The 72,089-nt window shown below is 41.0% G+C and overlaps 1 protein-coding gene across 2 annotated transcripts; it reads right to left on the minus strand.

Moving 5' to 3' along the window:
- Nucleotides 1–11,800: 11,800 nt before the first annotated feature.
- On the minus strand, nucleotides 11,801–52,349 carry ajap1 (adherens junctions associated protein 1). 2 transcript variants are annotated; one of them, XM_058643469.1, is made up of 7 exons: nucleotides 51,390–52,349; nucleotides 28,755–29,518; nucleotides 14,651–14,738; nucleotides 14,276–14,518; nucleotides 13,271–13,404; nucleotides 12,503–12,544; nucleotides 11,801–12,402 (listed from the first exon to the last, which is right to left on the minus strand). In XM_058643469.1, exons 1-5 carry the CDS (start codon nucleotides 51,416–51,418, stop codon nucleotides 13,332–13,334), a joined length of 1,197 nt encoding a protein of 398 aa, XP_058499452.1. In that variant the 5' UTR covers nucleotides 51,419–52,349; the 3' UTR covers nucleotides 11,801–12,402; nucleotides 12,503–12,544; nucleotides 13,271–13,331. The 2 variants fall into 2 exon arrangements, with proteins under 2 accessions (XP_058499452.1, XP_058499451.1); XM_058643468.1 differs by lacking the exon at nucleotides 12,503–12,544.
- Between the last annotated feature and the right edge of the window lie 19,740 nt (nucleotides 52,350–72,089).

Below are 72,089 nucleotides of genomic sequence, written 5' to 3' on the forward strand. Positions count from 1 at the left end.
CAACAAAGCTCTATAAAACATGAGCATCAATGATTATAAAGATGCCTCGTAATTGAGCAACATGACACAAAGAACAGCATCGAAAGTCCTAACATCTCTACACTCTCACAGAACAGATACAATAGGTACAGTGGATGTCCGGGCCCTTAAATGGACCTGCCAAGTTTGTTAGCGAGGAACAAGGTTGTGTTGATTTTAAAAGTGGATCCAACAGAATCAGACGGCAGGCAATTCATTGTCTTCTGCTTGAATACAATTAACTAATCACACACAAAAACTCCTTTAATTGAAGTCCAAACATAAGTTTCGCTTTTCCGCCTCCTTGATCTTCTACTTTCTGGTTGAAGAAGAACTCAGCCAGGGAGAAAGAAGTCATCTATCAGCTGAAAACAAAACAAGTTGCAGATGGTGGGCAGTGATTCTACGATAGATGGAGCTCTCTCTCTCTCTCGGCCCCATTCCCCCCCCCCCTACTCCCTGTATTGTTAGACTCTTGACCTACTGGTCTTCTATTCAGAGTCACTGGCCTGAGAGAAGGTAATCAAAGTCCTGTGTGTGGAAAAGGGACATCAGGCAGTGGGCAAAGTGAGCCATACCCTGGAGATAGATGAGAAAAGATGGATCCTGGCTATCCTGAACTCAATCTGTGTTCGTTCAAAGGGAGCGAATGAAGTGGTGGGGAGGACTAGAGAGAAGCAGTGGGGAGGCGTACTCGGAGAGAGAATAGGATTTCACCTCAGGGCACCCCGCCTCTCCAGATGCTGCTGCTGAACTCTTTTAATAAACATTTAACATCCGTCGAGGAGAAAAATCAATACCCACAGGAGGTGAATTCTCCGTATTCCCACAAGTTGCTGCTAACTGCTGATAGGTTGTGTGAGCAAACTTTTGGTGTTTTATGGCAGTTGGCATCCATAATGTTAAATTACTGCCCCCTCCATGCACAGGTCAGTACGGTGTATATATATATATATATATATAAGTACAGAGTATCCATAGTGATGTGCCTTATGCAATCAGAAGAGCGACGGCACTTTTGAGTTTCCATGTTTATGCATCATCAAAGGTGACTCAACACTTCTGGCAGCCAAATTGGACACCTGACAACAGTTAATGCCTCAGGCACTGACTGCTGATTGAATTGTTCAACTGGCATTTAGAAACAGAAGTCAAACAAATAACATAATTAAGTGTGTCAGAAATAAATGACAGGCTCAAGCTTTAAATACTGGTTACACATTTATAGATAACTAACATCTTTTTTGGGCATCCTTCCTAACCAAAAAGGAAAATGATTGTATGCATCATATTTATTAGATGAATAGCACATTTTTTTCTGTTCATACTTTTAGAAACATTCAACTGGATTGTCTGCCTTTGATCTTAACTGTGGGAGGAGTTAAAGACCACAAGGGGGAGGTGTCTCTGATGTAATCTCCTTTGAAATAACTTCACTCATGCACTTCAGCAAAATGGCAGTAATGCAACGCAACTGCTGTTACGCACAAGCTGTGTTCAGCACACATTATCAATGATCATTAAAAAGAAAAAAGAATGATGACGGCAACATATGTTAAGACTCTGGATGCTCGGATTCGGTACTACGTCAGAGACTGGGAGACAGAAGTCAGGCAGAAGCTAAGAGCTGCCAAAGTGGAGCTTTTCACAATGTCTGATGATCCGTATGAAAGAACCGAGGTGAAAACAAAAATTGAGACACTGAGCGCAGTCCTTGATCTGCTCCAGGGAAAAAGAAAATATGAAGCCCCTACAATTACAGAGCAGAGGGAGGAAATAGCTCAACTCACCATAAGGCTGCGAGATGCCCAAGACAGAATTGATGAGGTTGTCAGCAGCCTGTTTGCACACAAAAAGATCATCAAGGACCTCAAGGGGCAGCTTCATGGAGATAATGCAAAGCTAATCAAGACTGAAAGACATGCAGAGAGTATGACGGAGGAGCTCTACCATCAGCTGCAAGAGGCCCATGTCATCAACATGGATCTCATGTCAAAGCTGAAGAATGCCCAAGAACCACTGCAACAGTTGAACACACAAGACATCCAGACTGCAAACAAATACATGGATGCATGTACAGACACAGAGGACATGGTAATTGATGAGCACCAGGGCCTTGAACTTTCCAGCACAGAGGCCGAATCCCCCTGCCAGTGGTTCTCCACTCCAGAGTTTCCAAAGGAGAGGTCACAGAAGGAAGAGGAGGAGGAGGAGGAAGTTTTTTGCCTCAAGATTAGTGAGTTACAGGGAATCTTTGTTAGTGAGATCAAAGAAGACATCAAGGCTATGCTGAAGAGCCAGGAAGCACACAATGCCAAACTCCAGGCTGCTTTGAATGTGGTTGATAAGCAGCTGATGGCCCAAAATCTCGACTCCAACAAAGTCCAAGAGTGTGCAGTGGCAACTGAGGGGTAGAATAGCAATCACAATACATGAATGAGAAGAGCTGGCATGGTGGGAAGTGGAGTACAAGTGAAAATGGTAGAGGGGCAAACACCCAGCTCAAAATTGCTTCCATGTAAAAGGACCTGCCACAGTAGCTCCCTTTCTGGCGGAGATCCTCGCGCTCCTCAGACCAGGAAATTATGTTTGTATTCAATATGTAATCAAGATCATGTGTCCTTATGTACAACGGGACGCACAAACTAATAAAACACTACTTCCTGCATTTACTTCAAGATGCTTGCTTTACAACCGGTAGCATTTTCATTGTCACACCGTCTTTTATTCATGTGTTTGAAAATGCCAGAAAGATAGAATACGCCAGCTCGACAACACAAAGAGTATGTGATGAAGCTATCCTATCAGCCGGAGTGTCGGCGGTTATTGCATCCGTTCCGCATCCGTGAGCTCTCTTCTTAAAGCCGGCCTGGATGCCCATGGAAAAGCCCATTTACAAGGAATTGAATCACTCTCTGGAACAGTCTGGCCCAACGAGGATAAAAAGAAAATACCTGAACTTGTTTCACTTCAGCTGGGAATCTGTGCATATACTGTTCCATTGTGTCATAGGCAGGTGATGTTTAAAAGGCCACAGCAGAGACAAGGAAAGTGAGCTTGTGACTGTTTCAGCAACATTTTCGATGTGTAGTCAAAACAAGCATTTATATTCCTGGACTTGATATCCAGTGTGGACGTGCAGAGGCTGATCTAAGTTTAGCCATGCAAATGTGGGGATTAAAACTCCCGGCTAGGCTGCAGAGCGGGGAAGTGATTGCTCCTAAATTAGTCTTTCCGAGGGAAATGCTTTCACAGGCATATGTGTGCCCGCACACCCGTCAGTGTGCTCAAACTTAGACCCAATTTCCCACTGCTGGTCGCTGACAACATGTAATGTAAAATCACTGCAACCAAGTGTTTGATGTGAAGAATAAACTGTGCATCTACAGACTTGCCATGTTTCCATGACAAGTCACCCAGCATGCTGAGTGATGTGCCTGTGGAGCTGACAAAACATCGTCATTCTGGAGAAGTCGCTCATCCACTTCAGCATCAATCAGCCAGAGGCACAAAAAATCCCCCCCACCCCCCCAAAAAAAGCCCATTTTGGGTCTGTTCATTGATGTCTCTCCCTCAAAGGTGAATCATTTGTTCCACACCCAGACACTCTCTAATTGGATTGTAAATCTTTGGTGACGATTAATCATGCAATGTGCTTCAGAGGTGCTAATGAGGAGCTATTTTAGCTCCATGACATCACCACAAATCACCCCTGGCAACTCCATGCTTCAGGTTGAAGTCTTTCTTCCAGTTGCGAGAGGATCTAAATAGTCATTCCTTTATGATTTCCTGCAGACACTGTTAAACCAAAAAGTGAAAGTCCTGAAAGATTCAAGCTGTGCTATCTCTCCATTTCTCACACTCTCTCCCTCTCTCTCTGGTTTGTCTCACCCTTTGGTTTCTCGCAGCTCCTCCAAGTGACAGACATAAAGTTTGACTGTCACCCATTTTCAGACTCAACCATTTTTGTAAGGCTTATATTTCTGCGAGTGATAAAGCACCAGTTAGAACCCAGCATTATTGCATCCAGTAACGACTCCACTTTATTATGTATTGCCATTCAGTATATTGTGACACTCAGGGACTAAACACATGCATTACCTGCACAAGTGTTCAGCTCCTTTTTCATGATGCACAAACATTTTTTATACTCTGATAAAGAAGGGCTTTTGCCAGGATGTGAGATGAGACTTCTATGATGGCAGATGTCATCCTCCTGTTATTGCTTTCCATGAAAGTACAACTGAGACTCCTGGCCTGCCACACTCAGGTAATCCTATGATTATGCTTTGTAATTTAATTCTCTCTTTCTAATTTGGTCCGAAAGAAACAGGGGAACAACTTCCGCTCTCCACAACTCTGAGACCTAGATAGACACAATCAATCAACTGTATCAGAATCAGAACTTTGGGAAGGATAGCTTGTAAGTCTTCTTAGCCCTTCCATTTCTTGTCTAAGCTGATCCACTCCACACAGGACAACTAAAGAGCTAATCATGTTTGACTGCACTATCAGTGTTGGTGGAGGCGCAATCTTTGAAAGGGGCAGGTCGGCAGCAAGAATTAATCTCACCGTACTAAAGTATCTCCCTGGCAGCGTGTACCGTCCACCGCATTGATCAGAGCAGTCTGAGCAGGCAGGGCTGGATAATTTAGTTTAATGTATGAGGAGTGAAGGGGGCTACAGGCTTGTCACAGTCAGTGTGGACCGATCCAACTGCCCTCGTGTTAATGCAGCCTGGCAGGCCTCTCCGCCGGTGGATGGAGTCGAGCTCGATAGCGCACAGAGGGAGGATTCTTTCTGCTCATGCCGATTCCTCAAAAAGGAGAACAGAACTTCCCAAAGATCCCAAAAACAAGAGACTGCCTGAGAGGGAACGCAAAACTGAGACAGAAAGAATAGGACTCGAGAGAGGAGATGCAAGTGAATGAAGGCCCTGGTATACTCTCGAGCACAGCGGGCCCAACACGCACCGTGCGCAAGGCGTGAATTGCGTCATCAATGTGAAATGCGCAGGCTGCACGTGCAGCCCAGATTCTCCTGGAGGGAGATAGCGCAGACCCTGGGGAAGGACGAGCAGGCTTGTCGGCAGAGGTGGAAGTTCCTACGGGACAAGTTTGTCAAGGCAAAGAAGAAGGATAAAGGAAGGAATGGTGATGCTGGCCACAGCGTTGCCAGGTCTCCCATCCAAGTCTAGCGTGGCTGTGAAACATCGGGAGACGAACATGACCCCAAACTCTAGCTTTCCTGATTTAAACATCAAACTACACGTCAGTGTTTGTTCTACAAGTTCTTACATTAAAGTCCACAGGGCCTTGCATTTTTCAACACATTCCCTTCATGGTCTCTCCACTTCCCTTCATGGACCTGGAACACTGTTGTGAAGAGACTGCTAAACTATGAGGGGTTTTGCTCTCAAAGCTTTAATCAATGCTATTATTAATGGTTGACTGCTCTGGATGGGAAGAAAAGCTGGCGGAGAAGACATTTCACACCTTAATCAGCTAGAAAAATGGTTATTGCAGCACTGGCACTCTCTACAAAGATGTCACTGCTCATTTTGGAGCTTTTTACCCAGACAGACTATGGCGCCAGATTTGTTTTTGTCAGTTATTACAGGCAACAGTGACAGAAACACGCATTATTTCAAGTGCTTCACATTTTTCTAAATGGCAGATGTTAGAATGTCAGTAGCCCTCTAGTTTATTATGATGTGACACAGTTACAAATACAAATTGGAAGAATCTGAGCAATGCTTATGTTGTGCTTTATCTTACTGAGCCACATGTATACAGAAAAAGAACATGGCAGTTTCCATTTATTGAATTACATTTTTTGAATAACTATATGGAGATTAATTACCTTGGGAAATCAATTCACATATGGTTTATTTTCATGTGTGTTTTTTTTTTTTTGCACACAGTTGATCTTTTTTACAACTGTGCCCTACCTTTCATGATGTGGCCTTTTCCCCATATTCATTTGATTAATATAATGCAATTTCTGGATTTGGTCGGCAAATCTAACAGATTATTAACATGCTTATGATAAACTGGTCTAGGGATTTCTGTCACATTTTCTTTTTTCATTAATCTGAACAGGAATTTTTAAAGATAGTTACTTTTTTTATTAGTCAGCTCATTCTGTATAAATATTCAGAGGCTGAAATAGAAGAGGCATACCATTTCATCAACCACATGAAATTATTTTATCATTACTGATAACTGATAAGAAAAAAAGAAAAAAAAAGATCAACTCTGGGTCCTCAAGCCCCTTGAACCCATTATCACATCCGTAAATGCTGACAGATGATGGTGCTTCTTTTAGAACAGGAGTTATGCGTTAGCAGCAAAGTATTAATAAATAAAACTAAACAAGATAATTATTATAGCAGCTTTAGGGTGAATTAAAACAAACAGGTGCAGAGCTTATACCATATTCAAATCTTTTATTTTGTGCTGTTTGCCCCGATCAGTCGCTGCACGTTTCCCCGGCATCACTCCAACAAACTCCCTGTAGCACAAGCCCATGTTGTTTTACATTTTATTAATAGCAACATCAGAGTACTAAATGTACAGAGGACGAATCCAATGAGAATCGCATTTACAGTGCTTGCAAATACAGAGCTTAGTAGTACAAGAGTAACCAAATCAAAGTCACCTGGAAATCGAAACGTTTACCAATAACTACAAAAGGAAGAAATGTGGTTCATAGGACACAAAATAAAAGTTATACAACATTTAGCCGTCACAGAGACAGACTGGAGTCCTTTTTGTGGTGTGTGTGTGTGTAGGTGTGTGTGTGTGTGTGTGTATTTGTATATACTATAGTCATAGGTCTTACAAAAGATAACAGAGGTACTCATTGATATATTTAACACAAATATAAAAAGTTTAAGAGTCACAAAGTACAAACTCTTCATTTTTATGGCGACAACGCAACTCAAATCAGGTTCCTTCATTGTTGGTACGAATTGTGATTGTAAGTCAGCTTCAACTAACAACAGTGTTCACATGTGAAATAACACTTCCCCACCCCCTTAAAATTAAAAATGTGTGCATGATATTGTCTGTAGTCATTCTAGCTTGATCACCGTTTCTGTAAAAAAACAAAACAAAACCCACTGATAAATATTTTCTGTTACACCAAATGTATGTGTCACTCATGTCTTTGTACCCTTGATGCAAATCAAACGTTACTGCAGAAGATTCGAGTCAGGCGGCTAGTGTCCATCTCGCAGAGGGGATCATGGGGGAATGCTGCAAACCACGTTTTGTTTTTCCATTGTTCAAGTCTTTTGACTGTGTCGCTAAGCACTGACAGTGACAGCACCTTAACTCTTGTGAATAGAAAAGTAAAAACATGACCCAAGAGGAGAGTCGGAGCCCTCCACTTTAGATACATTAAGCGCACAGTATGTGATGATGTGGAGGAGCTACAGGTTTTGAATCCAAATAGATTCAAAATATAAGATACAACTCAGTCTGTGAAGATAAACGTTGTCCTCTCCTCTGAGTTGAACTTTTCTTGGTCACATTGTATCATTTATTCTTCCTGCTGAGTCTCTCCTTGCTGTAGCAACCTGATATAGACTTTCAATATAATAACACCACCATAAGTGCCCACCGTGTTACAATATACGTACCAGCTGTAAAACGTGATTCCTGGTTAATCAGGCACCCAAAGGCCATGATTAAACGAGGTCAAAACACCGATTCCTCTCCCCTGGCATGTGAATGCTTGCAATGAGATGGAAAAAACAAACAAACCTTGGCCTTGGAGATGTTCAGCAAGCATCTAATTCAAACGCCACGTGTCGATAAGTTCCACTCTGTATGTCTGACATGTAAACAGGAATCACAGTCCCTGCAAATGAGTGCATGGCGCATCATCCTTCATCTTGACAGGAAAAGCCTTGCTGATTGATAGCTTGTTTGTGCTGAAGGGAGCGAAGGTTTCATAGGCTGCAGAAGAGACAGAAACAGCAGACGCAAAAAAAAAAGATTCATTCTTTGTGAAAAAGGCATATCAAGTCTTTGGTGTCTTTTGAAGACTTTCCGACAAGATTCTCCCGGTCTCTCCTGCCCTCTCCTGTGCTGCTCTCAAATAATAATTCCTGAACCAAATCTGACCGGTAAAGTGGAATCATTTTCCCCCCTCGGAGCCATGATACACTCCACTTGCCAGCTATCCTGAAATATAAACTGAAAAGGCAAGAAAGCAGTAAGGCATTCCCTTACATCAGATTGATTTTAGACAGAGGTGAAAGTAAAAAGGCTGATATGCGCCGATGCCTCCAAATATTTCTCATAGCCGCAAGTTACGATGTTCTTTAGTCTAAATGTCCATCAGGAACGAAAGGTGAATTGGCAGCTGCCAGCCAAAGGCATGTCCGCCTTAATGAGAAACGTTTAACAATGCAAATAAGGCTGAATGACGTAAAATCCTTGCAATCTTTTTCACCCACAATATTAAATTCAACATTTCCTTTAGTTCAGTCCCTCACAATTAGAACCAGTTTGATACAAAACCCCAGGTGGTTCGTGTTATATTTTACAGTTATTGTTGCCCAGTGTTACTAAACATGACAGTCACAAGTACCTTATTTGAATAAACACTACAGAAAGTATGTGAGTGCAATAGAGAACTGAAGTGGGAACAGATCTCCCACAGGCTACACTATTAAAGCTTAAGGATAAGTCTGGTTTAGTGCAACTTGGGTCTTGTTTTAACACTATAATAACACAGTACTTCTCCTTTCATTAGTTATTAATGTGCACTACACAAGTTAATTGCCGAAAGCTTGGAACTGGGCAACATCACTACAAGGAAGTCTGACAAGGCAAGAATAATGAGCTGAGAAAATGAGGGCAAACAGTAAAATCATTACACTTAGTCTCTGTTATACACATCCATCCATCCCGTTTACACACTGGAAGGATCAAGTTCGACTCACCCACACGTGTGTGTGTGTTTGTGCACAGCTGTGCGCTTGTGTTTCACCCTGTCAGACTTCATTTTAGCCACGAGCCTCTGACTTCACCGTGTCTGTGCTGCGTGCGCGTGCAATTCCAATACACTGATGTCCTGATTACCGTGTTTGTCGTCTCAGTTTAGCGTGTAAGCATGACAGGCACGGGCTCAGCTCATGCAATTACAGCCACAAAGAAACACATAGTTCAGCATCTGGCCTACTGCTGATAGCATGTCTAAAAATAACGCCAAGTTGAAATAAACCAAAAGGATCCATTAAAGGTCTACGATGAAAATAAGTCAATGGCTTCCCACGTCACTGTGTTTTGAAAATAGGTCAATTCAGCAGTCGCTTTATGATGGGAAATGTAAATAAAAAGGGGAACTTCACACACGCTCGCCTTTCACGTGTCTGTCTGTAGACGTCTTGTCCTGGTTATTTTGGATGCTTATAAATGTTAACATTAGTCTTCACAGTCATTACAGTAAAGTATGTGAAATGTCAGACATTTTCTGGGGCGGTTGTATCAAATATGAGAAACATGACAAATGAACACAGCCCGGTGTGGATCAAGTTTTGTCATTTTTCTTGGCAGCTACTGGATTCCCACTTTGTAATATTCACGTGATATTAGATTAGAGTTAATGTAGAAATGATGTTCAAGAACAGCGAGTCATTGGTTTCCCAGGCAACCGCAGATACCGCAGAGCCCACGGTTTGCTCACGACACCACTTTGAACCATTCGCCGCTGTTCCTCTCGCACACGCCACCTGAAAAATCACAATCCAGTCTCTATTGCAGTGTCTACTGTAGTATTATACTGGTTAGCTAAATATATAATACAAGAACTGCTTGAAAGTGCAGGTAGGAAGCTTGGCACAAGGTTAGTTTTGTGTTTTGAAAGAAATACCGTCGTTGCACATGTAAACAAAGACATTGTCCCCGACCTAGCTTAGAACCTTCCCAAAAATGGGACCGGTCTCGAAAAATAGAACACGCCTGTACACAAATAGAAGCAAATATATATATAAAATACATTTACACGTGTATAATATACAGTAAGTTTTTTTTTTGTAACCCTCTGACTGGTGAGATAACACTCCATTCAAAAAAATATAAGTTATGTCAAAGAAGCAACTCTGTAGCCTGACACGCACGCGAGGCTGGACTGGTATGGGTCATTCATGGGAGCGGTTTTCATGTCGTGAATGGGCAAAAGCCGGAGTTTTGCACCACAGTGTTTATCGCGGGCCGTCGTGGCACCTCCTGAATGGCTCACATTTACTGTGTGGATGGTGATCTCGCATGTTCTTTTCAGGAAGTGAGAACAAGCCCATAAGACCGAACTAATCTATTTCCTGGAGATCCGCGTCGACACGTAATAAAACTCACCTTTTTTCAAATCTGTACATATTGCTGTCTGCAGCCAAAAACATTTGCAATTACAGTATTGTATTTGTGCTTTGTACAAACCCACAGCACAATAAATGGTAGATTCAGCAGTGGCTTCCTCAAAAGCTTCATAGCACATGGGTAATCCCTCTTTTAGAGATTGAAGTTGATAAAATTAGTGGTGCCAGAAAACTCTCAGCAGAGCTTAAGTGTCCTTCCTGACCACAGAGTCCACTCACCTTGACTTAAGAGATAGTTTAAACCAATTTGGCAGCAGCTGACTGGCGTGTCTTAATCCCCTTGCTTCCACAATGTACCGATGGAGTGTTTTCAGTTTTCCTAAAGAACTAAATTAAACTTTCTCACAGGTATGTTTTGTACCTCTGCTCCGCTTCTTTCGGCACAAATAATTTATTTGTGCACTGGCTGTGATAGCTGAAAGTCTGATATGCTTCTGATATTCTGGTATTGTTCTCAAGTATCGAGTGGATCTGACTCTGAAGAGAGTCAACTCACCGTTCACCACACACTCACGGAGGGAATTCGCTCCTGCTTACATCCTGTATTTCAAACACACAACGTGGATGTGGATCATTTTCAATCCTGATGGGGTGTCCCCTTTCTGCAGCACCTTCTGCAGAATCTTCCCTTTTTGATATCAGTTGAAAAGCTCGGAGGTCATTTTCCGTACTATCTTTGATAAATTGGGTCATGTCCTTCTTGACTTTGTAACTATAAATCCGACTTTAATGTTTCAAAAATAATTTGTCAAAACTGAACCAATGTGGGAGTCGGGAAGGGATATTAATGTACTGTCTGCGGAGGGATTAGTTTTTTCAATCTCTTTCCTATTCATGCAAATTATCACATGAATGTGAAGCGCAAATTGAATCTATTCCACTCTTTTAGTCTTGCAGCTCAGATATGAATCATAAAAAGTCATTAGGATTCATCCCAAACAGCTGCTGTGGATATAACCAATAGATTTGGGTGCAAAGGAGCTAGACAGACCTGAGGCAGTGTGAATGTCCTGCCCAGCTCCATGCAGTCTGTTGTGCAGTCAGAACATCGGGATTCAGTGAAGCTGTGAGCCTGCATCACAGAAACCTTTTGTATGTCTTTCTATGAACTGTGGTCAGTTTCTAACCGTACACAATGAGCAGTGGAAGCAGGCATTGGATTGGCTTGCACCAGGTGTTTTCAGATGGTTTTCTTTGTTATAATCTGGGCGCGGGGCGGGGGGGTGGAAAGAGAATTTATTAACTGTGTTGAGTTCCAAGTGCTCTGGACCTTGACTGTTTGGGCTGCGGCAGACTATACTGTGTAAAAAAATAGACGTAGCAATTTGTTCCTAAAATGAGACCTGTAGAAACGATTATTTAAAATCAACTGTTCAGTAAAGCATATACCGTTGCTTTTCTCTTTTTTTTCCCTCCTCCCTCTCATTTACCCTCTTCTTTCCAACAATATCTTTATAAATACCTTTAAGACTCTTTTGCAACACATTTCTTAAACTATTTGAAAACATGTTCAAATACATTTTGTAGCATTTTTTTGTTAACTTTAAACTTTCTTTAAAAAAACAAACAAAAAAAATGCAACTGGAATCAATACAGGGTTAATATACGCTCTTTGTTAAGTCCATCAATTGTTGTTGAAATGTCTTTCTATCCAGGTTGTGGCACATAGTGGCATTATTGGCACATTGTTCATGAATACAGTTCATCTTCCACCCACAGCAGTTCCCTAGGTTCCTTTTCCAAATGTCCAGTGTTTGTTTTGTTTTCCTCAAGACATCTGTGATAACCACAGTTTTGCCCCACACATCCTGTAAATATTCCTACATGTAACCTATATCTAAATGACTGTATGTTCCTGGAAATATGGATTGGCAGCGGTGTGGCTGCTCTGCTCGTCAGCTTTAGAAAAATAAATATCTTCACCTGTGTCCAACGAGAGATTACACTACTTAACAAAAGAAGCTGTTTCTTGTGTGTCTCTTGTTTCCAGTTGGATCCTGTGGAGATGCAGAGAACAAAAATCATAATTATCCCTCAATGTCGGCTCAAAAGAAAACAAAACCCACAACCCAGACAGGATTTTCAAAGCTAACCTACTTTGTACTGGTTGAAGGGGGAGTGCTGGTATCCATATTTGGCCTGAAAAACATGCAACACAGTGTCTTTCTTGAATTGGATGAAAGGACTTAAAAAATGGATGGAAACTTTTAAGATCTGCTTTATCATACACTCAGACCTCAAAAATATTATTATTATTAGGTCTGTTGAGATAATGAGGGATGTTGTGACTTTAAAGACAACATGGCGTGGACGACTGTGCTGACTACGACTAATGTGTGTCCAGAGAATGGAGAGACACTGTCCTCACTGTACACTACCTGCAGGCAATTTACTCCTTTTACAATCTGGGTCAATAGCAGACGTTACACTTCCCTCCAGGCTTCTAGTGACAATGTGGGGATGGAGCATGTGCTAAACCTCCATGCTTTGAATTTCAAATGCATGCCATTCCAGCATATTATTAACTGTGCATGAAAATGTGCCACAAGTGAAGTGACCCCTTTACTCCTAGAAAATCAATATTCTCTTGGTAAGAGAGTGGAATATCGTAACTAGTAATGAAAATATCTCAGATATGAGGAGTGGAATCATTTATACTGATAATACTGCACATAAATAGTCTCTTATCTTAACAATAGCCCTCTGATCTTTTTTTTTTTTGCACAGAAAATGAAAAGGTGCATAATTGAGTTGCAAATAAGCATATGCCAAGTTCCCTTCTATTCCCAAAGTATCACCCAGGGATTAAGGGAGGCTAGAGTTCAGATAGTGATTTGCAAGAGGACAAAGTGGCACAGTACCCACCAGAGCATGATTTCAGAGAGTCTCTCTCCACCCACACCAAGTGAACAAGGCCTTCAGCACGTCAACAGGAGATCTCAAACCATTTCTCGGACACAAAGGCCACAGGAATCAGCTGTCGCTCAGTGGGGGAGGGTCTGTAATGTCAACACGCAAAAAAGTTAGAACATGAGTCTGGGATTATGGTGATATTGTGATATGATGAGTGTTGCCTTTAGCGCCACATACAGAGAGAGAGAGCGATGAAGGTAATCAGCTCCACTTCTTTAAGATAAAAATGAACTTTGACAAATACCCGTTCTCGGGGTGAGACATGTTTCAAAACAGCAGGCAAATTTCCGGAGGAGAGTTTTTCCTGCTGTGTTCTCACATGAGCTCACTTAGACATTAACTGCAGATTATGTATATTATGTATACATGAGCCCTGACTGAACGATACCCTGTGACTTCTGTAGACATTTGTGCTCAGTGCAGGCCTGAAAGCAGCTTATGTGTGATAATGCTAGCTGCTGGCCCCACAGCTTAGATCACTGTTACTGTTTTCCACTCGGACAGTAAACATCCTACTAATCTTATAAATATAAAATGACACCTTAAAAGGCTTGATTAGTGTGACATGATCGCATCCTCAGTGTGTGTAATTAAAACTGTAGTGCGTAACTTATAAGAACACAGGTGTGTTACATTCACACAATGCTGATTAAGTCTATCGGCTCAGCGCGCACACAGGAAGTCATTTGTTTTATGTACCAACAGACGGCGGCTACAGCACCACGGCTCTAATAAGGCGAGATGGCTGCAAACAGGTTGGGGTGTGAATGGAAACACAAGCAAGTGTCGATGAAAAGTTCCAGAAGGGAATCCTGCTGCTCTAAGTTACCTGATCTGTCAGCAGTTTGACAAGATAAACACGTATTGACCCCACCCTGCTGTGCTGCCACTATATGCACGCAAACTCTCCTCTGAAGGCTGAGTTTTTCAGTATGGATTAATCCTGAGCCAACACACCTGTTTCCATTGTAAGCTGTCTTGTAGACGGGCGTCTGCTGAATCATCTCATCAGTGTAGATGGGCACAGCAGTCCGGACGCACTCATGGGAGCACTGCAGGCTGTCATTGTAGGCAGTGAATATGTCCACCTTGCTGGGCACCCGGGCCGGGGTGAAGTCTGTCAGATTTTGGCAGCTCTCTTCCTGCTGGTGGATCTTGCGCTGATGGCTATTGTGGCGACCATTTCCAGACTGTGCACAGCTACAAAAACACGCACCAAAGACAAGAAGCAAACATAAAATCATACCTTGTATCTTTGGTCGTCCATGAGGATTCATAGTACTGTACAGTTAATATGTCGTCATGGGTAAAATGTAAGGGAATCTTTCCTACCAGTTCTTAAGGACGAGTGTTGTGATCAAGGCTGCGATGACCATAATAAGAGACACAGTGATTGTGATAATCTGGTGAACTGCCAAACCTGCAGGAATAAACACAGAGTAGTGTTAGAGTCATTTGTGAAATACTTTTTAATATATTCTAGACATATTTGGTTTACCAGTTAGAAGTTCAATTGGAACTTAATGCTTAATTATGACCAAAGATGACTGCAGTTAGCCTTGGCTGCCTGAGATTTCATAGCAGACTAGTCTTTGAATGTGCTCTTAGTCCTAAACCAGGTGTCTTGCTGACTTATCATGCTTCTGCATTTATTTGTTGTCACTTTTGATTTTGTAATTGAAAAAGAAAGTTTTTTTCAGAGTTGTCCCAAGGCACATATACATCAGCTACATGCTTGGATTATACGTGGGCATTTGTAAGACACGGACAGAGCCAGACAAAGAATTACAACCATTCTTTGCAAACCCACCTCACGCCACATAAGGGTCAAGGGCGACTCACTTAAAAAAGTGGAGCATTTCAACCCCAGACAGTATTGATGACATTATCATCTGCTGGCATTCATAATGTAAGACTAATATGAATTATTCCATTATAGTACAACCAAGTGTAATGGACGACTAAGTTTGTGTCCAAGTTTTTGTGTCCAATTATCGTACTTGTAAAACTTATTATTTTCATGTCATTACAAAAAAGACAAAAGCCTAAATTCCCAAAGTATGATTGATTGAGTTTTAATCAAATAAAACTTATAGAGCTTTACTCAGCCTAACTGTCTCTATATTGTATAACCTCTGTAGATTCTTCCCTAAGGCTTTCTTTGAAATGTTAGGTGAGAACAAATTATTTATTATCGTGTAAATATTTGACTAAAAGATGAGGCAGTCTTGTGGATTTGAAGAGGGTGAAAAAGTATTTTAAGATAGCGTGGTTTTTTCCAGACTTAAGAGTCAGTCTCTTTAAAATACCAACGTGAAGTAGCACTCGTCAAAAGGCATTTCTTTGAACGACAATATCAAGTGCTGATCATCAAGTGCTAGAAAATATATTGAGGTCACTGTGAACTATCATATTGTATGTGAATACAACCTAAAGTCTGTGAACTGTAATGTATATCATGGTCTTCATATCAGAAGTGACAGCAACGAGTATATCATCAAGTGCACAAACAGAAATGGGAGGTCCCGTAGCGTAGAATCCATAAGGCATACACAGAAGCTCAAATAGTCCAAAAGGCGTGATCACTGCCATTCTAGGAATGTCTAGCGGATGAACAGGTACCAAACCACGCGTGCCTTGAACACAACCCTCATTTTAGTGTATCAACCTGCACTTACAGATAATGGATACACTCACTACAAATTTGACATTAAACCGTGTACAATTTCCACAGCCTTGTTTTATTGCTTTGGTGTGAAAATCACTTTCAAACTGATTCAAGTTCAAAAAGATCCAGAAACTACAAACTGTTCCTACATGTATTGAAAACCTCGGATAAAAGCAATTGTTTTTCAGGCTAAAGCTTAAGCTGCATTAATTGAGGTTTTGGTCACTTTAAGGCTGAGCAACAACCTGACACTAAACTGAATGTCTGTCAGATAATCTTTTTTTTTTGGCTCTGGTTTTGTCTCCGCCGTCCCCGGAGAAAACTACGTGGCTCTTTAGCTGATAAATGCTCCACTGTGTCCAACTGCTTGTCACTAACCTTCTCTGTCTGCTGTTTGGTGTCAGGCAGGCAGCACACAGGGACTTCATCATTAGGGTTCTTTTTTTCCCTATAAAGGCTTTTGAAATATTCTTGATAATGTTGGGTCAGAAAAACCAAAATAACAAAGATTAGAAAGATAAAAAACTTCTCCATGGAACAAAGGTGACATTCTTTTGTGGTGGTAATGTGCAAATATGCTACTACGGGCAGCCATAGCTCCTTTGTTTGTGCACTGCTTTCCATCTGAACCACAGTTACCAGCTAACCTCTCCAGCCAGAACTTATCCACAGATCTTCTGCCTTTAAAGCATAACCCCACCAACTGTCACACTTGGTCCTGTTAGCGTAACTGTTAAAGGAATACTTCATATAATACAACTGCAAGGGGGGGCGGGACCTCATTCCTACAATGTAAACAGTGTCCGCCATCTTTGCTAACAGTTATGCTAACAGGACCAAGTGTCACTGGTGGGCACGTAACAAAGAAAATAATGAACATATTTCTCAACTCAGGGGAAACTGAGGTTGGGAAGCACACTTTTTCCAAAATACTACTCCTATTTTAGTAATACAAAGCTAAATGCTAAATATTCCTTTGACATTTGTGATACACTGGACTGGTGAAGCTCAGCTAACTGTTGTCTGCCGCCTTTGAAGATCATTGCTGAAACCCAAATGCAGTGCTATGAAAAGCACAGCAGGGGCACTGATCAATAAATAAGACTGGATCCTCTGTATTTTATTTACAATGAGAATACATTATTTTTGGTTTAAGTGCATTTCAAGAACGGTATTACCAATCCACCTATTTCGAATTGCAGTCACACTAATTTAATAAAATACACATCACTACATTTCCACACGCTTTTATGAAATCGTAAGGTTTCTGGTTTGCGTACACTTTCTTCATAGAACACATTTTCTAGAATCGAAACAGTCAAAATACTCTTTGAACAACGTTTTGTGCTTATTCACTGCTTCTGCACCAGCATACAGATATGAATGCGGACCAAATGTTCAAACCCCCCCCCCCCCCCCACCCTTTTGTTCTGTATGACTAACATACAAAAAGCATTGTTCTTATTTCAACTCCTAGGGCTCCCCTGTGTGCTGATCTCTCACTTTTGCCAGAGAGGAGTAATCCACAAACAAAACTGTGCTCTACATGTCTAACATGAGGATTAGTGCAAATCTATTGCACTGTACTGAGTGGTCCATGCACTGCTTGTGTGTGGGTGAGTGATAGAGTGTGAGAGTGACTAGGACACAATGACACACTGCAGCAGGTGAAAAAAGAAAAAAAAAACGAAAGAGAAAAGCCTTCATGATGAAAATGCCCATGTGGGCCTTATACATCTCACCTCTCCATCAGTCAGCTGCTGAGCTGCTGATCTCAGCCAATTTATCTCTGGTAATGCTTAAAAGGAAGTGCCTCTCAGTCATTTTGGAAAAACACAGTCTCTCGTCTGCTTGCAGCTGCCTGGACGGCCTCTTCTTGGATAACAAACATCTGTGGGCAGGGCCTTGCAAGAGGCAGGCAGGTCAGCCTTGGATTAATGATATCTCTGGCAGGCTCAGGGAAGTCTTACCTCCCCAGTGAAGTCGGGAGTCTGTTGCCACAGCTTAGGCCCATTAACTGATTCGACGAGCCATTTGCATTTCCCTCCTATCCTCTCTCAATCCTCCATCTCCCTCTCTTGTCAGTCTTCAGCTCGCATCAGGGCTGTTAAGTTGAAAATATTCACTTTTAAGTTATCATCAGTCTCACTTCGGGCATAATCGAGCCTGCCCCTGACCTTGATCAATAGCTGAAGTCTCTGCTGAGACTTGTTTAATTTTGCATTACTGTCAAAGTGAAAGGGGGATATTTTCAGTCAGTAGGTTTTAAATTTGAAGCTGCGCTTTGTCCTCAAACACCACATATAATTAAATCACATTATGGGAAGACAGTGTCCAGGACGTTGAGATGACGCTAACCAATTTACACACTGTGAGCACTACTACTGTGCATAGTACTGTACATACTGTATATACTTGTTATTGCATCACATTTTATGTGATTCAATTTATTCTGCAACCACTGCCTTCGCACTACTGGTTATATACTAACTGCATTCCGTTGCCTGTACCCGTGACATGTGCAATGACAATACAATCTAATCTAATCTAAACTGTCAGGAACTTGGGTTGTGAAGACTAGCAAAAACTATTTATAAATATCGAGTACAGTTCTTTAATGAAATGAATTAGTGACTAAGACCTGAAACACAAACACCATTATAAACTCATTTTCAGGGCATTATGTTTAAAGGTGCAATGAGGAAAGGGCAGAAAATGACATGGTTGACAAATCTGAGTGCAGTGGCCACTTCTATTTTCATCTTTAACTGCCAGTTGGAGGAAAGGAATTTTGGCCCGTCTATCTAAAACTCATTGTGTCCTGGCAGCCAGGTTGTAAAAAATCCCCTTTGGCAGTCACCTTGCTTTAGAGATACCCGCTTCGGTTTTGTTTGGCCTAATCCCTGCCAAACAAAAAGAGGCCGAGAGGGAGATAGATAAAGAGGGGGACGGAACAGAAAAAAGGAAGTGACAGGATGGGATATGGAGAAAGGATGGGCAGCTAACATGTGACCTCTGTGGCAGCAGAATTAGAAACCACATCAGTGCACCCAGCAGGGAATAAATGAGATTTCTTTCACCCTCCTGTCCATTGAAGTTTGTTGAGCTTATCAAAGAAAAGCACAGCAGTTGGATAAAATCTCCTCTTGCTATCTACTCGTAATAAAAGATTCTCTATTAGACACAAAAACCTCAGCGTGGGTTTAATAAATATGTGCGGCAGCTAAAGCTTGATTTGAAACCCATTAAAAGCTCCTCTGTAAGGTTTTACTGCTGTTGCATCAAATGATCTTAGTGTTATCAGACAGAGCAGATTTAAAACGACGGAATTAATCTGTTGTAATATGAAACAGTAGGCAGCTGTTTTTAGTGTGCATGCACCAGTAATCCCACTGGATGCAACCTGCTCGAACAGCGGGCCACTGATCATAGCACAGAATTTAGCAGCTAAATAACTGCATATTTCCCTCAAGTGTCCCTCAAACACCACACTTTGCAAAGAAATGCAAATACTACACTGTATGGCTGGATGTGTATATCACATACAATTCATTAAATTTCAACGACATGTTTGGATCTTAATGACTTTATACTTCATTTATATAGCACCTTTTAAAAACAGAGACGACAAGGTGCTTTCACAGACCAGATTAATGAGAGCAAAACAAGACGACAGACCAAAGTGACAATGATCAGGGTGTGACCTTTCGACTGTTTGGTTTCTTGAGTTATCTGGCTAAAGTTGAACGATGTCCATAAAATCAGCGGCAAAAGATCGGGCAGGGCAAATCATTCAAATCATCTAGAATAAGAACCGTATCATACTGAACTAAAACCGGAAATTAACGTTGGCAAACTCCTGGATAAAAAGATTGTTTGGCCTGGGTGGTCTGTAAATGATTCAAATTAAAACTACACGGTTGATGTAGTGGTTTGACCCAGTCGGAACAAGTGCCTTTCTGCCTGGACTTTGTATGTTCCCCCTGTGTGTGCGTGGGTTTTCTCTTAGGCAAATTGGACACTCTAAATTGACCGTAGGTGTGAGAGTGAATGGTTGTTTGTCTCTATGTGGTGGACTGGCGTGCTGTCCTGGGTGCACCCCACCTATGTCAGCTGGTACTGGCACCAGCGACCCTCATGTGGAGGATAAAGTGGTGAACGAGTGAGTAAACCATCCTCCCCTGCCTGACATGCGAGGGTTGATGAAGTTGTGTTTTTACATGGGGGTGGTCACTTCAACAAAAGGACTACAGTCTACAGGCGAATGGGTTTCTGTGATCATAAAAAAAAAATCTAATTCATTAAAAGTAATAAAAACATGACATAAGAATGATTTATTATTTAAGAACCTGCTGTTTAAAAGGCATAAGCTGGAAATAAAAATGAGAGTGCAAGCGGTTGCCAAGTAATCCAAATCAAATTTTCTTGATTGGTGGACAAGGGGTGTAATGGTGAGAGTATGGTGGGTCTGAAGAGGGAAGGATGAGGTTTATCAACAACTGTGGTGGAGGGAGAGGAGGCGACTGAAATGAGCCATGCCATGTTTTTTCCACAACTTGTTAGAAGGCTACAAAGGTCATTGAAATCCTTTTCGAATGGAGGATGGGAGTGAGTGCAGCAGCCCAGAGAGTTTTTCCAGGATTATCTGAATTGTGGCACCAGGAAACAAAGTGTGGTAGCACAAAGAAATGTTTCATATTATGGAGTCCCCCACCATTAGAGTATTTGCCGGGGAGGGGAATAGGGGATGGAGTTTAGGATTTGTGGGGTGAGATGATGGACAACCCTCATCCAAGCTGCAAGCCACGGTGAGTGGTGGAAGCTTCAGCCTCATAATAATACCATAATATTGTTCTTCTGCCCCTGAGAGATAACGAAAAACTATCTAATGATGCCGCTTTGGGTTCAAACCTGAACTTCCATAACTTCTTACAGCTCACCTTATTTCTACTTGTGTAGTAATTCATGCAAAGTTCATAAATGACCAGTACCGGACACTGATGCTGTATTTATCTCTGTACCTGGTTCATTTTAAAGGTTTAAAATGATTGACATTTGAAAGTATACTGCAGTAGTGTAAGACATCCAACTACATTTCATAAATACAACTAGAGAAACTAAATGAAGACGTGCATCTCTCAGAGGCTGTGAGAGGAGCTGTTTGAAATTATGATTAAACATCAGCAGTAGTTTGAGCTCTGACTGCCACACAAGATAACGTTAATATCCATTTGAACACTTTGAGTGAAAGGACAAAAGGCCTTTATTTTAATGGCATTTTGACTTGTCAAAATGAACGATGGCTGTAAAAATGTTAGTGTCCCACTGAGCTGAGTGAGGCAGCATACATCACACTGGGTATAATAATGGAAAACAAAAATGAATTTCAGCCATCATTAATTTTATTATTCCCCCGTGCTTGTATCTACGATGATTGATCACGTGACAGAATGCCATTCAGTTCAGTGTTGAATGATTTGAATTACATAATAATAATCAAAAACAATAAAAGAAAATAATTATCATTTGGAATAAATCTCTTTCAGTATACACATGCAATTCATGACCTATAAATTAATATATTTATAAATTACAAATGTTATTAAATGTTGTACACAATCCGTCCTTGCCATGTAATAATTTACCGTTTGTTTGTATGGTTTGTTCCCGTCTGTTTGCAATTTGCACAATTTACAGAGTGAATTATTTAGACATTATATAGACAGCGCCCCCTCAATATAATAATGCAATGACATGTGATGAGGAAAAGGGAATCATTTTCATGCTCACATACATCAGTTATTGTCAGTGGGAAGAGTCTTGTGTGTGTGTGTGTGTGTGTGTGTGTGTGTGTGTGTGTGTGTGTTCTTTGTATTTGTCATCTCTTAGGGACCATGTCAGGACCAGTAGGCGGAACCTCATTTCTGAGGAACTGGTTCAGTTAAGGGCTACGATTCGGGCTCTGAATTGTGGATTGTGTGTGAATTTAGGTTCAGGTTAGATTTAAGCATTAACTGGTTATGGTGGAAGTTAGGGATAAGGCTTTGGTGTCCTAAGAAGAGTAGCCGTGCAAGCCTCTGTGTGTGTGTGTGTGTGTGTGCGTATACACTGGACCATATGTAGCTAAAATCCTTATCACACATCCATTTCAAAGAGCCATTTAGGGCTAATGGTGTCTCCACCCACTCACTGTTGGCTTAAAAGCTTCTGGAAAATGTGGGAAAGGCCCCTCATTAGTAAGACAGAGTTACAGCTTACAAAGGTTGAGCCACTTTCCTTCCCACACACCCTAAAGCAGATTTCTACAGGCCCATTAATATACACTACTGCACGCCCTGACCCGTCCAAGACCATCTCCACAATCAGCAGACACCTGACCAGGCCAGGTTGGGTGGAAGACTGCCGTCAAAGGCTGCTGATCGTTTGGAATTGCCAATTAATGCCGGTGTCAAGGTGTCAATCTGGGTTGATTTCCACTGAGTATCTGAACAGTCTAAAACACTTATTGAAAAAAGAGGCTGCTGAGAGCGGGTGAGAGGAGAGTGGGACAGAGAAGGGGGGGTGGAGGGGGGAGTTAAAGAGGGACGGATCAAAAATGATTGCCTTTTCTCTCAGTGTCAAAGGCATCACTGCATTAATCAGCCAGGCTGGATGGCAGATGCTAAACCGGCCAAGAAGCCAGAAGATATTGCCTCAGTGTTGGTATTCCTTATGGGCTGTTTTCACACCTGCACTTTTTAATCTGGTTTAATTGGGTCAGTTTCTTTTTTGGGTGATTCATTTAGACAGTAATATCACAGGGATGTAGAGCAAAACAAACACACTGCTGTGAGGTGGAGGTGGTCCACGAACGTTCTTTAAAGGTATGATGGGAACGTAATCTGACCTCGATCCAACACAACAACCGGATGTATATATGTAAACCTGTTGCCCGGTTTGCTTTGCATTCTAGTGATGCAATTTGGTTGGGTTGCATTTGTATTTGCAGGAAATGAATCCAGACAAACTCATGACATTTGAACCAAAATTCACTGCTACCGTGCTCGTTCAAAGTAGCAGCTTAAATCCTGTTAACTACAATTTCCAGGTGGTGTGAAAAGGCATCGCTGCTGAGGCAGTTTCAATCAAGCATCCTGATTCATCCTGATTTTTTTAAGCAAAGCTTGGCAGAATTTTCTAGCAGGGGAATGAACTTTGAAACACATCTTCCCTCTCAAGTAGCACAATGAAATATTTCAACAACAACACTGCTCCCAAAAGCAAAGTGGTTTAAAAAAAGGGTCATGTTAAAACGCTGACTAATAGAGCCGTCTCCTGTATTCCAAATCTGTCTCGGTCAACATCTGCACTTCTCTTCCTGTAGGCAGATGTCTCAAGCCATGAAGAAAGAACTGAGCAGCAGAGAAAAAGAGAGTGAAACAGCATCTGCTCAGTCTGGCCCCTTCATCTCCTCTTGGCGGGCGTTTCTATATATCAGGGAAAAGGGGTTTGACTCTGCATGCCTGTCACCGGGCATCAGCATTTAAGCCCAGATTTAATGCTCAAGAAAAGGAGATTCATTTTTACCCACTTTATTGAGAGTCAATACAGTGAGAAGCAGCAAATTTATTGGATTACCATGGTAACCGCTGGGAAAAAAAGTGGTTTCTCTCTGTCTCTTTGTGTGTGTCTCTTGCTGCTGAAGAGGCTGTACGCCTCTACAGGTCTACCACAGGTCAACATGCTGCAGAACAATGTTTACTTTTTTTAAAAATAGATTTGTGAGACACTTAACATACATTTCACATGTGCTCACTCTGCTCTACGGTGAATGTCAACTTACTTATACATTTACAGTAATTAATCCTCCATTCCCTTCACCAACTCCAAGATGCCAAGTGAACTGCAGTGCTTCCGCACTGGATGTCATGTTTTATTCTAAACACCTGCTAATTGTGTTCTTTTACATGGAGCTGCGTGTTCAGAAACACATGATCTCCTCTCCTCAAACAAACCTGGAGCATTTAACCCTGTAATTCACAGGGCGTCTAACAAGACCCAAGTTATCAGTCGTAGCTTTACTCACTGCAGTTTTAATCATCTCATATCCTTAATGGAGCTGACAGCTCCATCTGCGTAGAGTGGAGGGGGGGTCACAGTTACCAGCGGCACAATCACCGAGAACAATCAGCGAGCATCTGGAGCCATCGCAGCCATAGCCTCGTCCTCCCCCTCCTCATGCATCTCCTCTGTGACGGCCACAGCGTTGTGACCGACACCAACAGAAGCTCGGACTAACGTGGCCGGTGATTCACAGACACCTTAGACCGCCTGCGATACATTTTTGCATTAAAATAGAGAAGAAATACATTTTCAAAAAATAACAATCATGCAAAGGGATTTTACTAAAGGCATTTTAACCCACTATGTGCCACGATATTCCTTTATACTGGGATCCAGGCATTGGATTTTGCACTCCAACCAGGAGTTGTTTCTTTTGTTGTTCTGCACTTTCACTGCGAGCAGTGAGTGGGAGTTAAGACACATAGCTTACAGGCAACACATGTAACACAGACAAGCTGTGATTTTCTCTCTTTGTCACTATTGAGCTGCTTTCCAACTAAACCACAGTGGTCGGCAAATGTCACTGTTATCACGGAAGAAAACGTGCCAACAGCTCGACCAAGCCACAAGCAGCCATTACACTATGAAGAAGAAGTCAGTGGCTCTTTCCTGCACGGTGACAGAGCACAGCACGCATCTATTTATGGATCGTTCAGTCTTAGCTGGATCTTCATTGGGTCATTTTGACCTTTCATTTAAAATAAATACTTGGTCATATTTTCTGCCAGAGTGAAGATATTTTGTTTGTCGTGGAAAAGCAAATACATTATCAGTGATAAAAATATCTGATTATCAATCAAACGACACATGGCTCGTATCACTTGTGTATGTGTGAGTATATGGGTGTGTGTGTTTTGCAGAGGCAAAATCGGACTTAATGTTAGGAGACACTTCTTTTTAGGAGACATGGGACTTTGACAGCATGTCCAGTGTGCTCTGAAGCTTGCCTTTCCACGTTTCCTTTCCATCTCCCTGTTGAAAGTGGTGCAACAGGCTGTCAAAGATGCATCGTGACTTGGCGCATTAACGATTATTCTGGATCACAGTGGAACTGGAACCTTAATTCAAAATACTACTATGAATTGCAATGTAAAAAAAGACATTTTGGAATACTTTCCTCCTCTCTTCCTCTCCTTTGTTCTGCCTCCTTACACAAACAACCACTTGTCCTTGTCTGACAGTGATGTGCACACACAGACACACACAGCATGAGCTGATTATGGTCATGATACACACGTGCCATATGGGGCTGTGACAAAGTACACTAATGGCCTGCATTTGTGCTGGTTGCCTACAGTATTCATGAGTCATGGCAAATTGATTTATTCAGCCCATTTGTTGCTGGGGTGAATGCTTATACTGTAATCTCTAAAAAGTTACGAGAAGAATGACTTGCAATGAATTATGCAATTCCTGACCTGCAGTGACTAAGGCATTGATGGAAAAAAAGAATGTTTAAACCCAACATATATTTGAATTTTTATGTATGAGGAAACATGAGATATTCACTTCAGACTCCACATTTGGCCTAATGTGAGGGAGTCATAATAATCGCTACTATAGTCATAGGCTTGGTCCTCACAAGATGAACAGAATACAGAAAAAAGCAGAAAGCCAGTGGTCTGATGTGTTATGTGCCGATTGATTTAGTAAATTACTAATTGTAAATTCAAATGTTTGTCATTTGCAGATATGGCTGGTTAAACAATTCATTAGAGCTTTAACTTGATGTGCATTTTTCATTATTTTTGACATTTCAGGAAAAAAAAAAAGGGCAATTAACTACATTCATAGCGTAGCCTTTAATACAGACATGGCTTGTGGAAGCTTTCATTTCTAAATCACTTCTTTGAGATTTCAATTAGCTGTGAGTGTTTTGGATGGTGGCTGGGTTCATTTTCCCATGAGGTTTATTACAACCTCAGACTGGATGACAAAAATGAAAAAAAAAAGTTTCAAGAGACGCAGACGCATGTGGTTACTGAGAATAACCTGTTAGTGAAGAATTACAACAGTAGTGAACTTGGCTGTTGCAAAGCTCAATAGAGCGTGTTCAGAGTCACGCTGGGCACAGATCACCCACTGCTCCCGGGGTTGCACCATGCCCTGCTTAAATGCTCACGTTGGAAGGTGTCAGCACTGTCATGAAAATACAAGTTACATCATTCACCTGAAATAGGTTTACGTGGCACAGTAAGTGGAAGTGCCTTGAGGCTAACATGCTGCAACAATGGCAAGGGAAACCGTACGCGGTCGCCACCGAATAGCTGGATACAGAATGCACAGAATGAATATCTCGTCATTGTGCAGATTCAGGGCTAAGCGTCTGTGTGTGTGCACAAAGGCAAACATACATAATGCATGCACGCTCTTTGCACTGTTATGCATTTTTCAGTGTAATACATCTCAATTATTGTATGCATGAGCACCAACCTCGTAGTCGAGGGAAGAAAAAAAAAAAAACTGAGCAGAACCAGAGCCACCTGTGTGTTAAGCTCTGACATATTTCGTTATGAATCTATTAGACAATTTAGACGTTGAACTCATTTGGCCACAATGAGTAAAATCATGTTTACTTAACAATTTTTTTAGTGTGCAACTCTGTGGAAAACTAACACACAAGCGTGATGTCCAGAGGACGCAATCATATTGATTATTTCTCTGTGATCCAAGGCCGACTTTGTGCTGTGTTTCCATCATGGTACGGTTTTGGAGCGGTAAAGCCCTGCGTCGTACAATGCGACAACAGCGAAATGAATGCGACACATTTTTTTTCTACTTGGTTTGTGGCTGTTTGTCTCAACAAGAAATCAAGGTGGAAGCATGACTTAGGTTTGCATTAATCAGACGAAGATTAAATATAAACGCTCTCAAAGACAAAGCAGCAGAGATGAGAGTCAGGGACACAGACAAAGTGGAGCACCTCTCCTCCAGTAATTGTTTCTTTTCATCAACTCTGCGCCGTTGCTGTGGTAATTACATCTTGCCTTGAGGTCAGTCTGAGGCAGACATCAGTTAATGTGTTGTGAGGGCAAAAGAAAACTTTGAAAAGCTTTGAAAAGTTATTGTGCTCATCTGCCCTGACAGGACACAGCCTGCTTAGTGACTGCTTATTTTTGCCTCCGCATCCGCTTTCGCTTAGAAAGTGGGGAGTGAATTCTTCCAGGACTGTGATGCCATCATTATGACTCACCGGTGGCTTCACACTCACCTCCCATTCAACATATAATGAAGAAATCACAACAACGCTGACAAGACAATTACACACTGTCATTTTAATTTCACATTGAATGTGTGCACGTCAGTCAGAGTCGAACACACTGTAGGTTTATATGACTAATATTAAAACCAACTTTTTTTTCCAGCACGATAACTTATTTTATACACTGAGAGAATAGTGGTCCAGGAGCTCTTGCTGCTCATATGTATTATCTGAATAGTGGAATTAGGGTATTCCACATTTACTATGTGCAATACATTTACTTTGCATGTATAACCACCAAACAGTTTGTATCGGGAGTGAAATTAGGACAAAATCTCTGACAATTCTGTCACTATAGTGGAGCAGGATAGAGCACTCCTCCATATACATTCTAAGATTTTTTAGCACTTTAACATATTTTTCACTTTAATTGAAAAGGAGGTGGCCAAGGACTTTTGATCACACTTACTGTTCGCTGCCTAATTTTATGACATTTATATTAATGTTCCAAATGGGAAAGCTTCAATTAGCATGGCGCCTGTTCAGAAGTTGTTAAACATGACTTATGTTTTACGACTACCTCTATGGCCCATTTAAAAAGCCACGTCCCTCGTGGACTTAATGAAATGGTAAATCTAATATGCCTGGCTCTGAGCTCTGTGTGTCCACAGCTCAGAGGGACTGTACATAAAAATCCCATATGCCCACATACAGTATTTCAGACCACACCTGGGTCAAGGACGTTGTCTGTGAACCAGCGAATATTTCCCCAAGTTGCACAATCATATGAATGAATAGTAGACTATTGCTCTGGATCATTCATCCATGACTGTGGTGGAAATGTGAAAATATTATCAGACGAAACAAGTGAGAGAAAAGTTATCATTATAAATTATTGAAGTGAATGTTTGTATTTGGTCTGGACATTAGGATTAACCCCAGTATTGAACTGGCATTCGTCATGCTGCCTCCACGACACATACAGCAATTTGCCAGACTGAGTCTTTTCACCTTCCAGTATAAATGATAAACTTATAAAAAAGTATAAAATAGAGATCAGGGTACACCCTGGACAGGTCATCAATCCATCGCAGGGCCATCACACAGAGACAAATTTACTTGACCATTTACTCTTACATTCACATCCTACGGTCAATTTAAAGTGGCCAATTCATCTCTTTATGGTTTTGGACTATGGGAGGAAACAGGAGTACACAAAACCCAGGGAGCACACACACAGAGGAAGAATACGCAAACAAGGTCTGGGTCTTTTTGCTACAAGGCATCAGTGCTAGACACTACTCCACCGTGTAGCCAAAACAACTTTCTCTGTATTGTAATAAAGACGTGGAATGGTGCCCTGAGGAAAAACACCCACTAAAAGACATTAAGGCACTCATTTCTTACACCTGCTCACTCATATTAAAAAGGAAAGTCACAGTACTTTGTTCTCTGTTTCTTACCTGGTGTATCCCCATATGGCTTTGGTGGTTTTACAGTCTCCGAGCTGATCGGGGCCTTGGTGGTGCTCGCCCTCTTGGGCTCTGGTGTGGTAACTACAGAGAACATCCTTTTGGAGGACCTGGTTGTCGTGCTAGTCGTTGTGGCCACTGTGGTAGATGAGACCCGCGGGAACAGCGTTACATTTGGCTCCTCTTTGTTGTCCCCATCTATGTTATCTGGACCTGTGGGTCCCCAGTCAATAAATCCAGCCACAGTGGTAGTCCGGCCCTCCTGAGACTTGTCGTGGCTGTCAGATTTGAGCTGCCTTCTGGCTCTAAGTAACAACCTTACTCTGTCTACTCCTCTGCTCCTGCTGGATAAAGCTTCTGGAACTTCTGCTATAAGAGCCAAAGGACCACCTGTCTGCATTTGAGAGTATCTCAACTGGCATTCTTTACACGTTGCTTTTCCTTTATGTGCTGGACTCCGATGCTGCTGTCCCTTGACTTTTGACCCAATCCCTGCCCTGTAGTCTTTGGGTAGAGAGGCAGGGCTGAAAAGTCGGTGGGCCAATGGGCTCACTGTTCTCCAGTGTAGCTTATTGGGCGTGTCCCACAGGGGCTGCAAGCGAGGCCGCGAGCGAGGCACCGGCTTGGGCGTGAGTTTGATCCCCAGACCTTGACTGAGTGGACTGCACACTGAGAAGTCCAGAGTGAGATGGGTCATGGCCAGCAGGATCCACACTCGGTGTCCCACACAGCTGCCTGGCCTCAGAGCAGATGGACTGCAGAGGAAGGAGAGTAAATGAGAGAAACCGCTTTAGATTCAAGCACATATCAGTGACATATTCAAACCATTCAAATCAGATTCCCTCCCACCTCCACGTCCTATTATCAAGATTCACATCTGTATTCATCATCCACTTGCAAAGTTCTACACCACAACTTCTTGAACTACCGTTTAATGAAGCTTGGATAATAATTATATTCACAGAGGGCCTTGTTGAATTACAGGATGAAGGTCAGACAATGTAAATGTTCAAACACATGGAAGGGATTATGGACGTGCACTTTTTGCTCTCAGCTGTCAAAATCAGTCAGGACTTATCCTTGATGTCACACCTTCAAATCAATCCAGGGATGATTACACTGACACACAAGATCAGGTCTGGTTTAGCCCGTCATCATGTTCTGCATTATCCACCACTGACACAAAGTCATCAGATTCAAAAAGGGCAATTTGATTATGTCGTGCAATGATTAGGAAGGTATTATGTTAGGCCAGCAGAAGGCACAGCATGACAGGGAAGAAGTCCACCTCCTCTTCTCCCCTTCTTCTCATTCATTATTTCAAAACCAAAGTTTTCTCATTGTAACTGTAGAAACGCCTGGTCAGGAACACGATGGCACATTGGCACCCTGCAGTAGACTGATTTTACAGACAACCTTCAGGGACAAAGCTACACATTGATTCCCAGGGGAGAAAGCTCATTATGGGCTATCTTTCATCTCTGCTGTCCTTGGCTAATTTAAGCCCACACAGAGGGCTCGTTTTGGATGCGTCACAGAGGGGATGATGGATGGAAATGTGTGAATGGGTTCATCGACAGTCGGAGGCTTCACCATGATATCTATCGATCACATTATCTCCAGGTTGTGTTTTAACAAGTCTATCATATATCTAACATATCATCTAGCTGTACTGCCGTGGCAGTGTTGAGTTCTAGCTTGAGTTGGGAATGTGCTTTTTATTAGACCTGTAACGATGCACCTGAATCACGATTCGGTTTGAACTTATTTTTTACTGACTCGCAGTTTGATACGTGGTTCGATTTATTTGTCTGTTTTGGTGAGGGCGGTACGAAGAAAAAAAAAAGAGGGATTTTGTTGAGAAAAACTGGATTTTTTTTTTTTAAACTAAATAAATATAACAAACAATGTACAACATAAATAATGGCTAGAGCTTTTTATTTCCACACTGAATTACATCAATTATTGTTAAAAAAAAATATGTCCTGCACACTCTGAGGGAACAGACTTCCAGTCTGTGCTGCAAATCAGAAAAGAAATGACAAAAAAAGAAAAAAACAAAACAACATTTATCTTTTCTTTAACAAAACACTGTTAAAAAAACAAAACAAAAAAAAAATTAAACTCCACTGTGGATATGATTTAAGCTTAGGAAACAAACTTGTAAGCATTGGACACATAAACCACAAAACAACTAAACAAATGAGCAATTCTTGTCTTTAGAGAACCAAACGTGTTGCATTGCAGTGTTGATTCAATGAAGATGAAAATTCTTTCTTCAGAAACACCATCATGTCCACGTTGTCTGGTGAGAGGATTGCTCTCTGTGTGATGTGCCTGCCGTGCCTCGAGCACACTGACCTAATACTTGAACCCCTCATTCTCCACCACCACAGACGGGCACATGAGTGCCATGAAAAACCCGGTCCGAATAAGCCGGTAACTTCATGTGAAATAATAATGTATATAAATAATAACTTGGTCGTATGAAACACTTGCACACGGACAACCTGAACTCCAAAGAGCTTTAAACTCTTTCTAGGTTTCTAGGTTTTGAAGCAGAAGATCAGACTCTTTAACTTAAAAAAAAGCTTTATTTCACAGTTCATTATCACAAGAACTCTTTTAATTCATTCAAATCTATACAAATGTTCCGGCAACAGCACAAAGACTTTGACTACGTCAGGTAATCTGATTTATTGTAATTCCTCTGCACAGGAATTTGAAATCCTTTTTTTTTCAGATTTTTACTGTATTTGCCTTGCTTATACAAATCTGAATCAAACATACATTTAACATACAAATAAATGTATGGCTGTTATTGAGTGATTCTGCCTGATAGTAATGTTGGCAGGCTTGTCACTTTAGTAAAGAGGTAGGATCTTCTACACCATTAGGATTTGTGGGATGCATATTAGTTGATTTTAAACAAAACTGTGGGAAAATGTTTATGTTTATTCCACAGCATTGACTTTGATGAAATTGTGAACATCATTTGAAATTTGCACAACAGCTAAAGGACGATAGACTCCAGCATTTCTCAGTACGCCGTCAAGATCTTTGCAGACACACTGGTTATGAGAAGTGACTCTGAACCATGATTTTCATAATTCAGCCCCGATTAATCTGACTTGCACACAAACCAGCAATAATAATTTCCAAAATTTTATCAACTAAGTCATAAGTGGTGATTAATGTGCTCATGAGAGCACAGTGATAGTCAGTGCTGTGCTGATAGTTAAGAAAAATATGGGCCATAATTTGTCTTGTGAGTGTTAATTAAGGCCCGGACCTTAGACTGAAGTCACGCCAGCGCTCTACAAGTGACTTCTTTTTTATTCCCCAGACCCCAGTCCTTAAAACATACAAGCAGTCACATTTTTGAGAGTCAATTTATTCTGTGCAACAAAGGTGTACAGATGAATAAATCCACAGGCCATTGACGTGGAATAAAGGAGGGCGCAGACTTTTATTTTGAAAATGACTGTGTTAGCGCAATTACCGTAAAACTGTGAACTGAGGTAACGTGTTCACAAAAGAAAACTTTCTGAACACGTCATAGTCGGAAGCTTTGGTGCTGAAGGACATCAAATAAAAAAGTAAAACTTCCACTTTTTGCCCAGTAAGCACTGTTATAAATGGTTTTATGGGTGCTTTTACTGCTGCATCAACTTATTCTTTAGTGTCATAATTAGGACCAAAGCTCTCAAATAGCTAACCATTAAAAAATGAGGAATGTGTCCAGCACTGATACAACAGTTGGCCAGCACGGGGCCCATTTTCTATTGTAACAGCTTCAGGTTCACTCTTTAGACCGAACATTATCAGTTTCATAAACCTTAACCAAGCCAACTGCTCTTATTTTTTACGGTAACTTTCCCTTTTCCTCTGTTAACCTTCTCTGAACATACTTTTTTTATCATGTTGTAATTTTGTATGGCGGCTGTATTGTTCGTAATGACCTTCCAAGGCGCAACAACATAAATATTTTAATCACTTACTGGAGAATAAATGGCCACGAAAGGTGATCAGTTAACTTGGCATTTAAATGATGTACTTATTGTACAATAATGCTTCATAAACGGGAAAGTTGACTCGATGATGATGATGTACAACTATTTTTAAAGGTCTTGTAACATTCACATTATTTATTGTGATGAATATTTATCATTCAGCTTGCACACGTACACACTGTATACACTGTGTCATGTACACACAACACTGATGGTGTGTAGCATTTACACATTAGGATGTTAACAAGCTGATATTTAACCAATAACGAATGAAAAATTGCATCTAACACATTTAATTATTGGTGTTAACAACAGAAAACGTGCATGTAAAATGTATGTAAGGGCATTTAAAATTAATTACTAACTGTGTAATTTAACTCTAAATAAATACTGAAATCATTTGAATACTTAGAACCTTGCAGCCAGTAAAATATACTTTAGTGCTCCTTAGGACTATTTGGGCTTAACATTTATGCCGAGCGAGGAAGTAGAGATATGTATCTTTAAATACATTATACAGTCGGTGACGAAATCAGGCTCATAAAATCAATCCAAAGGTGTTGTAGGTGCAGAGAGTTTGTTTTCTAGTCACAGTAGTGGATAGATAGTAACATGGCAACATACGTTGTAGTAAATATTCTTCGCAGAATGGTAACAAGAGCCATCCCATATTTAATGTATTTCATATTACCAGTTGCTCACCATTATGTAGTGCCTCTTGGCTCTGGCCTGGGCAAGATGCTCATTGATCCACAGTCCAGAGTTTTATATCTTGGCTACACAGAACTCGCCTGCTGTTAGTCTGCTCCCCGAAGAAATCATGTTTTTATTCTGTTTTGAAACTAAGAAGTGCAACACCAACTGTTCTCTACTTAATCAATGATCATATAATATTATACATATACATATATATTAAATTTAATTATATTAATATATCTATAATCCAAACATGCATGTTCATCTGCTGGTGCAGGGCATGTATTGTACTGCACATGCTGTATTACTGCCAATGACACTATTCTAAAACCTGCAGCATCATAATTTAAGAATTATGTCTATAATACAGGTTGACATCCCATATAATGGGAATATAATTTGGAAGTACAGAATCCTGCACAGATGGCAGATAAAGTTTAGTGTTCACAGCAAAGCAGAAAGATTGCTTTCTGCTGGGAGTGTGTGTCCAGTTTCCCTTTTTCCTGAGCACATGCCGTATCATACCATCGTTGCTGACTTCAGAATATAGTTGAACCCTGAGAAAATGGCAGGGAAGCCCTTTAGTGGAGTTTGTGACTTCTGATTCTGATTCTTCTCAAACTACCCCCTCCTCACATTCTTATCACCACAAAGCACTGTGGTTGTACATTTAGTCCCAGTGGGGGAACTAAGACAGGCTAATGGATATTCATGGAAATAACACATTGAGCTGAAAACCAGTGGAGAACATTACAGTTGACAACCTGCGCTCTATTTGACAACTCTCACCGATCCCGGGCCTGAGGTTCCATATGTCAAGCCCATTCTGGAGACAGACATGGTATGACTGGTTTTATACGTATTGAGCCTTTAATTAGTATGTCTTTTTGCCTTGGAGGACTCGGGTTTGAAGGTCAGCTAAAGACTAGCTGCTATCAAGTATAACAGACAGATGACGGAGGCAGCCTGGGCTTCTGCTCCCCGAAACACAGACAAAACAGAATCACACAGTGAGTGTGTGTGTGTGTGTGTATTGTATTTGTCACTTATTTAGGATGTTTTCTGTCATAAACACTGACCTTATCAGGACCAGTAATCCTCATGGAGACAAAAACCTGGTCCTAATGAGGCAGAAGCTCATTTCTAGAGAACTGGTTAAGTTTAGGGCCAATATTTTAATTGTGGTTAAGGTTAGGCATTAACTGGTTATGGTTAAGGGGAAGTGGGGAGCGGTGCAGTGGGTGTGGTCTGGTAGTGAACCTGACACTGGGAGTAGCTGAGTGGAAAATCCCCAGTGCTAACAAGGTGCGACGACTCATCAACGACTGGCATTTATAAAAGAGGGTGGGATCTGGGACAACACGCGTCGTAGTGGTTGGACATGAGGTTGATGTAAGAGGATACCGGTGATGTAACGGAAGGGTAAGAAAGCCATAGGCAAAATAGAATTGCAGCAACTGGTGTTTGACCAGAGAGGCAGGCGATGTATAAGATATCTATATACACAGTTCTAGGGGTTTAGTTACACTAGCTGCACAAACCTGTGTGTGTGTGTGTGTGTGCAGTCCAGAGCTCTGCTTTCCAAAAAAATCTAGCAATGTAGACTCTCAACAGAAACTCAGTGATGTAACAGTACATGTAAGATGTGATATTTCTGAGTAATATATTTGGATTATGTTTCTCAGTCCAAATGTGAAAAAGCACCGGAGGAGGATTCAGTAAGCTTGACTTCTCTCCCTCCCTCTCTCTCTCTCCCTCCCTCCCTCTCTGGTTCCAGTTAAAGCTGTACTATATTCAGCAAATCTACTTCCAACTTATTCGGCAGCTTTCTACAAATGCCACTGTCAGGGGGGTTAGGATTATTCCTTGACAGGCTCTCCAGTTTAATCACACGAACTTCATGCTCGAGAACCACAGTGTGTAGTACATAATTAGGGTTTTTCCATTTTGTTAAAATATTGACATGTTCCTGAAGCTCTGATTTACACGGCTCAATTGCTTTGGAGACTTGGCCGTGAATAAATAACGCTCTGCAGTTATGTGTACAGCATGACCATGGTTAAAAAAAGGCTGTCAAAAATGTACAGACTTGCAGATGATGGAAAAATTCTAAAAATAAGATTGACCAAGTAGAACTGAGCATTATGGCAGTAGACGTACAGTGTAATGCTGAAAACAAGAGGACGTTCTTTTTCCCATACTTACTGTCGCTTTCCTCTGCAAAACTCATGCTCACGCACATACTTAACAGTGTTTACCCGCCCTTGAATTGGAAACCTCATATGACCAACACAAAGCCATCAAAAGACCAAAATGAATGAAAAGTAGTCTTTGAAGTTAGTGAAAGAGATTCACAGAATAATCCTGATGGGTGAGGAGGGTTAACAGAAAAAGGCCAATCATAAAGACTCTTATGTCGTACAGATAAAAGTTGAGATGTGTGTTGTCTATACATGTCAGATTGTGTGACATGTGAAGTGCTACTGTGGTTGTTGTACTGCCGGATTCCAGCCTCGCTCATACTTTCATGATATGTGAATTCAGCCAGAGCAGCAGTTGGGGGTTCTTGTTGTCAGCGGCACAATGACTAAAGCACTCCTGTTGACACAATCACCACTGCCCTCCCATATTCTTCAGCGACAGCAGACGGTTGTCGAAAAATGTGCCGTTGCAGGATCGCTGTGTCTGCACTACATGAATTTATGTGAGCTTTGCTTGATCAAATGCCTCCAACCCATAGAGACCATGACATAGTTTGAGTCAGACGCCGTCGGGAGTTACACTCTGACTGTTATGAAGATGACCTAGGCCTTATTCATAATTTAGTCATAGTTGACGGTCCACAGTCTTGTGTGTGCAGCATCGCTTTGTACTGAAACAGTAAAATGTACACTACACTAATAACACTGTACACTAATAACAGGGTGGTTTCGTCATTTGAATTGCTTGGGCCACACGGTGGGTGTAGTGGTTAGCGCTCTTGCCTTTGCAGCAAGGAGAATTATTTAATATCAGGTAAAGTATACATGGCTGATTTAGCTGATACTGTTCAGATCAGCTTTCCCCTCTGACTAATTATTTGTTTGAAGAGTTTGATTTCAGTTCACTCGGGTTAGCTACAGCTCTGATTGTATCTTCTAGAATGGGAAACACATCACATACATGTATGTAAGCCAACATGTCAGGCATCTTGAAAAAAGATAAGCAAGTGCCCAGCGCCTGATGAATCTGCTCTTCCCTCAGAAAACATCAAAGAAGTAGAGCGCTGTGTAGGCCATTATGCGCTGCAATTCTGCAATTCATGTGCCAGTGGAGCACGGATACGCAATGAAACAAAGGGCAGAATATAGTCTTTCTGAACGAGGTCAACTTAAAAGGCTCTTCTGAAGCCTTTTCAAAACGCTTCACAGAGCCTCAGTGTTTTAGTCATCATAATATGTCACCCGTATGGTACAATATGGCACTTAACAATACATTAAGGCTGCAATAAACACAAGGGAATTAAAAAAAAGTCTGAATTTAGAGCCAGTATCCATTATTGTAGTGTATATGGATTATTACCACGGGAGTACAAGCAGATGATGAAAGATTGTCTTACTCCTTGAACTCGTGTTAGACCCAGCAGAACAAAATTATCTCTACAGCTAATCAGATATTGCACCTATTAATTGTCTTCTGCACTGTATCTCTGGCCCACTTCTGGTGTCATCATCGCACTGTGATCACTTGTGTGAAGTAGGTCTTAATTAGAACTTCTTGGGAGTTTGCAGAAGTGAAGCCTCAGCAGATGGGCTTCCCACCTGAGGGAGGTGAAGAAGGCAGGCTGCCTTCAATCCACGCGCCCCGCGTCTCCAGGCTGCCATAAACAGACATTTTATCAGCATGGTCTCCACAGCCCTGCCACTCAGCACACACTATTTTCCAGCCAACACAGCATTCGAAAGGTGCCTTGTCGAAGGTGACTCCACCTCCACTGAAAGGCTGCATGTGATGTGATGCTATCTGCCAGGCAGCTTTTAGACTGAATCAGTGGTTGACCTTTTTTGTTGTTGAACGTCTCAGGGGGGGTTTTTCCTGCCCTGGGAAATATGTGTCAACATTGCCTTTAGTTAGCAATTTCAGAGTCCAAAACAGCTAACCAGTGGTTTTGTTCAGTACAGTATAGCACCAGCAGTTGAAGTATTCGCATGCTGAACTGTGGTATCAATGTCTCGCCCACACACTGCTATAAACGGCACTTGGTATAAAATAAAATAGATCCACTGGGGAAAAGGTTCGCCAACTACAGTTCACGAACTTTCAAGCTGCAGTGGGTGGTTTTCTCTGGTGGGTCCAAACAGACACAGCAAGAAGTTAAAATGAGACTTTTACACGTTTGCATTTACAGGCAGAATTTGTCTAAATGAGAAACTTATTTCCACTGTTTTGACTGAAATAACTTTCATGCAATAAATTTATACTGGATGAACTGTCAGACAGTTACAGCTTGTTTAAAAGAGGCTGTTGGTTGAGTAGGCATACAAAAGTATTCATTTGCCAACTAATAAAGTGACTTGTATACTTATATATTATGTAGTTTGATCTAAACAGGGGGATAATCAATCAAGTGATATATTTGGTGGTAGAAGTACTGTACTGTGTGCGGTCTACTCACTCACAAAGTTCAGCCATTGACAGAGGCAGGAGTTCAGTAAATAAGTGATACTCCAGTTGTACTGTAGTGTGTTGTTGTTGAATATTTCCTTCGAGGACATTGGAGCTTTTCCTGAAAAGCCCTTTCGGGAACAAACCTCAGAGGTCCCCTACCTGTGACCTCTGATGCTTTTGTGTTGAACCACTTTCAGATACTGAAATCTAACCAGACACTTGACCTTACAGATCAACACAACAGATTCTACTGCCAGCTATCCACAAAAAGAAGAGAACCTAATCATGGTTTAGACAAAGGCAGTGTTTAGAGTGAAGTCTTAATTCAGATTTAGATAAAGAGTAAGAGTAAACCCACACTTTTCTAGCTCTTTTATTCCAGGAAAATCTGTACTCTTATGATGTGATGGGAAAGATGCTAAACTGTTGAACATTTAAAGGGGCTTTATGTATGTAAGATGTGCAACTAGAGTTTGAATCCGGGACTGCAATTCAAATTGGAAATATTGGGAAGCGTTGCCCTCACTCCCAGAATCTTAAATTGCAAATACAATGATTGCACCAAAGTTATCAGTGAAGCCAGAATTTCAATGTGATGATGAATGATGGCCATTGAATCACTTACTACAATAAATGTCTCACATGTGGCACCTTTAATTACTAAATACTACATGTGTATAGAGAGAGTGAAGCTCTGATAGGACAAGATGTTCATCTTTTCTAGTGTGTGTACAGATACATGTGTCTTGTTGCATACATTCATCATTGTCTGAAGTGTGTATTCATAGCAAATGCATCTGTAAACCATGACATTGCTTTCCTCAAAGGCCTGCAGGGGAATGAGTGAGTAGTATGTTATTTCTTTTTTTACAATCATGCATGCACATTGCGATACTACTGCTGTTAAGTAGCTCCACTAGCCATGTTGCTAGAGTGAACAACTTTAAAGGATTATGGATTGAGAATATACACCAAAGACATGAAGTATGCTGCATGGCGAGAGCTCATACAATGTGTCTCCATTCATTCCACCTTCCCTGATTCTGCCAGCCCTAAGCACAGCCGGTTCACACTGGGGAGAAGACGCTTAAAATAGAGATGGTGGGGATATGGAGTGCACATTTGCATTACCCTAAGAGAGTGACAAAGATGGAGAAAGAAGAGAAGAGAACAGGGAAGAAGCTGTGTGACCGTCTTCCCCCTCTGGGCTGTAAAAACTCTCTGATAACATCCAGGCCATAGAACAAGGACACTTCTCCTTTCAGATGACTCGCTGTGAGGGCAGGGCACACAGGAGTGCAGATAGGACCTCACCGGCAAAGCAAGCTGCATTTGACTGCTTCATTCTACATACATGTGCATAAGAAATAAATGTGTGTATATATACAATATACAATATACAATATACTATATATAGGTTTTCCTTTCCCACTGACACAGAGAAATCCTCTTTGCTAAAAGAGCAGTTTGACTTAATGATGAGCTGGAAACTTCAGGCAAAACCTTATCTATTCTGTCTTCATTCTTCATTCTCTGGAGCCTCTTTTAGAGCAAATCCATTCGATTGTCCTTTAAACACGTGCTTTAGAAAAATGAAAGATACAACTTTACTCCAATTCAATTGCTGTCCTACAAGATTGTTCTTCTCCATTTTAAAAATGTTTAACCCTCCGCATGAAACAATAAACATATTCATATTTACATTTGAAATGAATTAACCTCACAAGATAACACTGACTCATATGTGCAGGATGCACAACCAAGAACCTCTGGTTTCACTGCACTTTTCTAAAACATCAAACTGACGTCAAATCCGAACACTCCCGTGTTATCTTTCATCCACACACACAACTCTTTGCACATCGAAATGCTTTTGAGTTTCACAGTTCTCCATCGACTTCGTTGTGGCAGTCTAGACACTGACGCTGCATCTTTCCCTGTACAACAGTGTTACACGCACCTTCCGAGCGGTGACCTAAAATTGTTCAGTCTCCACTGATTTGAACGGAGGATCAAAGTTAAAGATTATGAAACGTGGAAACACTGCACTGGACTTGTCACTTGTCTCACAACACACTCTTCGGTTCTGTTCTGCGTTGTGTTCAAATGCTCAGCTCAGGGGAAAAAAAAAAAACTGAAAGGAAAACTCCTTTACTGGCCATAGGAAAGAGTCAATGGCCCCTTTTTTTTGCAGGTTAATGCGTGTTTAAAAACCCTGCATATGCCCACTACTTTTACCATAAAAGCTTTGTCTTGGTGTATCAACAGAAATGATTGTACAACCTGAAGTTTAGTTGCCAGAACACAACATGCATGTCTGAGTGACCGCCCGGTGACTAAAGCAGGAAACATGAGTCTTCTGCTCCATGGATCACCGCCTGGAGACTGGTGGATTTACTGTACGTGGATGACATCATGCAGTGTCACACTGTGATGACAGTGTGAAGCTGTCAGTAATGTTGCAGTGCACCTGTGCATAAGCATCACAAGTGCATCTTCAAGTCTTGGTGAGCTTGAAGACTAAACCGACCTCGAAGTGAACATCAGCCACAACCTTGGTCTGCATGTACTCGCATCACTCCCACTTTTTTTTTTGTTTTTGCAATGGCCTTAATATACTGGTAATTGCCTCGCTTTCCTATAGAAAACATAAATTCACACCACCACTAATAAATGACTCTGAGTCCTCTGGGATTAGTGTGGGAAAACATTTATTTCTTTGGCCTCAGTTGCAGCATATTGAGAAAATGAGGCAAGCATAACAGTCCTTCTCTGTCCTTCCCACTTCCATTAATTCCAGCATGTAGCTTGAGGAGTGTCTGACCCAGAATAATTACTGTTTTCAAGAGGAGGTCAGCAGAGACGTACTGTAAAGCCGGGACAGACTCAAGCAGGAATGCGATAAACAGCTAAAGTTAAAGTTAACAACTACTAAACAGTAAATGTATCAAAAATATCAGCGTGGCATATTTTTTCAAGGCAAAATTACATGCAGATAAAATGACACTTGTTAAAAGTATTCTATTTTACAAATGTCAGATATTTTACTTTTAAAATAGACATGTAAATGACTGTAAATGTCTTTTCTATGTCAGTTTGAAATAGTTTTGTTTGTCATTTGTTCACAAGTGAATGATCACAATTTCTTTTGTGGTTCACCTGAGACAGATTTTCTTGCTTCTCAAAGGTTAGAAAGGGAGACCAGCATGTTCACTGGTCAGGAATTAAAAGGACTGAGGTGAAATCATGTCAGTCTCCCCCAAAAAACTGGAGTATTGGAAATAGTACTGATAATAATCAGAATACTTCAATCAACTTTATCATGCATCAATATTCCTGGTCATTTAAAATTTCTGACAGTTCTATTTTGTCTATAAACTGCTTTTTATCCGTCAGTGTGTAAGACACTGTCTCAGGTCGTGATCACTGACCGATGACTAAGACTGATGGGATACAAGGTAAAAGAGTTTCAACCTTTAAATGTCTAGGGTATGAGTTTGAAAGCAATAACAATAACAAAGCCTCTAAAGCATGTTCTTTTCTTTTCTATAAGTCGGGTTATAACAAAATAAAATTGAAGCGGCATCATATGAGCATTACGTGTTCATGTGAGCAGCATCAGACATTTGCACAAAGCAATACACGGCAGCATTGTTTTGACTTTAGAGCTCCAGACGTCACGTGACTCAGTTTACAACCTCTGCCGTGACAGGAAGAGCTTCAGCTTCAGATTAATAGTGGCAATGCCGGTTTCAAGCCGTCAGAGTTTACTGCACACTTTAAATTCGTGGAGATTGAGCAATATATCTGCTCTATCTCTGAATATATCTGACCCTTACATTGCCCCAGGGTGTTAGTATTCCGTGTGTGGAAATAGCCAGAGTGGACATTATTCCAGACCTGCAGGATCCGACATCTTCAACTTTCTGATAAACTTTACAGCATCCTACTCTGGAGAACACTCAACATTGTGATAAAAACATGGACAAAAAAAACCCCCACATTTAAAGTTAGGTAGAACTGGATTCTGCACCTGCTATGAAATGATCAGTACACATGCAGAATCTGTTGCCTGTGGCCGCCAATTACTCCGTCTTTTATGCTTATATGTGTTTTATGGCCGTTATATGGCAGTGATCCAACTCTGTTGTCCCTCGAGCTGGTAAAATGCTCTCCCGTTTACTGTGGCACAACAGCTATCCACCATTTTCACTTTTTTTTTTAATACAGCCAGTGATAAGACAAGCTGCCTGTAATATATGTTTTTTATATATATATATCTATATATATATAGATATATATATCTATATATATATATGGTTTGATAGGTCTATGGATGCAAAATATTATAAAAATTATAAAAATGCAAAATGCAAAGTCACTAGCACCAAAACTAAACTACTGTACATCACAGATCATACTGACCAAAGAAATGCTTGACCTGAACCCACCAGAGTGACAAAGACGCAATTAGCACCAATTTGACATCTGATTGCTTCAAGTTCACATGAATTACAATGTGTCAAAATGTGTCCGGCCATGATTCATATAATCAACCCTTCAGTCATTCTTCTCTGGCTGATTGAGAGGCATCATGGATAACCTAAATCTGCTTGTGATCTTAGACTAAAAGTTTGTTTATGGCCACACTGATAAATGACAAATGAGTCCAGAGGGAAACGAATCCAGAAGGAGGCTATAAAACACCAAAAAAATGTAGTACAATAAAGAAAACAATAACAATGTTTTGCCCAAGCTACTATCCATTTAGCTACCATCTGCACTCTCCAGGCAAGTCTGACCTCTGTTCAGTACTGTCTGACTTTGCTGGGGTCTAGACGTCTCTGGTCCACTCAGTTATTGCTCATAAAGCTAAACTGACCCTGAACCTGCAGTAACAGAATGGAACTTGACAGCTCACAACTGTATAACCCGTACAGGTAAAGTTCAGTTCAGTTCAAGTGTACCCCTAAAGTCCTCTACTGTTTACATTACAACCCCACAAGTAATTGCTAGTCCACTCATAACCCCTCCACAGTCTAACACTTTGATCCGTGAAACATCTCACTAAGATCAAAAGTAACTGTCCGACATAACTGAGGTGTCTCTCGAGAGATCAGACTAAATTGACTGGAATCATCTCCACTTGCTCAAGATGGTACGATCCACTTTAAGGACAGAACCTGTGCATATAGTAGAAAAGAAACACCCAAGTGTAATTTAAGAAAATAACCCAGCCAGTTCCAAAGGCTGAACTCCTCAGAGAAATGCCGTATGCATTTGAAAAATATGACAGGGCTGCCTTTCCAGTCCAATAAACTCAATAAACTGTTAATGATAAAGCAAATTGAAAATGTCAGAAAGTATACAAAATGCTGAAAGCAATTCTCTGTAACCTTGATGAATGGTGCTGCATATTGGATATTTATGAATTATGAGGCTACATGGCTTCTTCCTTTATTCCATTTAAACCTCATTTTAACTGGCACCTTGCCCACAGTCGTGGACACAATAGAATCTGTAATGACAGTGAAAGCAAACTTTAGCACATTGTTGAAGTCGCGCTTCACATTTTGCCAAACTCAAAAGTGAATTATTCACTGAGGGAAATAGCCGCCTAATTCATCACACCTGTCTGCAGGCCTTAATGTTTGTTAATAAGGTTTTGTGTTTGAAAGAAAAATGACAGCACACTTCTATTATCAAACACTGATGCCCTCACACAGTCCTCAACTTCTTTAAATCACCATCATTCTTACAAACAGCATCATATTATGGAAGAAGCTTAAAAAGGGACCATTTCTCCCACCATTGTGCTTTACATTTTTCAGGAATGGCATCAACAGCCTATTATTATTGAGGTCCACGTGTCTGAAAATGACACTGATTTTTGATTCAAATCTGCTTAACATCGTGTTCATGGTTTTTGTAATCCAGTTTATAATTCATTAGCATTGTTTATACATATGTATCAAGATAAATTAGTCAATCTCTCATTGTTCTTATTCTTGCAGGCCTTTGCTTCTCAGGACCAAGCATAATTGTTCTACCTTTTAAAAGAGCTTCAGTGGTTTTCTAAAACAGCTGGGCAGCCAACATGTTTGATAAGATTACTCAAACTGAACTGGGTTAAGGGAAATTAATGCACATTGATCATATATGATATCAACACTTAGCTATGGGATTCAATTGTTTGTGTGCATTTAGGGGTGCAACTATAAGTCAACATTGTCCATAAAATCTTTTTCAAGCTATGGACCTGAACAACATTTTTTTATAGAGAAAGTCTATCTAGTATTCTACGCTTTTGTGCAGACAGTGTGAAATGTGATGACAAACCCACTGACTCTGTTAGCTCTACTAACTTCACGCCTTAGCTAACAGCTCAATCTGCACACTTGTTTTCTTTTTTTTTTTGGTGTGGACATGACACGTTTCAGGTGGTCTGGTGTTGTGAACGTCCACTGGGAAGGTCAGTTAAACTTGGTTGTGTCCTCCACTGTCACAGCAAACAACATCACTCCGTACGTTTGCATACACAGTTTAATCAACCTAAGGCCGCAGTCCGACTGAGTTAGGCAATCAGACCTCTTGCAGAGTCCGAGTATACATGCGGAGGAGAAACTCGATTCAGTGTGGCGCTGTATCTCTATAAGCTGGTGCATATTGAATCATTTTCCCGTTGACCTTTACGCCACAGAAAAACAAAGAGCGAACTGTGAGATGGACCTTTCTTTGGTTCTTCAGCATATATCTATGTTAGTCTTCTCCGTAGCTTTCACCAACACCATCGTGTTGTTTGTTCTTTTCCACCAACAGTACTTCCGGGTCAAAGACCAGGGAGGAAATTTTGTTACATGCAGAGAACGCCAAGTCCAACTCCAGTCTGACTAAGCGCATACATACATACAGGAGTAATCAGATTTTTAATTGCATTATCTATCCAGGTATGTTAGTCCGACTAAGTGTAGCTCGAAATTAGTCGGACTAACGTGTTTGCATGACATCAAGGAAACCAAATTATTATCTTAGTCCGACTAAAGTCCGATAAAATGCATGTAAATGCACTGACTGTTGAGGGTGTGGATGCAGGCCAGGCTGTGCTAACAGTGCCACCTGTTGGACAATTTGGTAATTACTTCATGCAGTCGGAGACACCTCTAGGCTGTATATTTTGAACTCAAACAGGGTTTGAAGGTGATCTGATTAGTCCATTAATAATTTCAATAATTGATGACGAGCCGACTATCAGAACGGTCGGTAGTTGCAGCCTTAATTTCAATGTTTCTTAATTTATTAATTTCAATGTTTCTTAATTTCTTAATTTTACTGTGTACAGTAGCTATTATTTTTTTCACTATAACTGGAGCTGTGATGCCTCTAAGTCTCTGTTTGCTGCCTGTTGACTATGCACTCCTGCCTTTATTTGAAGTGAAAGGGGCTGTGTACTCAAGCTTTCAGACTAAGAGACAGGGTAAATATAACTCAGCACGTAAACACGTACACACACATGCACACTCAGGCATGCAAATGCCTCTGCGATGGCAATCTGTATTACCAAAGGTACACAGGAAGCAAATCTTGCATTCCCACTATGTTGTGTTGCTAATTTGTTGATTACAGTTGATAATTCCTCCGAGATCCTGCAACAGCGAAGTGACACGTCCCTAATATCAACTGAATGTGATGCACAGAGACTCGCCAGGTGGTTACAAGCCCTGCTCTCATTTAACAACAAAACACTAAGTACTGACATGTCACCCACTATTTTGCTTCTGTGAAAAATATGCATTTGCAGTTAGTGCACATCATTACATGTTTCTCCTCACAAGTGTAGATACACCGAGGAGCCACATCATTAAGACAGTAACTGGTTTTACTGTGGTTGCTGATTTTTTAATTAGTCAAGCAATAGAGAATAAATTAAAGCTTATAACGGTTTTAAATGACAGATGGTTACGGATAAACAGGACACATACAATAGTGTGCTGAACCATTATAGGTCCAGTGTATAAGAATTGGTGTCATCTAATAGTGGCACTCCAAAACGTAACAAATGGAGGACTCCTCCGCAGTGGCCTTTGTGGAACAGACGAGATGTAAACACTCTCTCCACTCTCACACCCTCTCTGCCATTTCCTCTGTCTTTGTCTTTAGTTTATGCATCAGGTTTATGTGGGCAAAGCCATTCTTTGTTGTAAATAATTCTATGGCTACAAATGTACACTCATCCAAACACACATGGATCATATATTCAGTTTCTGCCAATAAACCTTCCTAAATGTTACTTACTGGACCTTGAAAGGCAGTTGCACATCTTGTGTATAACATTCACATAAAGCTAAATATTCAGAGGTCAAGGACTGGTGCAACATGGGTGCATGGGCCTGTGATTGTGGGTGCTGCTATTTTCAGTATATTTGTAGATACACATTCTTCCAGTGTGCCACTGTGCACTTTAAGTGAAATGGTTTACTTCATTTCCCCCCTCGAAAACATTCCCTCGTAAATCAAAATGCACCATTTGGAATAATCTCCACACATTGGTTGTGTTTTTTTCCCCCCTCAGAATATCAGCTGCTTATATTTGTGTTGTTGAAGAGGTGGAGAGGCTGCGAGGAGTAGTAGGAGTTAAGCTCTCCTTACCAGATATCCAGCATAAGAGAGATAAATACCACAGCTGATTCTCCATAGAGTCCACGGAGTTATGGATTGCTTCTGTGGCACAGGCCTCTGGGAGGCAAATATGCTGTTGAATCCTGCAAATGTTTTTGGCAGTGCGCACACACACACACACACACACACACACACGCACGCACAGTCTCCATGCCTCTGAGGCTGCAGCAGCTGTTGGTATACAGTCATATAGTGTAAGCCACTTTGTTGCATTGCTAAGGTCAACATATCATTCACCTAAGAACCAACAAAAGAAAGAAGTGGTGGAATGTATATTATGCATATGGATCTAGGGTCCAAGAAGCAACAGCCAAGGCTGCTGCATCATCCCATTAATAACATCCACTGCACAATGTCCTCCACCTTATTGTGCATGACCTACCCACTCAGAAAGATATGCTGGGTGGAAAAGAGCCTGGGAAACTGCATTATGTTCCAATCAACACGGGCCCTTGCTGTCAGAAGTTTTTACTTCACCTCGTGCCACATACATCAATAACGTTTCCACTGTTTGTAAATTTATAAGTATTTTAGGAGAAAGGTCCCTGCTGGGTGATGCTATCCCTCCCCCCTTCATTTCTCTCCGCCTCCCATGTCTGGAAAAGGCCAGTTAGTGGAAAGGGCCATGACAGATAAATCTGATCCTTTGTAGAGGCAGTATTGATCCAACAAAAGCTCACTACATGAATCAAGTATGAGCTCTGTGCTGTTGGTTCCATGTGCATCAGTGCAGTAGAAGCACACACTGTTGAAGTCCAAACGGAATGAGCTTATCATTAAACCCATTCGGCTTGAGGCAGCTATAGTGGGAACTTTGACTTGCATTTTGTGAGATCTGAATCTGGGAATATAAGATAAGGAAGGAAGAACTCAATCAGAGTTTTGTTTTTTAACGCTGTATGCCCTTCCTGACTGGGCTCAATTTAGAGTGTCCGGATAACAATTGAACAGTGTATGGCATTTTTTTCCCAGTTATGTCATTTTCTGCAGTTATGTATATAAATGGGAAAATTAAATGAAAGCAGTTAGGGTCCAATTCTGCCTACATCACCTCCCCATTAATTACTATGACAGTGAACAGGTAAGTAATTTATGGTTGACCGCTGTCTGTGGCACCAGCTGCCTCCTCTGTTTTTTGCTCATCATTCTCTCTGTGTGGTATTTTCAGCCCGGTCAGATGAACCAGTATCCATGTCTGTTTTGTCTCTTCATACTTTACACACGGACAACCTGCTTTGGTCCGTCTGGATTCAACAGTCTGCTGAGCACAGGGTATTTATGACACACACACACACACACACACACAAACATATACATCTCAAGAGAGTAGGATCTCAGAGAAGCAACACAGCCTATTTCTCTGCAAATTAGGTTAATCACCCTCCAGAGAGGCCAAGTTAATAACCCTCATCGAGGCTATTAAGATGGCACCTAAATCACAGGAATCTCTGAATATCTGATGGCCCATCACACAGCAGAGGCACTTCTGGCATTCTTGATAGCGCTCGCTTTAATGATGACGACTGGTCATGTTCACCCCAAGCAGCTCCAGACGAATGATGTTGTGCGGGCGCAATTGTTTCTCTCCACGGGCAACACCTCAGCGTAGAGTATGATATATTAGAAATGCTGCTTCATTAAGCCAGTGATCATATTCAGAAGACTAATACTTTTCTTTTTACATGGGGCCAACACACAGAAGAACATTATTCCTTGCTATATCAATAGGAGGATGCAATTCCTAAATGCACAAATGATCAAAGACCCCTCCTATTTATTACAAGAAGTTATCCAAGCCAGAAAAAGCAAGACGTATGAAGGAACAGCCACCTGTCCCTAACAGTCCTGTGGTAAGCAAGTGGAAACTGGCGAATAAAGCCCTTCTGAAAGGCAACTGGTGTCTCTGTCAGCACAATTTTGCAGCGGTATCGTGCCGAGGCCTGATAGCATCTCCAGTGTCTCAGTGGAATGAGAGCTCACCATGGGGAACATAAAACTGTGTGACGTCCATGAAAGACTGAGCCTGGAGATGCCGAGCTTCGGTAGAGATGAATCCCTGATGGTGAAGTCTCCACTGGAACCCTCTTTGGCTCAACCTTGTTAGAGTTGTGTGCCATAATGGCTCGCTCGTATCGCGGATCAAATTCAAATTTATCCCGAGTGAGATGCAAATGAAATACGAAATATTTAATAGGCAGAGCCAGCGTAAAGAGGCTGACGACAAAGCACTTTTTTCATCCACATTCCAAGTAAAAGCACAGGGAACTGAACCACACACACACACACACAAACTCACACCCTCACACTCATGCATATATGATTCGAGCCATTGAACAATCCAGTGTTACTGGTGATTCAAGAAAAAGATTAAGATCTTTGATATTGTATTCCTTCCAAATGCTCCACAGTAACTGAATCAAACAACGGGGTTAGTCAGAGAGCAGTGTTGGGTAATTGGTGCTAAAACCATGGGTCAAGTTTTCAAATTTGACCTCTTTTTGTCAGTAATTTATAAAGCAAAACTGCAGTAGATAATTGTATTCCAGCTTTGTACCATTTATTTACACAGATTATTCTTTCTGGGGCTTTCTGGGGTTGTTTACATAAGATGAACTAGTTAAAGAGCTCAAACTGGTTTGTGAGAAGTTGTGTCGTGAATATTTTTACTTAATGAATTCATTATTTGAACTAAATTGCAGCCCAGCGTAAAGCAAGAGAGAATAATTCAGAATAATCAGAATAAGGGACATCTCAATATCTCTATATATTACAATATGATAGGGGCATCCTACATGAAACTATCAAATTGATTTCCATTGTTCAGCATTAGTAAAACCTCACACATTTGATGAGTGATGTATTGTACGTAATCATTTGATCATAATTTGCGATTAACGTCAGTGATCATACAGAATTATTACCATGAGTTGTCTTTATGAGACATAATATAAGACTTTATCAATAAAAAACACTGGCCATCTTTGAATGTATGCACATTTGTATTATCTATTGATAAGTTATCTATCCATCAGTTGCTTAAGCCAGTGCTGTTGCATTCACACACACGTGCAGGAGCTGTTCGTAGTCAGTTGTTGTCTTTCTCACGTTCACTGCTGATTTTTGTCTCTTTTTGTGTTTTTTTTTTTTTTTTTAATATTCTAACTCAACCCATCGTGAACAAAAGAAATTTACCTTAGCATAGACCTGCCCTCAAGTCTTTTCATCGTTGTCTGTGCCACATGATAATAAGAACATTGGAAGCTTTTCACCGAATGGGATCTGAAACATGCTGGATAATAAAGTAAAAAAAGACATGTTTCAGTCCATAGCGCCTCCTAGTCATCCCTGTTTGACATCCCACATCATTAAATGACAGGCAAACTCATCAGTGTGTGTCTGACTGCTGCAGGTAGTGACAAAAGCTAAATGCATATAATTATAACTTGCTCTTACATGCACAGCCATCACACAGCGAGGTCAGCCCCAAAACTACACAGTGAGTGTCGCGCATAATAAAACATATGGACGCAAATGGGCCGAAAGAAGAGCGAGCAGTGGGAATTCGATCCTGCAGGTGAAAGAATCTCACCAGTGGCGGGGTGTGTCATGACACAGTGTGACTTTTCTATTATATGCCAAATGAATGGGCTCAATTTCCTTTCTTTTGTTTGCAGACTTCCTGGATAAGTCAGAGTAAATAGAGTGGTCTCCACCCTGTTTCATTTTGGGTGGTGGGGAGATGAAGCCAATATCCATGTCTTCTTCTTTGGTTGCATTACTATTTTACTGGGGTGTGAGAGCAGCAGGGAGGGAAAGGAGCGGCCGAGTGTGAGTGGATTTTGTTGAGTGGGGTTTTAAAGATTAGCCCTCACCTCCATCTAAACACTCCGGATGACATGCTGCCTTTAAAGTTGGATTGCATACATTGCTGCATACATTTACCCCCATAATTTATGGTGGTGGTGGGGGGGGGGGGGGGGGGGGGTATTATGGGAGCAGATTTATTATTTATTATTATGAGTTATAAATCCTTCTCTTTTTTCTTACTTACTTTAATCTGTGGAGTTTTTTTGTATGTATTTGTCATCACAAGTGTGGAGGAGCTGATAGACCTAACCTTGAGCCTATGTGTGTGCGTGTTTGTGCGTGTGTGTGTCTCAGAGATAAAGAGAGAGCGAGAGACTGTGTGTGGAGCTTAAGCTGTACTATTGGCGACCCCCAGCGTGCAGGATGAGAAGTTTTTGATCGCTTTTCTCTTTTTATTCAAAACAAATCAGTCATTATAACGCCTCCACCTGAACAGTGTCTGGTGCCATCACCAAAACAACAGAACATGATGTATTTCAATTCATTTTGGTGCCAACCTTTATATTTGATCCCTTCACCATATCTCTTGTTTTCCGCACAGACCCTCCGATAGAAATGATCTAATCACCAGTTCCTGCAGTCTCATAACTTGCAGTGGCGTATATTTAATTTTTTTTAACATGTTTTTTTTTTATTCTATATAAATTAAATTAAATATAAATACATGTCTACACCTCACCTCACAAGCGTCTGGCAAACAACATGCACAACTATCCAAATGTCTTACCTGCGCACCACACTCCGTTTTATCCACATTTTTCTCGACTGCAAAATCCGTCTCAGTCCGCCTGGTGCCCTCCCATTTACACGGGTTTCCACCAAAAGTCGACAATAGCTGGTTAAATGAACACAAACACTCAAGTGACGGACCGTACTCCAGCTGTCATCAACGCAAACATCATTTACGCCGTATCCTTCGACGTTGCGCACATCAAATTCCTCCGACCGCGCTGCCAGATCCCCGTGCGGATGCCACAGCAATAGTCAGCTCTCTTTCAAGTTGCTTGTCAATTGTTCTACTGACGCTGATCTTCCTCGCGAGCGGTTAAGAAAGGTGAGGGGCGCGCGCGTGCAGGAGGATAGGTGAGCGGGAAACCTGAAGAGGTGTCCTCAAACTTTACCTCCGCGCTTATCTGTCACTTGTTTGTTTCCTCCTCACCACGCCGGTGGTGACGGAGCTGTGAGATGCGCAAAACAGAAAAAGACTCGTAGTTGGCATCCTGGCGCTGAAATGACCGCGCTCCTTCCCCTACATCACGGAAAAGCTCGTCCAAATAAGAAAGGAAAAAAGAAAAAAAAAGGGGGGGGAGGGGGGGTTAGAAGATGATGAAGATGTTCCGTCCTCTGAAGCACAGAGGAGACAACTCGCGGACGGCAGGGGGTCCTCGTTGTCTGCTCACATTTCTGGAGGTGCTGGAGAGCGCAGTGGGGTGAGATGAAGTAAAAATTTTAAAAAGAGGTGCAACTGAAAAAGAAGCCGAGAGCGATGAGGGGAGAATCCTGCTGTCTGACAGTTGTTCCAGAGGAGTTGGAGAGAAAGCGAGACAGAGAGAGAGAGAGAGAGAGACAGAGAGCAAAGAGGCTGTGGTTACAGAGAGGAGAAGAGAGGAGAGGAGGCTGCTCCGTCTCCCCCTGCTGCTCCTCTTCTCTCAGACTGACGAACGACCTGCCCGCTGAGCCCCACGCGGCCGTGACGTCATTTTAAAACCAAGTAAATATCCATTTCTTGCCGAAGTGACTCTCGCCGCCTGATTGCCAGCTCTGGTTGGAGGATGTGGGTGCTGTCCAGTGCAGCGGCGGGAGAGTGAAAGTGCACAGACACAGCTGTGACAGATGTGAAGTCATCAGACAGGCATCATGTGTACCTAATGTTGCCATGCTGTGTGATCAGAGATGATCTTCTGCATACTTTTAATGTAACAAGTGGTTCTTTCACTGCCTTTACCATCACTTTGCACCAGTCTGATCATTCTCCCCTGACCTCTAGTACTGGCAAGACATTTTCATCCACAGAACTACTGCTCACTGGATATTTTCTCCTTTTCAGGCCATTCGCTGAAAAACTTAGACATGGTTGTGCGTGACAATCCCAGTAGATCAGCAGTTAATGAAATACTCAGTCCGTCTGCCATGAAACAACCACGCCACGTTCACTGAAATCACTTTTCCTCCTCAGGCTGAAGCTCAGTTTGAACGTCAGCATTTGTAACACGATTTATTTTCTTTTTACTTGGTATCAAAATAATAAGTTGCATGGCTTATCATATTACTATATTAAACCATGTCTTGTCTAATCTTGATGAGAGAGCGAGACAGAGCACATTTCATTACAGTTCATACCCGTTCACACACTAATGGCACAGCCATCAGGAGCAATTTGGGGTCTTGCCCAGGGACATATCAGCATGGAGAATCTGGGATTCAATCCCTGACCTTTTCGGTTGGAAGACAACCCACTCCACCACTCGTATTAAATCACATCTGTTACTGAGGAAAAAAAATTTGGCCCAAATTAAAAATAATATAAATAAATAAAAAATAAATCACACACCGGAAACTTTCGCAGGTGAATGATGAGGACAGGGGAATGATGAGGATAGGGGAATTAATGAAGAGGACAGGTGAATGACAAGGACGGGAATGACAAGGACAGGTGAGTGACGAGGACAGGGGAACGACGAGGACAGGAATGAAGAGGATAGGGGATTTAATGACGAGGACAGGGGAATGATGAGGACAGGTGAGTGAATGATGAGGACAGGGGAATGATGAGGACAGGTGAGTGAATGATGAGGACAGGGGAATGATGAGGACAGGTGAGTGAATGATGAGGACAGGGGAATGATGAGGACAGGTGAGTGAATGATGAGGACAGGGGAATGATGAGGACAGGTGAATTGGCGTTAATTAAGGTCCCTGAGTGAGTGACGTTTGTGACCTTTGACCCATTATGACTGTGTGAAATGTGTTTACACATTTTATTTTTTCAGCACTTTAATTTGTAAAGGTTTAGCTTTAATTAAAAACAGTTCATGTGAGATTTGTGTCCACTTGTGCTTTTTGTACTACGACACTAGAAAGAACCCCAGTACATACAACAAGCTACTATTTTACTTTAACTTGAGTAGTTTTTTACATCAATACTTTAACTTGTACTTGGGTAAAATGTTATCAAAATGGTGGTACTTTTACTTGAGTAGAATATTTCTTTACTCTTTCGACCCCTGACTGTAATATAACAACATTGCTCTTGACCATATCGATATGTCTAAATGCATTTCATTCCTGACTCGCTGATAAGATGTGTCCAGAAAAACTTGGCTAGTGAGTGTTTTTGTCCATATGTTGTCAACACTGCACGATGAATCCTCTTTAAAAGGCCTGACTTGTTCCCCATTATGTCAATTTGGATTCATTAAGCCATTTGACAAACACAAATGTGCTAAATAATATTCCACCCACCCCGTAAACATTTAAGTGGAAACAGCTTAGACCAATTATTATTTTAATTATCGCTATTATATAGCTGATACTGGCAGATAATTGCAGTGGCATTAGCAATGGCTGAGAGAACAAAGCAAGGGAATATGAAAGTAGTGAATTGGTCGGGTCTTTGGCAAAAATATAAAGTGCTCAACAAGAGTTAATTAAAATGAATGAAAGGAACAAAGTATTTCAAAATACACACTTCAATTAATCAGTGAAGTAATTCAATTATTACAATATTCATCCTAATAACTTGGGTTGATTTGATTTGGCACAATATAGGAGTTCATTGTGCATCGCAGTCATTGACATCTTCTATAAAGAGCACCCGCCCCATTTTTAAGAGAATTTGTAACCTAGTTTACAGTATATTTATAGATGGATTTGTAGTGATGTCAGAATTCAGAAAAAAAAGGTAGACATCAGGATCAGCTTCAGATCAGGGATAAACTCCCTAAGAGGAGCTTGACTGTGTTTCCTTGTGGTGTTTACCTGCGGAACGCTGAAGTGAAGGGGGGTTTGGGGGCTTAAATTTACCATCTTTCCCATTTGACATGATTGTGGCATTAAACTGTCATCCTGGAGGCTTTTCTCACACTTGTACAAGACGTCAGTAGTGCTCATAATCCCATTACATTAAAATCAATGTGCTGATGTGTTTGCAGAGGGAGATGGGCGGATGTATTACTTATGACAACAGCAAATATTGCGTGAGAAAAAGAGAGATTGTTTTACTCCTCAGGGTCAGAGTGTCAAAACAAGGACCATATCACACCTGCTTTACTCTGTGGGACTGCTGTAGCCTTTTCCAGGGAAAAACATGCACAGAAAGCACAAGTTGCTAAGATTCCTACTATTACTGTGTTTCTGCAAAGTGCTCCAGTGCAGTCCAGTGGTCACCCCGTCGTCTGAATGCTATATTTTTAAACTAACATGATGTATTTTGTTGATTAGTGTATTTACATTAGCCAAATATTCTCCACCCATCCATACATCTAACGCTTTCTCCTCCTGCGGGGGGCGCTGTGCTAATCTCAACTGATAATAGGATGATAGGCGGGGTCACACCCTGGACAGGTCACCAGTCCATCACAGGGACACGTAGAGACAAACGACCATTCACTCTCACATTCGCATCTACAGTCAATTTAGAGAGTCCAATTGACCTATTCCCCAAAACTGCATGTTTTTGGACTGTGGGAGAAAACCCACGCACACACGGTGAGAACATGCAAACTCCATTGCAGAATGACCCTTGTTCTGACCGGATAACGAACCCGAGTCTTCTTGCTGCAAAGGCAAGAGTGCTAACCACCACGCCAACCGTGTGGCCCAGTAAAGACGGTTTCATTGCGACTTGTTAGCGCGAACACACTTGGGAACCAAACAAGACAACAATTCCCATGATCACATGCTTCTTGCCAACATCATCAAACTATGTCTTTTGCTTTACATATTGTACTATTGTACATTATATTATATTGTATTGTTACTGTACTCTGCCAGTAAAGTCAACATGGAAGACAAAAGCGACACAGTAAACGCTGCTGCACGCTGGCATTGTTTGTTAAAAGGAAACACAAACAGCTTCTCTCTGTCGTAATGTGGGGAATATTTACCAATGGTGTTTTTGGGGTTTTCCCCATTCCATTCCTATTTCTTGGAGGTAAAGATTCTCTGTCAACTAATTAAGAGACTCCAAAGTGTCTAGCTCCACACAACACGCTGGTGCCAAAAAGTAGGATAGTACAGAGCTGTTATTTTGGGAAACTCTCACAACTTTTGGCAATTGAAGCGCAATTAATTCCAAGTCCCGCACGGTAAAGACAAGGCTTAAGAGTCTTCAAAATTGAGCCTTCTCTTCGCCTCAGGTGTGCTGGAGTAGCTGTCAGGCTCTGGCTCACACTCTGCCTTGATCGGTGTGTAGCTGTGAACACGCTCGTCTCCCAGTCGGATGAATTACAGCTGTTTGCAAATCTGATTGCTCCATACATGAAGAGACAACTTTGCACCCACACCAATTGTTGCCACTAAGCACACTTCTGTCAAATACCATCATTACTGCATTAGGGTGTATGTACACATGCTGATCTAAATGGATACCTCTGTCACTGGCAGCAGATGGAAGCTGTCATTGCACACTTTTGCGTCCGTCTCCTTCCTTCTCATTCACACGTCCTCTCCCACTCTCACAGTTTTGCATGTTGTCTCCCCGCGTTGCGCACTCGTCCTCGCGTGTTTTATTTCTGTCGCTTCGCGCAGGCAAGCGACGCGGGCGCAATACAGTGCGAACGGACTTATTCTGCCTTTAGAGACAGTCACAGGTTGTCATGCATGTCTGAGACTGCGGGTGGCTTTGGCTTTCATGGACCTAAACGCAGCACACTAAACATCTGTTGTGTAAGCCATTAACACCCTGCCGCGAGAGTGCGAATTAAAAGCAAGAGGGATTTGTGCATTGCTGTGTGTCTGCTAAGCTGGACTGAGTCACCCTGAGCAGAAGTTGTGTTTATACACTTCACATGTGTGGGGTTGAACTCTGTGCTGTACAGGGAGTCTAAGGCTGGGCTCTAGGCTTTATACTGCTGCTCTACATATGTTGAATCCTCATCCTCATCCTCATCAATATCCTGATGTATAATTTTTAGCCAAGAATTTAACTTTAATGTAGATTATATATATACATTAAAGATTCTATATCATAAATATAGAAATGTGCAGTTTTTAATAAGATAGATAGATAGATAGATAGATGGATAGATGAAAAACAATTAAATAAACAAAAAACATTTCCTAAGATAATTCAAATTTGAGACGTCTGAACTACCATACACTCTCCCTTTTTCCCAATGTCTTTCTTTTTTGTTTTCTATAATCATATTATATTATAATATATGTGGTTGTCTGGTGCCCCTCCAGTAGATGGCCCTCACACTCGCACACTAGATCTAAAGTTCACTAAAACCGCTCAGGCTGAAAGGAACAAATGAGATCTACCCACATAAATTCAGCAGCCATTCTGCTAAGTCTGTTTGCATTATTCTTGGATGCCCGGGGTCTGATGAAAAGTGTGTGTGGACTTTGTTTGGTATAGTTTCCCTAAAAGAGACATATATTTATTCCCTGTAAAGGTACATAACATCCATAGAATAGATATCACCATGACAGTGAACAGGAAACAAGCATACAGGGGGGAAACTCCACACACACCGTCCACATTAACCGTCGAGGTTTGTGATTGCCAAGTAATTAAACGAGCGCAGCAATACAGACTGTATTAGACCTGACAGAAATACAATACATATCATTCTGCTAAATTTTATTTATTTAGTCAACAGTAACTTTAATAAATACAAATGTAATTTCACCGCTTAATGTCATTACTATTGATGATGTAAGTACTTCTCCTTAAATCTAATAAAGCGGAGTCTGAGACAGACGAAAAGAAAAGCAAGAAAAAGCAGAGGCGTGCACCGCACAGATAATAAATACTGAATGGACACATACACATACATTTACTACATATGTGCAGTCTGATATAATACTGCAGCTCTACAGCAGCATTATGATAGCCATGGCTCAATACTGCTGTATTTTTGAGTCCAATACAATACTGATGTATGTATACATACATATGTATATATATATATATATATATATTTACCTCTTTTAACAACAAATCCATTAATATGACATATATGTGGATGCATTTACTAAGGGATAGCAGAAATCACTTAATCCAGTGATTTGGCAGCTTATCATGTTTGATTACACAGAAGGTGTCTACTGTTTATACATGCACTGACCCGTTTAAGCCATAATACCACTCAGCAGTGTTCAAAAAAAAAAGGTAAGATAAGAAATAAGTTATTAAGTTATAATAACTAATGGAAGCGGCTCCGTAAAAGAAAGAAATTAGTGTATTTTTATTTGATTGATCATCAGCAGGTTGAAAAGGTAGCGCCTAGTTCACCGGGGGAAAAAAAAGAATGAATCAAAATACTTTGTTTTTAGGTGCGACAGTCTGGTGATGGTCCCTTGCAAAAGTTGAGAAGCACCGACTTAGAGAATTTATTCTCCCGTTTCCAACTTTAAAGTGATTGCAAGTGGAAGTTTCAAACTGAAATTCACAAGCAACAGATGAAATATATTGCCATGGCAGGAAAATGGAAAGTTGTTAGATTTCTCTTCATGCTGCTGCTGTGTAACGCGGTGCCAATCACATCGGTATAAGCTGGCAGGTGTGTTTCCCTCAAGCTCAAAAATAATGTGGGTAAAATTGTTAGCGATCACTGGAGTCTATGCATTCATTTTAAGATCATACAAAAAAACATGAATCTTCAGTGGATTTACTGTTGTGTTGTTCTGCTAAACAAATATAGAACACGTTTTATGTAGGTTTGTAGGTCACCAGACACTTGGTGGTCAGAGATGGAGTAATGACATCTATAGCTATTCTGAGAATAAACTATAAATGCACTTACATTGATGTTATACTTAATCTTAAAGTGTCAGCTGCTATTTGTCCTTTAAAAAGTTATTTCATACCAATTCACTGCTGTTTTGGGTCAAATGACCACAATCCTGTTGATGTTATTCGCTTCATATGAATTCTGTGTAAGATTAACATAAACTAAAGTCAGCCGAAAAGTCTCTTGTATGTTATATTGTTTCTTGTGGAGGTTAACTTGCGTCATTTCTTAGCATTTTACCACTTACTGTGCAATTTCTCCAAGGTGCTGATGAAAACAGATACGTCAAGAAAAGGCTTGGGTGCTTGTGTTTCAGGTGACCTTTGGAAGTTTCCATTTAATTGTGTTTTTTGTAACTGTATTACTCCACAGAAGGTGTCACGCTAAATAATGCCCACTTCTCACATTTCTGTTGAGTGGCACACATCTTCAGCGTTACACAGTTATAACGTCGTTTACACGATGGTAATTTTAGATGACAGAGTGCTCAACTCGACACTCGACGTTCTGCTCTCGTTCAATCACACATTTACCACGGTAACCATAAAGCATGTCATCGTAATCTGGCATGTTCACAACATCTCGTGTGTCACAAATATGGAGGATGGGACTGAAAAACTCCCAGATGTGTTTCTATGGCAACATCATTTGAATTAGTGTTTCAGTGGCAGCCGTGATGAACAGTCTAACTTTCTTTCTTTATTGCTTTAGGTCTTTAAATAAAAAGAAATGTGAAGAGAAAAGTTGTGTTTCAGTATTAGTTCTGACGTAAGAAAAAAAAAAAAGAAACGTGAGAAACTACATGTCCTTTCTGTCACCCATGTCCATTCCATCCTTAACATTGAGCTTTGAATGGACAGGTAAATGGTTGAGGGTTTTACAGAAGCCATCATAATATCCCTTAGTTCTTCAGATCCTTAGTATTAATGGGTAGGCTGAGCACTGCAGAGTGGAGAGCATGAGCTCATTCAGGGTCAGGGTTGACTCCCTGCTAATGACTCAGGGAACTGAGAGATCTGTGCACTCCACGTTCTAATCCACCGAGTCTTCTGTCTGTGCACAAAACACATAACTGCTGTAACTGGTAATTGGTAAATAACACAAAAAACAGCCTTCTACAATTATTTCAAATGATACGAGTCATTAGTACATTGCTGCGTTTCCATTAAATGGTCTTTGAAAGAAGAATAAATGGAGCTGACTGACTATTTGGGGAAAATACTTCACGTTAAATATTTCTGTTTAATATTCCGCCCAAGCATATCTCCTGACTCCATTCTGTCACTTTGATTCATTGCTTTCTTCACATCATGAAATCATCAAATCAGATTTGCCTTAACTGTACCAGACCGAACCAAGACCAACAACATGAAACACAATTCACATTATTTTAGCAATTCTCCAACCCAAATAACTACGTCAGATGAGAGAAGGTGGCACTGAAGAGATGAGAAGAGCTTTCAGGAGAATGAAGGACAACTTTGATTTGTGATTTAAACCGTGATTGGGAAACCTAGCATTGCACCTCTTAGTGTGCAGCCTGCCGAAACTTATCGGAAGAAGAAGAAGAAGAAGAACTATGTCAGTCATTTGTCTCAATCCTCTGATACACACTTTTCCCTAATAAGCACCTCCATGGCAACAGGGTATTCACCACTGATTAAATTAGAAAGATACGTAGATTTTTGGGTTTTGCTGACTTAAAAAGATGAGCGAGCGTAGCTATTTTCCAGGGATGCACTCACAGTGAAGAAAGGGCAATCTCAAGCATCACTACAGGAGGCAACGATGAATGCTGTTCATCAGTTTGATGAGAACCATCAAAGAGAAGAATACTGACCAGGGCTGAAGTGGTGATCCTTAGCTGGCCGGGTCCTGTCACACCAACTCCATCTGCTTCTTGATGCTGTCCTTACATCACAGCTGAAGGTCCTGCGTTTATGAACGGCCCTGTGATGCCCTTATCATGTGACTCAGTGGACCAACTATCTGATCTGGACTCTTGTCTGGCGACAGCTGCTGCCGTTGTCTCCTTATGAAATAAGGCTCCCGGTGGTTCATGGTATCCTGAAAGCATTGCCGTCCCTTCACTCCCACATCTACTGTGAACTGACAACATTTTTATTCAAGAGCAGCAGTCCCTGACATCTTAGACACAGTAGCTCCAGGCTTTTAGTCCTGGCCCTCTACTGAGAAAATAATAGCTCACGTAGAGACAAATGACACTCACTTTGGGAGTCGTGCTCCGTCATTTTAACCTCCTTTTGTCAATTTAAAATAACTGTTTTTTTATATCATCTTCACAGTGGCTCCAGTCCATCAGAGTCATGCCATTAACCTCATTTACAATCTAAATGTCTTTTTGATAGTGAATATTTTTTAGGGATGGAATCCATCCCTGTAATCTGGGCAGCAAACATACAGCATGTGGTACAGTCCTTCCCTTGTAACTGTTTTCATCTCTCACACACTCACACACACACACACGCACACACGCACACGCACACACGCACACGTGTCTTGGATTCTCTTTTTCTACATATCAGCCTCAGCATTTCCCATGAGTGCTTCTCCCACGGGCCACTCCTGCCTGTCTTATAATACCTACTTGACAACAGCTCTGGATTACACAGTGGTCACTGATTGCTCTCCTTCATCCCCAGTGGCCCTCTCGTCTCCTGTTTTTACCACCAGCTCCCCCTACAGCTTAAATAATTCCAGGCACGGAGAGTCTCTCCATCACATTATAGCTCACTATATGCAAAACCTATTCTATTCAGGTAAGGTCAACATTAATAACTCCATTCATTTTAAATACCCCTGATGTAAAGTGCTCTTTGTCAGATTTGATTTGCTCCATGTTAGGTCCCACTCTGAGGGGATTTTGTTCTTAAACAACTTTTGTCCAAGCATTTAGTTTTTTTTTTCTTTTCTTTATATTTGAATTCTGGCTTAAAGGAGGAGAATGTACTTATGTTTTGGAGCCATGCCCCCAATTCTATTGTTGTCCTAACTTCCTGATTTTTTTAAAGTCACATCAATTTATTCCTTCCTACAGCTTTGCTTCACTTTGCTTATCAACTGCATTACAATCGTTTACCGTCCAACTAAAACAATCTTTTATCTTAACTATGAAGTGATTATTGTTCGTGATTTAGATATCCACAGTGAGGATGAAAACAAACGCACCAGCAAGCAATTTTATACAAAGTCATACTCAACTCAATTTCCGTTTCTTTTCTCTGTATTTAATCAAAGCGGGTTTATCATCCTTGCATATTAATGACATGGTTAATTGTTCAAATGATATGTTTGGCTCGGAGCCAGAAGCTGCTGTCCCTCTTGTGCCTAAATTGTTTTCAAAATCAACCTCATCTTCCATGGTAAATGATGTCATTGTGGAGAGATAATACAGCGCAGCAGCAGCAGCAGCAGCAGCTGTGGTAAATCAAACAACTGCTCACGTACTGCTGAATCTAATCACTACCAACAACGACAATGCAGCATTCTTACTAATTGTATGGACCGTCTCTTAAATAATTAATCTTTGTCTTCTGTAGATGACTGAGATAGTTTAAAATGTTTTTTTTGTTTTTTTTAAAATATGAAATCTTGATAATAAGAGCAGGAATTACTGTATGTCTTCTAACATCTCCAACACCCCCATTCTGAAACGGTGCTGTCTTGTTCGAAGGAGACCTTTGCTCACTCCCACGGTGGTTTGATTCATACAGTTTCCCACACTCTTATCTTCCACGTGTCCCCTTGACATTGTGCCTCCCAAATTAATTAAAGAAGCCATTACCATTATTGGACCATCTCTGCTTGCTATTATCCAGCAGTTCCCTCTTGTCAGTTTCCTGAACAGTTGAACGTGGCCTCAGTTTAACCCCCCTCTTACAAAAACCCATCTGGATCCTAATGAACTACAGACCCATTTCTGTTACCTTTTATATCTAATTTAAGAAGTCCTCTAACCGGATGAAGAATATGACATATGATACATAGCAATCAGGCTTTCAGCAGAAACACGGCACTGAGTTAGATTAGTTTAGTTCATTGAGGGTTGTCAGCAGCCTTTGACAGTATTGATCGTGCTCTTGTAATTGATCGGCATGAAATAAAGATTGCAGTGCGGATGTTTTTTTATATATATTTTGGTGGGGTGTCTAAGGGGTCATTTTATTTTCCATTACACTGTGTAGTGTTCCAATTACGATGCTTGATGATCCAACAATCTGCCTGCATGTTTTATTGCTGCCTGACACACAACTTACCCTTATCTGTTACGTGAACCAGGACAAAATCCTTTTTGAAATCACCTGTCAAGTATATTGTCAATTAACCTTGGTGGGAGTTGAACTGCAATTCTCTTTGATTCACTAAGCTGAAATCCTGTTACCTTTTCTTCTTCTTTTTTTTTTACAGTTAATCACCCAAGTGTTGATGTGACTACGCAGGCGTTTAATTGAATATACAATTCGAGAGCCTCGTCTTTATTTATGAAACCATGAATAATCTTCTGTAATATTACAGAAGATTATTAGAGTACATACATGAACTATTAATGTCTCCCTTTATCTCCATTAAAAAGGTCCTGCAAGTGGTTTTGACTGAGATCTCGAGGGTATTGAGGATCCTGTGTCCTTGGTTTTAGTCTGTGCAGCCGCCTGAAAGACAGGTTAGCACACTCTACCTTGGTTTTTTAAAAGTGCTCCAGTATTTAACTAAACTTTCAATGTTGTCTTAGTTCCCTTAACCTTTTTTTGAAAAAAAAAAAACCACACATAAAAGTTCTTATTGTGTTTTTGCCGTTCTGATAGCAATATATAGAACTACTCCCCGCACCACACCATTATTGTGATAAGAGTCTGTTCCAACACTTATAGAGGGCTTTGTGAGTAATGAAAAATAGTTGAAGCACCTGTAGAAATAGTTGGGAAAATCTTATACTTTTAAGTCTCTTTATTAAATAAGTTGAGTGAACATTTCTTTTCTTTTTGCTGAGATTGTGCCGGCTGTGGATATAAGCGTTAAATACACAGTATAATATGCACTGTGTGTGAACCCAATTACTGTAACTGCACATGTGCATCATGGCATGGGTGCTGTGTCATTGAGGCTCATCAATATCTAAACCAGAATCAGGAAAGTGTTTATCATGCAAGAAAATCGCTTGGTGCAAGCAGTAAACATGTTAAACACCTTAAATACACAGCATGAGAAGAATATATTATACTATGTCTCAAGTGGAACTGTGCATTTGAATGCCTTTAATTGCTTATTGTTTGTGTCAGATGTTTATGGTTCCTGGGACTTTATAGCTGCAGCCTGATGGTAGGAGCCGGAAAGACTTGTGCACTTGCTGTGATGAGGTTCGCTTTTTTTATGATGTAACACTCCATAAACAGCCAACCTTACTTGTAAAAGAGATTTTAATCTCAATGTGACTTCCTTGTGAATCACAGGTTTGAATAAAACACTGTGTAAAATGTATATGGAGGGGGCCAGTGTTATGTGTACCTTAAAATTACGCAATAATAAAAACAATGCAATTATAAAAAGATAAATTTCAGCGGCACCACTGTGTCGGGAGTGCTGTTAACTTGATTGCATTTCGCTGGAAGGTGTCTAAAATGATGTGGCCCCCATTTGCTTTACATAGGTGTTATATCAGAAGTTTTATTTGTGTCTTTTCTGGGTGGACTAAAAGCTTTCTGGGTAAATCAGGGTACATTTCCAGCCACATTTGCTGTGTGTAAGTAAAGCTGGCTTGAGAGTTTGTTGAAATACTGTCACGTAGCAGGTCAAGTTAAGTAAAGGCCTCTTTACTCGCTGGTTTGAAATGTTTCCTTTGGCTGTGGAGAGACGTCAGGCTGTAAGTCTGATATGAGAGACAAAAACAGCTCCATCACTTCCCCAGCTCCACAATCCAGGCAGACAAGTGCATGTGGGATACAGCACCGTGGATCTACTGAAGAAGCTAAGGAGCAAGCGAGGAACAGCTGTGCAGGGAGTTGGCAGCTGAGTGCAGTCAGGTGAATCTGTAGTGGACAGGTGCAGTACAGCAAACACACAGAAGAGGAGGAGATGCAGACAGAGACTGTGTGACTGCTGTGACTGTGAAGAGGCACGGGGAGACGACTCAGGCTTCACCATGAATAGTTGATGATCACAAGTGCATATCCATTCACGAGTCATGAGCAGCATTACCGAGCCTTTAAAAGCACTTGTAAAAATGTCGTCAGCGGCTCTGGAGACGCTCTGGCAGTTCTGAAGCAACTGGGGCATTTATTTTAAATAAAAAGCCTGTTACAAACTGAGGCGGTGAAGCCATATTTCAACTTGGAAACTGTCCGGGCTAACCACCAGACTTCTAATTTTGAAAGCTAACCCTATTTGTGAGAGTAAAGTTTGTCAGACTCGTAATGAAATTGGCCTCTATCCATCCCTCCATCTTCTACCATCCATCTTATCCTCCACATGAGGGTCACAGGGGGAGCTATACATAACAACCACCCACCCTCACACCTATGGTCAATTTAAAGTGTCCAATTTAACGAATCCCCATATTGCTTGCTGTTGGGCTGTGGGAGGAAGCCAGAGAACCCGGATAAAACCCATGCACACGCGGGGAGAACATGCAAACTCCATGCAGAAAGGCCCTTGTTCCTGCAAAAACGTGTTCATGCGCACGTCTGTCTTTTGAGAGGGATTCAGATTCAAGACAGCTATGAACAACGTGGCTGCTGATCTGGATGTAGCCTTTCGGACTCATTAACACTATATGGAGTTTTCGCGATGTGCTGTTGTGATAGTAAACCCTCAAAAAATGGTCTGCACCAATCATAGGACAAAATGTACAAGGCCCCAATTATTAAGTCCTGCTTCAGAGTTCACTGGTATCAGCCAACACATGCACATTACAGAACATTAACAAACAATACCATTTATCAACTGTAGGGGGACCCTGAGAGCATCCCTGCATAATGCAGTGCCTATAGGCTTTGGACAGCTTAAACAGAGTGTTTTTCCTAACCTTAATCATAACCAGTTGATACCTAACCTTAACTGTAACTTCAAATCATAGGCCTAAGCTGAACCAGTTCCTCAGAAATAAGGTTCTGCCTCATTAGGACCTGGTTTTGGTCTCCATGAGGACAAGGTCTGTGTTTATGCCAGGAACTCGCACAGACACAGACACACAAAGGCACTAAAACTTAACATGAACTACAACAATGTAAGTTTAAATTTAGTGTTTTGACAGTTTTATTCCCTTAATGGTGCACTTACTATTATGCATCTGTGGCAACAGCCTTCTCTCTTTTATTCTATCCCTCGTTACTACCTTCCTTTAACTAGCTACCTTTTCTTTCCTACCTTTCCTCTGAACATTTTGGCTGACAGCTCGTGAAGAAGCAGGTAGACAATGTGTAATGTGACAAGTGAGTGATGTGTCTGAATCTGTGAGTTTCGTCAGCTCATCGCTGCTTCCTGTAATAGTCGCAGGGTTCAGGGACATTAACCTCAGGCCACTGGACAACTTCTTGTCTGGACACCTTATGGAAAAAGAGTCACTAGTCCGGTTACTAGGAAGGTAAATATCCTTACTTTCATCTGTCTAGAATTCGGCAGGATCTATTCATTTGCTTTTCATTTCCATGGTCCTCCGAGCGCCAACTGTGAAAGTAATCACTCACTGTCAGTGTCTTCATTAACATTATCTTTCCAAAGTACCACTGCAGTGTGTGCGCCTGAACATTAAGTGCACCTGTGTAACAAGAACGTATACATGTTAATCAATAATATTGTAAATGTTTCATTTATAATTTGAAGATAAATGTAATTGTGAGGTGCTTTAAGCTGATGGTTGGTGTTTGTCCCTCTGGGCGTGACCAACCTACAGATCAATCCCCAGGCTGCTTTAATCGCCTTCCTCAGTGGCAGGTTTATACTTGAGCAGCAGCTCTTTCCTCCTCAGCCGCCCAGCGCCTGAAAGTCTTCATTTATATAGATTTTTGTGCCCTTTAATTTCTTGGCAGAAGAAAGGATACTCAGTCTGGATTTACAGGTTTAAATGTGTAAACAGTTTCCAACAACATTTGTTTGGGGGGCTTTCCTCCTCCCCTGGATGGCCAATTCTTACTCAAGCATACTCAACATCTGTATTTATCCTTTGTTGCTTAAGTACGGAAGCGTGTTGCTGTCACAGTGGGATTCTTTTTTTTTTTGGATCAGTATCATGTTATAACGTTATCATTTTATTGTAAAGACGTGATAATTTTATGAGAACCAGAGCTTTTGCTCTCCGCAGCAGTACATCAGAGGACTGGATGATGCAGGACAGGGCAGATGTTATATGCGTTCATCTAAGGTGGTGCAGTTTGTATCCATTAAGCCTCCCGTAGCCCTCCAGCTGATCAATGAGGTACGCGGCCACCTCCAGAGGATTGGACTGATTTTTCCTTCTGTAGAGCCCAAGCATGAAGTAAACCTTGATCAAATCCCGTAAATAAGCCATTGTTGTGGTGTATTTGATCGACCTCAGGTCTGTCATGTCTCCGTCGTTGTTGTTGAGCTTCAATAAAAGTGGACGTGTGTACCACAGTACTTTGTACTGCTGCACTGATTTCTAGTGTAGTGCCGCTTGGTGAACAGTCCATCAATTTCCTGCTTGGAGTTCATGCTCCTTTTAAATGACTTTCTAAACTTATTGTGTCCCTGTCCTGTCATTTCAACTTATTCTGGGTGAACTCCAAGTTGTTCTTTGGCTCATGTGCATCTCAAATAACGTCACGTAAACTTAAATAACCTCCCAACCGTGATCAGCTGAATAAAATATTCCAACAACTCTCTCCTAAAAGGGCCAGTGTGTAACATTTAGAGTTTATCAGCAGAATCTGAGTACACCACCCATATGACTGTTTGTATATGTGTGTTTAATTCGAAAAAGTAAAGGTTTTCACGGCCTTTGAGTAAAAATTGTATACGGACAATAGGCTGCCATACATTTTGAAGCAGAAGCTTCCTATTCAAATAAAGAACAGCTCCACTAGAGCATAATCGATTAATCTGTCGATTATTTTCCGATTAATAGTTTGGTCTAAAAAATGCCAGAAAATGTTGACAAATGTCGATCAGTGTTTGTCCAACATGGTAACAACGATGATATTCTCAAATGTCTCGTTTTTGTCCTCATACCAAAATGATTCAGTTTGAATGATTTCTTTGTTATGTGGAGCTAAGAAACCAGACAATATTCACATTTAAGAAGCTGAAACAATCAGAAATCTTGTTTGAATAATGAAAAACGCTTCAAAGCCAATCATCGATTTTCAAAATAGTTGATTAATTCAGTGATCGAGTAATCGAGTAATTGTTTCAGCTCTATTTTCAAATATCAGAAACATATTCTCCCTGTTTCTCTGTGGAAAGACTCAGTGAACGTCTCTATTTCTTCATCCAGATATGGATACAAATGAACGAGCTGACAGGGGGATATGCCGATCAGGGTGATGCAGTTGCAAGAGCCGACTGGAGGTTTTACGAAAGAAACCTTTTGTCAGAGCACAAATTGAAAACGTCGCACGACTCATTAAGTTTTGTTGAGCAACAATTATCAAAAAGTGTGAAGCGGCAGAGCATAAATCAGGCTTTACCCTCACAAGAGGAGTTTTGGCATGTTTAATCAGTCAGTGCCAGAATGTACTGGGCCAAATGAACTGTTCCCTGTGAGTCTGAGTTGTAACTGTTGAATCACTGGTGTGCAGAGAAACTTAATAGTTCCCTGAATGCATTAACTAAGGTTTTCATTGGCTTTCTGTGCCTGTCACTTGTTCTCTACTCTCTACTAAGGAACTGATCAAACATTGGTCCAGTATTCACTCACCTGCCCTGAGATCATGTGATGGGTATCTAGGGGCTATAGAGCATGATATATATATATATATATATATATATATTTATTTATTTATTTATTTTTTTTTTTTAAACATGAATAAATATATATATATTTTTTATGTAGATAAATATAATAAAATTGGATATGGGGTTCTTTGAGACTCACTTAAGTATATGTATGGATAATTATGTACGTTCACATAATAATTATAATAATACAGTTATACTGGTGTGCTAAGCAATGCCAGCTGTGGCCAATCTGTATTCTGCAGTCAAACTTCTGTCTTTCATAGTCCCTTAAAACAATTGATTTTCTAATGAATTATTATGATTTTGGCAATTTATTTTGCATTTTCACTCACTAACTGTGACAATGAAAATTTAATTTTTATAAAACAGTGCATTTGTATGTAGTTGTTACTGTTAAAGGAAAGGAAAAAAAAAAGGACCATTGGAAATCTTAAAATAAGTATGGCCCTCGTTAAAAAAAGTAGAGTTTCCAATTTACCTTGTGGGAGCAAATTGGAGAACCCGCAGAAAACCCACGCACTCACAGGGAGAACATGCAAACTCCATGCAGTTCCTCAGTTTGTTCCTTGTACCAGGTTGTGAACCCGCGTCTTCTTGCTGCACCGGCCGTGCTGCCCTTGTGCATTGTCCTTTTCTAGATAAATTCAAATACAAACGTCCAAATGACAAGATTTCCTTGTGATTCACTTCTTTGTTTGAAATTGTTTGTTCACTGCTGACAAAGTGCGTGAGTGACGAGCTAAAAATATGAGCGTGAGTGTGAGCCGTGGGAACTGTCAGATGCTGTGGATGAGCCACCTCCATTGATTTCCTGCCATCATGTGTCTGTGACACTTGATGGTCGTTAGTAACACTCTGAAGTCAAGCTGCACATCCACAGGTTGAGTTTATTCTGTCTCTTATCATTCACTCACTCACGGAGCCTGTGGGCAAAGCCACTCAAAGCTCTTGATGTTCTGTCTTCTCATTTCAAATTTGATTTTTTATTTATGTTTCAACTCACATTCACCCTATTTTACATGTAGTGTAAACAAAATGTGTTTGTGTGGCGCTGCAGACAGGGGCGCTGCAGGACATGTCTGCCAGAGGAAAAAAAAACGACTTTGTGTCTTGACAGATAGCTTGACGATAAATTATGAAGGAGGAGAGGAATTACACAAAAAGGTACAAAATGGACCAATTCACCTGCTCTCTGTGACTGTAATAATAATCTCTGTTATATTCTATTATTTCAATCTTCACACTTCAACACAAACAACAGTCCTGACACAAAGATGGAATTGAACAATAATGTGATGAGTCCAAAAACACGAGAAATCAGATAAGGGGAAAGTTGAGGTGAGTGCAAAGTCTGTGAATTCAAATTGGCTTCCCCCTCCATGTGTCCACAATTGGAATATGTTATTGTAATAAATAAAAAGAGGAGCAACCTTTCATTTACCCTGCAGTGTTTGCTAGAAGTGGAAAAGATGAGTGTGTGATAAATCACCACGCTGCCCGTGGGTTTTACATGATTAGATGGTGGAGGGAACATCAAATCAAACTTGATTTGCTAATTGAGTCGCTGCAAGACTCTTATCTCTGCGCATGCTGGTTGCAGAGACTCTGCAGGCATAAGTGAAAATGACTGTCCAAAAAAAAATCATAGATTTCTGCTATATTGCATGGTCGTGAAGGATGTGCGTGGTGGCGGTGTGTCTCACTTTCCTCACTGCAGCCTGTGACATTTTATCATTTGGTTGAATCATACAAAGGCAGCCAAATAGATCCGTCAGAATTTGAGCAACGTCAGTGGAGTCAGGCGAAGGTGGTGCTGTGATGGGAAACGTTGGGAGCTGACCTTGACGAAAAGTGCAATTTGTGTCAGCAGTGGGGGATTTGATTCCGTTTGAGCAGCGCGTTCGAAAATATCCTGTCATGACGCATAGTCATGGACAATATCAATACGCAGAAAGTTGTCCTTTATCAGCTTTTGCTCATTTCCCCTTCATATTTGTGATATGAAGAATATGGGTTGATATTGATCCTTTTTATTCAGCTTAACACAGACGTACAATATGCACAAAGGCACTTGCTGTTTGTTGAACGTCAGCTGCTGAGCCTTTCAACAAGATATCAATGGGAATTTATTGGAGCACACTCAAGGAAAACGGACTTACGGATAGAATTTTTTTTCTATAGCCTAGTAGAGGATCTGCAATGATGAGAGATTCCTCCGTAAGGCATTGTCACCCCAGCAGTGCCTACCTGAACGGTGAGAGTGTGGGAGCATGGGAGTCGTTGCTATGGAAACAGGAGAAAACACTGGCATAGACAAGAGCCATCCATGTTGTGCAAAACTTAAAAGAGAGACTGTACCACGGAGCAAAAGAATGCTCTAATTGATTGGTCGGTAGTGCTGATTGGAGTTGCAGACAGATAGCTTGTCCTATTCTCCCAGGTCACATTTTTTTTCCCCACATAGGCAGAAAAAAACATGTTGTAATAAATGTAACATTGCTGCGTAGAGGCAACAGAAAAGCGCCCGGAGGGGAAAGCACAATTTTGCACAGTAGCTTCAAAGTGTGGTGTGGATATTAAAGCAAACAGATGGAAGTTGTTGTTTTTGGGTTTTTTTTCTTGTTTAATCACTTATTCATTAATGAATTCTATGGATATAACAGCCTTTTTGCAGGGACTTTGTGCAGTCCTTTAAGTCAAATTGAAAGATGACTTGTGGCATCAATAAAGCATAAATATTGTGTTTTTCATCATGTTGTGACACAATCTTGTGATTTCCTCTTTGGAATCAACACCCTTGGTCAACAATAAGTCACATTAGACCACAAACACTGAAACACTGGAGGAAGATGAGGAATGTTCTCACTAAGTTATTGCTGTGGACTTACTGTAAATGAATTGCCTGCTTTGCACATCATTTTGCACAACGGAAACTTACTGCACCCTGTTAAGAAAGCAAGAGTAATCTAAATATTTAGAGACTTATGTCATTCCTGTTGTAAAGTATAGCAACGTAAGGAAATTAAACCCAGAATATCCACAGTTTCCTGGTAATTGTTAAAGCAAAAATACTACTGGGGTGCAGTGGGTGAATCGTAGCCATTGGAAAGCCAGTACAGCCAATATCACACATGGTTGGCTTTGGTATTAAGAGGGATGGGATATCTGTGGAGAGAGAGAAACACAGTATGAGTATTGTGGAAGGAAAGGTGATAAAAGACTGGATTTAACTTCCACAAAATGTTCCAGACTTTAGAGAGAGATATTACCAACATTAAGTACAATGCATGTAGTGTTGAGATTTATTTGTTCCAAATCGCAGTGGACCTGCAGTCTGAGACACTGTGGATTTATGTTGTACCTGCTTCTCCTAGTGTGTGTTGTTATTCTCTTTTGCCAACTTTGAATTTTATGGCAAGTGCCCAACTTCTGTTGTTGCGTATAAGGTCATTGTCGACCTTACACTGATCTGTCTCCATGTAAAGCTTGGCTGTTTTTGAACATACATTTTTGATCATATAAGATGATCTTCACCAGCA

Source organism: Solea solea, chromosome 11, assembly GCF_958295425.1.
Source record: "Solea solea chromosome 11, fSolSol10.1, whole genome shotgun sequence".
Lineage (NCBI taxonomy): Eukaryota > Metazoa > Chordata > Actinopteri > Pleuronectiformes > Soleidae > Solea > Solea solea.

Bases quoted from the DNA above. Each gene is read 5' to 3' on its own strand.
- ajap1 (XM_058643468.1), bottom strand. From the start codon at position 51,418: ATGTGGATAAAACGGAGTGTGGTGCGCAG. The intron at 29,519-51,389 runs GTAAGACATTTG...CTTCCTCTGCAG, and splicing joins AAACGGAGTGTGGTGCGCAG to TCCATCTGCTCTGAGGCCAG. The intron at 13,405-14,275 runs GTGTGTTGGCTC...TTGACATTACAG, and splicing joins ACAGCTTACAATGGAAACAG to ACCCTCCCCCACTGAGCGAC.